Source organism: Trachinotus anak, unplaced genomic scaffold (genome assembly GCF_046630095.1).
Source record: "Trachinotus anak isolate AG129_WGS33_773 ecotype Australia unplaced genomic scaffold, CSIRO_AGI_Tana_v1 ptg000011l, whole genome shotgun sequence".
Classification (NCBI taxonomy): Eukaryota; Metazoa; Chordata; class Actinopteri; order Carangiformes; family Carangidae; genus Trachinotus; species Trachinotus anak.
The window spans coordinates 19,861,633-19,932,378 of NW_027273862.1; the positions used below are offsets into that span (position 1 = coordinate 19,861,633).

The 70,746-nt window shown below is 40.8% G+C and overlaps 4 protein-coding genes across 6 annotated transcripts in view; 3 read left to right on the forward strand and 1 right to left on the reverse strand.

Moving 5' to 3' along the window:
- The first annotated feature begins 11,354 nt into the window (after positions 1–11,354).
- mnx2b (motor neuron and pancreas homeobox 2b) lies at positions 11,355–16,439 on the forward strand. The gene is made up of 3 exons (XM_071490124.1): positions 11,355–12,134; positions 13,528–13,688; positions 15,244–16,439. The coding sequence occupies exons 1-3, from the start codon at positions 11,702–11,704 to the stop codon at positions 15,658–15,660; spliced, it is 1,011 nt and encodes a 336-aa protein (XP_071346225.1). The 5' UTR covers positions 11,355–11,701; the 3' UTR covers positions 15,661–16,439.
- A 5,870-nt stretch (positions 16,440–22,309) lies between these two features.
- atic (5-aminoimidazole-4-carboxamide ribonucleotide formyltransferase/IMP cyclohydrolase) lies at positions 22,310–30,788 on the forward strand. Its single transcript, XM_071489448.1, has 15 exons — positions 22,310–22,479; positions 22,681–22,807; positions 22,926–23,069; positions 24,971–25,059; positions 25,223–25,374; positions 26,529–26,685; positions 27,471–27,596; positions 27,688–27,795; positions 27,889–27,974; positions 28,069–28,158; positions 28,265–28,390; positions 28,499–28,591; positions 28,681–28,863; positions 29,578–29,733; positions 30,464–30,788. Exons 1-15 carry the CDS (start codon positions 22,461–22,463, stop codon positions 30,581–30,583), a joined length of 1,776 nt encoding a protein of 591 aa, XP_071345549.1. The 5' UTR covers positions 22,310–22,460; the 3' UTR covers positions 30,584–30,788.
- A 13,202-nt stretch (positions 30,789–43,990) lies between these two features.
- LOC139627732 (uncharacterized) lies at positions 43,991–45,483 on the forward strand. The gene is made up of 2 exons (XM_071488775.1): positions 43,991–44,088; positions 44,605–45,483. Exon 2 carries the CDS (start codon positions 44,716–44,718, stop codon positions 45,346–45,348), a length of 633 nt encoding a protein of 210 aa, XP_071344876.1. The 5' UTR covers positions 43,991–44,088; positions 44,605–44,715; the 3' UTR covers positions 45,349–45,483.
- Positions 45,484–52,364: 6,881 nt separating this feature from the next.
- The window catches only part of fn1b (fibronectin 1b), a 20,865-nt gene continuing 2,483 nt past the window's right edge, over positions 52,365–70,746 (reverse strand). For 2 of the 3 annotated variants that reach the window (XM_071488772.1, XM_071488773.1), the window contains 40 exons: positions 70,549–70,731; positions 70,222–70,404; positions 69,844–70,020; positions 69,137–69,292; positions 68,910–69,038; positions 68,635–68,778; positions 67,082–67,203; positions 65,908–66,076; positions 65,644–65,820; positions 65,270–65,398; positions 65,062–65,151; positions 64,765–64,959; positions 63,474–63,752; positions 63,116–63,379; positions 62,926–63,020; positions 62,213–62,381; positions 61,922–62,008; positions 61,517–61,708; positions 60,189–60,467; positions 59,754–59,945; positions 59,531–59,620; positions 59,134–59,400; positions 58,914–59,030; positions 58,661–58,822; positions 58,402–58,557; positions 58,162–58,278; positions 57,576–57,845; positions 57,283–57,470; positions 57,111–57,198; positions 56,834–57,013; positions 56,645–56,734; positions 56,164–56,352; positions 55,839–55,928; positions 54,947–55,386; positions 54,718–54,856; positions 54,149–54,310; positions 53,939–54,064; positions 53,734–53,840; positions 53,508–53,600; positions 52,365–53,168 (listed from right to left, as the gene is read on the reverse strand). In XM_071488772.1, coding sequence (XP_071344873.1) covers positions 53,091–53,168; positions 53,508–53,600; positions 53,734–53,840; positions 53,939–54,064; positions 54,149–54,310; positions 54,718–54,856; positions 54,947–55,386; positions 55,839–55,928; positions 56,164–56,352; positions 56,645–56,734; positions 56,834–57,013; positions 57,111–57,198; positions 57,283–57,470; positions 57,576–57,845; positions 58,162–58,278; positions 58,402–58,557; positions 58,661–58,822; positions 58,914–59,030; positions 59,134–59,400; positions 59,531–59,620; positions 59,754–59,945; positions 60,189–60,467; positions 61,517–61,708; positions 61,922–62,008; positions 62,213–62,381; positions 62,926–63,020; positions 63,116–63,379; positions 63,474–63,752; positions 64,765–64,959; positions 65,062–65,151; positions 65,270–65,398; positions 65,644–65,820; positions 65,908–66,076; positions 67,082–67,203; positions 68,635–68,778; positions 68,910–69,038; positions 69,137–69,292; positions 69,844–70,020; positions 70,222–70,404; positions 70,549–70,731 — 6,560 coding nt within the window. In that variant the 3' untranslated portion in view covers positions 52,365–53,090. The remainder of the gene's footprint in view (positions 53,169–53,507; positions 53,601–53,733; positions 53,841–53,938; positions 54,065–54,148; positions 54,311–54,717; positions 54,857–54,946; positions 55,387–55,838; positions 55,929–56,163; positions 56,353–56,644; positions 56,735–56,833; positions 57,014–57,110; positions 57,199–57,282; positions 57,471–57,575; positions 57,846–58,161; positions 58,279–58,401; positions 58,558–58,660; positions 58,823–58,913; positions 59,031–59,133; positions 59,401–59,530; positions 59,621–59,753; positions 59,946–60,188; positions 60,468–61,516; positions 61,709–61,921; positions 62,009–62,212; positions 62,382–62,925; positions 63,021–63,115; positions 63,380–63,473; positions 63,753–64,764; positions 64,960–65,061; positions 65,152–65,269; positions 65,399–65,643; positions 65,821–65,907; positions 66,077–67,081; positions 67,204–68,634; positions 68,779–68,909; positions 69,039–69,136; positions 69,293–69,843; positions 70,021–70,221; positions 70,405–70,548; positions 70,732–70,746) is intronic. The other variant, XM_071488774.1, reaches the window with a different exon arrangement.

Genomic DNA, 70,746 nt, shown 5'->3' on the forward strand with positions numbered 1-70,746 from the left:
ATAATAACGGACAGTTAACAAAATTAAGGTGAATTAGTTTGGAACAAGTCCTGCCCAGAGTGTCGCAACATTGAAGTAGCATAATACAATTTTAGAAACCTAAAGGCCCAATCCATAGATACACACAGCATATTAAATCTGAAAAGTCAGGATTAGACCCTGCTGTCACTCTCAAACTGACTGACTGATTTTAATACAGGTCTCATTTTAAATAATAACTCAGTCTGAAATATTAAACTTTTGCTGCTAAAGGTCTATTTTCATCAAACTGATCAAAACACTATTGTAAATAAAACATATTTAAAAAGTTATTACTACAAAAACATTGTCTTTTACAAGCATCTTGAAATTGTAATAATCTAAATGATATTGTACAATATTCATAATAAATACAATTAAGCATCAGCTTTCAATGTAAACTGCTGCAAATGAATGCTTGAAATGACTTTTATTCCAACATCCAACGTGAGAAGATGTGACTGTGACTGTTTCACAATGCTGCTTCATTTATCAGCAAACCATGAGAAACTAGTTTAACTAGTTATTTTCACCCAACTGTGACAGGTCAAAATGTATTGGTGGACAGTGCAGGCAGAGGAGAGAGCGTGCACCAGTGTAAGCACTGGCGTACCGGTACAGCTGGGTTTTTGTGTTTTAATTAATGACACTCAGGTCCCTTCAGGAGAACAAAGATTTTATGTAGAGCGTAGAAAGACTATGGTGTAACCTGCTGAACAGGAGACAGTGGATTTTCTAATTAGGTGCTAAAGTTTTTTTCTGTCGGGCACATTGTGAGACAGGAGACAAATCACTCAGTGTCCACTTCATCATCTCAGGTTGTCAGACACTCTGACAGAACAGCCAATTATGGAATTGCTAATTCCTCAGTTAGCTCACGCTGAGCCAGTCCCAGCTTGGCACATCTGGAGCATTTCATGAAACTCATCACATCAGTGTACCAAGAGCAAACAGAATATCACAAACAATACTAATCTAACAAGAGTATTTGAACAAAACCGATGTCAATGCTGTGTAAATATGGTCGGTGTAAAATTTTGAATCATTTTGGGAGATGTGGAAAGAGGATGTCAGCATCTAAAAACAATTTAACATCAATAGCTTCTCTAAACATAAGTAATCAAATGCTTTACAACACAAGGCAGCCAAAGACAGTCAACACCACAAAACCACAAACACACTATCAATCACAGAATCACAAAATTAATATTAAAACAGCGGTGAAAGAAGAAAAAGAAAAACATTAAAGAAGGATAAAATTATAAAAAGACCGCTCATATGGGATGGAAACATTTCTTTGTGAGCCTGTAAGCCCTAAATATTAATAGTACAGTACAGAAGTAATGATAATAGTACAGAGGAAAACTTCTGCCAGGGACGTAAAAGTGAAATCAGGAGCAGAAGCTGCAATGCCTGTCCGTTTTAAAAGGGAAGGGATTGTAATAGTTTGGTCTGTTGTGTAGAAAGTGGAGGATTAAAACTTAACTGTTCATTCAGATGTGCGTTAGGTCAAGTAACAGGAAGTTTGAACTGTGCCACAAAAAGATTACTAACTGGAATATAATTGCGCAGTAATTTCAAAGATACACATTCTTTTACATAATTTGCATGGTATATCAAAAATCATGAGTTCAGATTTTCACTGATATCTGATTGTGAAATAAGAAAGGGTTGTTTATTCCTGGCAACTGTTTTTATGTCCTGAAATTGAGCTGCCAATTTTTCACTCATAGATGGAGAATTTGATCATCTGTAGTTATTTTTTGACAGGCCAACTAAAAATGATTTAGGGTACCTTAAAGATTGAGTACATGTTGTTTATCAGGAGGAGGGGCAGCTTATTCAAACCAATTAGCACACTGTCAGAGAGGGATGCATTCCCTGACCTCTCTACCCTTGTTGTCATAAACAGAACAAATATAATGAACAAAGAGTGAAGAAAAGATCAGTAAATGAGGCAGAGACAAGTGTATTTAAACCACTTCAAGTGTAAAACTTTCATTCTTCCTTCATAGTCAGAGGCACAGTATATTGTGCTGTGCTGTGAATTGAGACTAAAGCATTGACGGATGTGTTAGGTTTGAATGAGAACTTGCAGGACTGGACACCATTGCTTTGATATTGTAGTATTGTAATGTAATGTAACGTTATTGAAAGCCGAAAATGACTAGCTCTAATTTTTTTCTAACCTTTTTCTAATTTTATTTGTATTTCTCATCTTGCCACCTGTCAAATGTGCTGACATATAGTTAAATGAATAGAGATCTGAACAATGGTACCTCTGTGAGGGTATTTTGACTGTTCTGGCACTTCATCAGAGCTCTGTTGCCAATGGAGCTGCATTGACCACACTTTGTTACACTTGATGACATTTAGATCAATTGAGAGCCATTAAAATACACCACAACGCTGTGATTTACCTCTGCCACTGTTTCATACATTGACAAATCTTAACAGCGCTCCATTAGTCTATTGACAAAGTCAAGTGACTGATCAATTCATTTCAATTTTTGGAATATTGACTGCACCCCAACAGAAATTACCTGATGGGAGGTGGCACTATTAGCATTACCAGAAAGAGATTCATTTGCTTAAAAGATTGGTCTCAGTGTGTGTGTTGTGCGTGATTAACTTTCAAAATAAAGATGTGGGTCATGGTAACAACTACACCTGCATTGTGAGTTTTCATAGTGACTTCATGTCCAGCAGCTAAAATGTGCTACTGTATGTACTTTTACCAGCATCAACAACTGGGGTATGTGTATGCATACTCTGCTGTTTGTTTATACTCGGGCGGAGACGGTGAAAGACTAAAGCAGCCAGTATCCTGCAAAAGAACCATTTGTCAGACAGCTGAATAGCTTTGGAAACCCACGCCTCTTCCACCTTTCCATTGTTGGATTCAAGAGGACTATGTCTGACCATTTCTGTAATGTTATGAATACGCTAATCTTATATTCGCTAATATATACCTACTTCAACCCTGTTGATTGGCAGCTGTGCAGAGAATGGAGCCTTCCAGGAAAAGACAGTCTGAAACAATATCGCAGCTCCCCTCTCTCTGTGGCAGCCAGATTTTCACTCAACTCTCCAATGTGGCTCTTTAGAGCAACTTTAAACACTTGATGTCTGACAAGTTGTCTTGTAGCTGAATTCATACAGTCTACAGTCATGCTAGGGGCTTTGCGAGACTGTAACATTAGCATGCTCTCGGTAACTATATGCCAACATATTGATGCTAAAGGCCAATTCATAGTTTCTGCATCTGCATGGTCAGTGAGGGTCTGCATGATGTTAATCTCATCATCTGTCCAAGTCTGCGGGGGTCTTCACAGAGCCCTGTGTGGACGTCTGGCTCCAAATATGACGGACAAAGAAGCTCTTGTCTTGCTGTAAAAGGTCGCCATGATCAGTATTAAGCAGCTGTAACACTCACCATCCTCAGCTTTTAATATTTCATAATTAGCACTGAAAACAAAGTACAACTGAAGCTTTTGAGAATGCCATTGGTTTTGCAGCTATTGAGCCAAACATGTTGAGCAAAATGAAATGTGAACATGATGATTGCAGAAGGGGAAAAGCTAAGGGATCATCAAAGTTTACACAATTCATTCTGAAGGGAATATCGATGATAATAAATTCCATGGCAGCCTGTCTAATAGTAATAGATAATTTCAGTCTTGACCAAAGTGATCAACTTGAGTTTTGTGCACTAATGAATTTAATTTTCTCAGTCGTATCACAATTTTTTTGCAAGTTAAAGGTGTTTTTTGATTTAAAAAAACAAACCTGCTTGTGTCGTGCCCTCACTGTCCTTCACTGCTTGCCTGTCCTTATCCCCTCAAGTAACCTTTGGTTAGTGTTAACAGGTAAATTGGGCAATAAGAGGACATTACCTGAGTGCTAATGGCAGTGGGTGATTTCCTTACACAGGGTAAACATGGCAAAAAACATGCTATCATGAGCTATAATCCTCGTGCCCAAAGTAGAAATCAAATGAAGATTTAAATAGCCCACACTGGGCTGAAAGATATTGTATTTCTAACTCTCTATACAGCTGAAAAGGAGTTGATCTGAAAGGAGGAACAGAAAGAGCCAACTCAACAGTCAACTGGCGGAGATCTTCAAAGCACTTGATGGCTTTGAATATCCTCGTAAGTGGGAAGATAATGCATGGTGGAGAGGGACAAAGAGATAGCTGGGTGAAAGTAATGGTGTCTTGTTGTGGCTGATAAGGTGTATTTATCTCCTATCTCTCGTGGCTATGTACAATGGGGCCCTTGTATGACTGATAGTAAAACACAGGGCTATTAGACGGACGGACCCATTAAATGATCATAAAAACTCACACTGGGCTGGATTATGTTGAAAGGAAGCTTTTGTTTCCTGCATGGAAAAAAGAAACAGGTTAACTGGGAAAGAGGTTGGTGAGTTTCACAGTTGGAATTCCCCAATTTAGATGTGCAACAGACTCTGAACCTGTGCTTTTTTTATTTCCTCTACCTCTGTTGTGGTTTATTAAGCTGCAATTTATTAGCTAAGATCATATCTGAAAGATACAAAGGAGCTATTCAAATCAGATAAGCTGTCATTAAAGTAACACATCAAAATGACACCTTTAATTTTGGCACTATGCATTTATGGAGTTATCTGTATAAGCATAAATATATCTTTATATATTTATCTATTTGTCATCTAATACAGTTTTGTTTACAGATATGTTAAACCCCTTGTGTTTACATTGTGTTTACCCTAACATAAAAGCCAGGTGTGAATCATAGCTATCACACAGATAAAAGTATGGTATACCTGTGTCACCCTTACAAACTACACTCACTACACTGTGGTTGTTTATTTGAAGCTTCTTGGAGACAGATCCTTCTCTAGTTTTTAAAATATCTGAATGCATCCTATAGTCAGAAGATTTACCCATACATCTTTGACCAATACACAATGCCAGTTTTGTTTTATCATATCCTTTTTAGCAGTTATTAATTTTGCTTTCCTAATATCCCTCCCTCTTATTCTGCAACTTAAATCTGCCCATCGCTTGCATTTTTAATGTTTCAAACAGCTAAACTGAGAAAGTATTCTAAGCAAAAGTAAAATGTGCTGTTTCGTCCCTGTTTCTTCAGGATGCTTTGTTGTCTTCTGGCACCAGAGGACCAAATGTGAGCTGGCTGTAGCCACTTTTGGCTGTGTAAGGTCTTGGAATTTGTTCAACAAGTAGTTTGTAACTGATCTTTAAATGAGGTATAGAAGCATTTTTATGATCTGATGCCCCAAGCAATTGTCTGTGTCTCCCAAACCATTACAAATCACTGTAAATCTGTTTTATGACCTGTCATCATTACTGTTTGGTTAGGTGTAGGCTCAAAAGTGTCAGTTAGATTATGGTTTTGGTTAAAATAACTAACTCACCTTTGTTAAGGTTATGCAACAATAGTGGCCATGGTTAAAGAAACCAAAGTTTACTCTCAGTTGGAAACCAACAGCACTTCCATGTGTTAACATTCAATGTTTTGTCGACCCATTCATCCACAAGGACCCCCCTCACTGTGCAGAATTTTTTTGCTCTACACCAATGTCACTGTACTTCCTCCATCGCCCCCATCATAATTGTTACAGCTGTGGGCTTTGTCACTTGAATGTAAACATATGTTGGGCCAGTGTCAACCTTTCCTGTGTCAAACCTCCCATTATTCTGACTGGGCAGCATCCACACATTATTCCAACATTGTTAACCTCACTTCTAGCTTTTTAGTCCCACCAGATACAGGTTGATTACCTACTTTAGTTGTGTTATATATTTGTGATTAACACAAATGAGCAATTGTTCCCTCTGTGGTTGTGTTCATCAGGGGCAGTAACTCTAACAAGACACTCGTTCATTGTACATGCTGGAATATATGTTTAGCCTATGTGCACAGACATTGTTTTAAAATGAACATGTTTTCATTGCTTTCCTTGTAGCACGACTGGGAAATAAACGTGCAGTTCTAGAAGAAGAAAATTCAACTACAGCAAATTAGGTGACTTTCAGGCTCATCTAGCGAAAGTGCTAGTAAACACCTGATGAGAGAGAGAGAGGAGTGGGAAGGGGCCAAAGAAGCTAAGACACACAAAAGGAGATTCACATCCAGTGGGCTAGATGTCATATGGCAAAGCTCAATATTAGTTAATAAATGATGGGTACAGGGTACAGAGACTCCAAAGAGAAGTAAAACTCTCATAAATTACCTTTATCTCTTTAATGAGACAACATTAATTTTGCTCTCAAGGTCTGGCAGAAAGCGAGCCAATTTATCATCTGCCTTTAACGTTGTGGGAATTAGTCTAATTACCGCTGGTATGGAGAGCTGATTTTCACCTCACAGAAAGCCCATTGTGCACTCCAATCATTTATCACAGTCGAGGTACGGACGTTATACTCCAGGCCTGTTGGGAAAACTATTGTTGGTCGACAGCATCCCTGAAAGCTTCATGTGTCACGGCAAGCCTGATGGAAGAGCAGAGACAGGAATGTGCACAGGTAGTGAGTCTGACTCTGCTTTGTGGTATGTCGAAGGTAAGGACCACACCTCCCATGCAAGACAGTCTTTGAACAGTTTATTGTCAAACACCACCCACGGTAGCTGTGGTTGTGTAGAAACAAAACATCAACAGTGTTTCTGTGACTGCACCTGGAAATGGTAAAGTCCATAACAAACAGATATGATTCACACCGACGTTACAAAAGTAATGTTTAAAGCAAATAAAATGTTGTACTTTCCCAAGTAGGAGTAAAGCTCAAAGAAGGGCCTCAAGTACAGTTCGTGAAATGAGATTATCCCAATACTTCCTGTTGTTACACAGAACATTTCCCTTTATAGAAAGGTGTCCAATCTTAACATGCAGCCATATTTACTTTCATAAAAACATGTTAGCAACATTATCAGGAACATGGAAACAAATAGGAAATATAACACCAAAAATGAAACCCCTAAAAAAAAGTCTTAACTTAATCCACATAAGATTTTACAGGGATGTGCAATGTTCTGTTCATAACATAGTGCAAGTGTACAAAGCAGCACATCAATGACAGTTAATAAAATCATCTGTTTCATTAATAGTAGGTTTCATATGATCCCTTTAATCAGACAATCTGTAGAAGCTCCAGATTTATTTATTCATTTCAGCTCCTGAACTTCCTTTAGTCTCATCTATCAACAGCGTGAAGGGTCTTATCAGTAGGTTAAATAAACCGGCAAGGATTAGTGACCCAGTGGGAGTCAGTACCGTGCTGAGTAGGCCGGCACCTAGAACACACCTGGATTAGTTTTAGGACAGGGCAAGCTGTCTCAGAGCTGTGGTAATGATTGAAAAATATGCCTGTAATTGCTGATAAGCTCTTTAATGTTTCAGTAAACTCTTTTGGCCGCCGAGTTTACAGACCCATAAGTCGTCGATAAACTTTTCCTTTGTAGTGCAACGTCAAGGGCTGTCGGCTTCTTTGAACCAATTGTCCTCTCACGCTGTGAAGGGTGTGCGCTGTATTTAGAGAGTTCTGCAAAGAGTTCAAGAGGGCATGTACATGTAACAACATGCGTGACAGAGGAAACGAAAAGGAGATGAAGATGGTTTAGCTCGGTCAGATCAGATTCAGCATTAAGAGACCTTACAAATTCCACTTGAGATCAGATATTCCATCTGATGAACTACGTCTTGTTATTGATGTTGTTTTTGACTCAGTTGTGAGCATTATCCACACAGCTGACATCTCCATCAGCAAAACAGTAAATTGTACCAGTCCCTTTGTGTTGCACTGTGGCTGACCCTGACCTCTGAAAGATTTTACCCCAATGGATCAATATAGTATCATATTACTATCTTTGCCATTTATAGTTGTGAAATGAAAGGGAAACAAGAGAGATCAAAGAGTTCACAGCCATGCCAACAGCTGTGTGGGGCTGCACTGAGGCACAGCGTGGCATTGAGCTAAATGCTAATGTCAACATGCTAACATAATCATAATGATAGTGCTAATGCAAATGTTTAGTAAGTAGGCCACATTGTTTATCACCATCTTATTTTAAAGTGTTAACCTGCTAACATTTGCTACTTAGCACTTTTAGGCTGGACCAAAGTGCATCGATTGGCAGTGCCGTACCATTAGCAACGCAAAAAAGGATTGACTTGGATAACTTTGTAACGTAAAAAATGTGTCTCAGTTTGTCAAGTTGCAACAACTGCTCAAGTTAAATGTTTCCCATACATGAGGAAGGGTTATATACCAGTAAACTCGCTAGGAAACGTGCTGCACGTGCCACACTGGAATGATAACTAAATTCTCATCTTTGGCTGGAAGTTGGCAACATTGCTTCAGGGGGACTGCTGAAGCAAGATCCAGATCCACTGGATCCCTACAATCCCTGGGTTACCTGCATGCCATTTAGTTGAGTAAAGGAACATTTGTTTGCAATTTGCAACACAAAAATTCACTATCTATTGGGAGAAGTTTTGCATTAATCTTTTGGCCCTGTCTTTATTTTTAAATAAAATTTCAATAGACCTACATTACTTATTTCAGTTCTTCTTACATACATACAACACTATGCATAATGAAATTGACTCATACAGACCCACCATCAAATATTTGACCCTGGGCCCCCAAACAGGCCCCTACAGCTCACAAAGACAAAGACACAGCTCACAAGTTCTTTACTGAGTAACTTGTGTTATTGCTTTCTGTATCAGTTTTAATTATTTAGGCAGGTTTTTGGCGCTGTTCAATTCATTTCTCAACCTTTTGGTGGTTGATTGATGTTTACCTAAATAAGCCTTTCAAATAGTCAGTTTGAATGATTACAAATGACAGATTTTGGACTAACATGACCTAAGCTTACAGCACCGTCTGATCCCTTCAAGGAGAAAGACAGCCCTGCTCAGACGAGGCCAGGGGCGCAGTTTCAGACACTGATCCAATTTAATTTGTGCGCCTCTGTCAACAGGCCCGGGTGACGGATTTAGCCGTGGTCTGGCTATTTAAATTACTTTCAAATCATAAAAGCAAGGAAACGCACACCGGAGGAAAAGAGGTTGAGAGAAAGGGGCAGAAAGCAGCGCTGATGTCCCTGGAGCAAATTACCTCTGTATCAGCGCCGGAGACAGGCGGTGATCTGCCTGATACAGAGCTGAGGCCGAGAGACATAGGGTCACACTGGCGAGGGAGAAAGAGAGGGGGAGAGGTGGGCGGATTTGCGGGGGACCGCTCCAATTTTCTGGAGGTCAACGACGCGCCAGCACACGCACCGACCAATTACATATCACGAGTGAGGGTCTCCAAAAGATTCCCCACATGAAGGCCGGTGTTTTCTTCACATCAGCAGAATGGATTTCAGTTCCCTCAGAGACGCGGTTTTGGGCGGAGGCCGGAGCTGCGGGTTGTCTCAGATGTGACGGTGTCACAGTCTGATCCAGAGACACCTGCATGGCTGTTATGGAAAACAGTGTTTGGCCGCTGATGGAGCGATGAAGAACGTCTTGCTTGAACACCAGCTCCGTGGGTTAGACGTTCATTTCTAGAAATATGAAATCATCATATAGTGAATATTAATGGGGCTGCGACTAACCATGTTTTTCATTAACATTTTCTTAGAAAAAAAAATCTGGTAATAAAATTGAGAAAAAAACGCCCGCGGTGTTCCCAGAGCTCAACGTGGTTTTTGTTTTGTCTGATCAACAGAGCAAAACCTTACTATCAGACGATATTCACATTCAAGATGCCGGAATGTGTTTGTATTTTTTTTTAGAAAAAACTGCTTTAACTATAGCTGTATTATCAATATAGTTGCCAATTTATTTTATGGAGGTTGGATCAATTAATCGATCGATTCAACTTGTTTCATGCACACTTGCTACAGGCTGAAGTAGGCCTACTTTCCTACATTGAGGCTGCTTCCAGGATCCCAGTAGGCTATTTTTGTTCTCATCATATTCAAATTTGATAACTTCAGCCCAACATATGAATATGTGAATAGAATTCCGTATTTCCCCACCAGCATTTTAGGCCATCCCTGTGACCCCTTTTCAAAAAAAAGAAAGAACGCAAGCAAGAAAGAAAAAGTAAAAAAAGAAAATGTATAAGATATAATTGAAATTACAGAGGCTTTTATCTTGGAGGGTTGTAAGTAACCCGGCAATGGCACTGACTGCCAGTAGTAAGTTTATTTAAAAGAAAACACGTTTGGTTCAGGTTTAGAGATCATTGACTGAAACGTTGCATTTTGAAAATAAATGAATAAATTGTTCCCTGTTCTTTTTTTTTTTGTTTTTTTTTTTTAGGTTTTTAAGTTTTAAGTCGGTGTTAGCTATACACCTATTAGAGTTACATCAAGGTGCAGATTATCATTATGGTTCATTAACAGCCTCAGATAAGAGGTGTTGTCTTAATCCACATTTCAACAAGCTGATTTTGTCTGACGCACAATTAGACATGGCTACTTTTTTATCATAGGCCTACTGTACCCTATTATTATTATTATTGTTACTATCAGGCTATTATTATTATTATTATTATTCTTGTTATTAAGTTTTTCCGTTTTTCAGTGAAATAATTGTTCAGCTGACAGACATGAAGCAGCCATGTTGAAAAGCATGAGTCTCCACTGCAGCTAATACACCTCCGCTTTCTCAGGTCTTAAAATGGCATTAGTTCACATTAAGCAGAAGGCCAATTAACTTATAGCCTCCTCTGCCAAGTCATTACACTTTTATACGGTTTGTGTGCAATTCGTGATCGTAAACTTTAATGGCGTTGGTATGGCCTTAGTATGAGAGTGAAGTCTTTAATATATTAATAATTTGAAATCTGGAGTGGACACAACGTTTTCTCTTATCTTCACCCCCCAGTCAAAGGGACCCAATAACATTAAGGCTGCTGAAAAACAGCCAATATTTGATGCTAAGGTGTGCAGGGTGTTTGCAGCACTAATAATGAGTTTGGACAAGCAAGGCGGTGTATATAATTCTTATGTTTATGGCCAGGTAGCTGTAGTCTGTGGCGAGTATGAGGAGCTGGCAGTAAGATAGATACTGAAAATACAATTGGCTAATCTTCTAATGTACCTCCGCGCTTTGATGCAGTTGAAGGTGTTTGCAGGCGGGACAGGGGTTGGACATTACCTCACTCTGAGCGCTTTCTGGGGGGAGAAACGAGCGAGTAATTAGCTGATTAGAGGCCCGTCAGAGCAGCTCGACCTCCAGCCAATCCCAGCTCACAGCGGCCTGCAGGGGTGGAGGAGGACGGCTGATGGTGCAAAACGCAGACCTCTGTAGTTGGCGAAGTTCGCGTTAGGCAGCAGAGGGGACGCAAATGCCGCGGACTGATATGTGAAGCTGAAATTCAAGGAAACAGATGCAGTGATGCACATGAAAACGCCAACGACTTAGAGTTTGTCTGTCGGGAAGCTTTTTTTCTGAAGGCGTTAGTCCCTGTAAGTTGATCAAGTTGATTTCTGAGCAGCGCAGAGCTCGAGCTGATCCGTCCAGCCTGAACTTTTGAGAAGGGATAAGGAGAACACATGAGCTTGTGAGAGGAAGGGGCTCTGCTGTCTGCGCGCAGACGCACGGCACAGGTGCGCGCCGGCCAAACCTGACACGTTTGTTTCTTTAGGACCCGACCGTCCTCCAGAGAGACGGCGTCATGGAGAAATCGAAGAACTTCAGGATTGACGCTCTGCTCGCCGATGAGACTAACCGGGGGAGCCGAGACCTCTCCCCCGGTCTGAGCAGCGACAGCCCTGCGGGCAGCCCGGTCTCCTGCCGCCGTGCGGACACCCCGTCACCGCGGGCCTCACAACTTCAGACCGGAATAATCCACAAGCCGGGTATCCTCAATCTCTCGCATCCAGGACTTGCCTCGCTGCACCAGGGGGCGATTCCCGGCATGTACCCCGCACCCATGTACCCGTTATCGGCGTTGGGTGGACAGCACCCTGCGTTCGCCTACACCGGTTTCACACAACTGACGCAGACCTACCCGGAGCACCTGAAGGCAGCTGCCATGGCGGGATCTCTCCCCCTGGAGCACTGGATCCGCGCTGGGATCATGATGCCACGGCTGCCAGATTACAGCTGTAAGTAGCCTGTGATCATATATCACTATTTCCTAAATCCAAAACCCAAAGAGCAAATGAACTGAAAGAAGTGACTGGTGCAAAAATATAAGACTAAAAATCCGTGTCGCATGTGCACCTGAACCGTTTTCCATCATCAGTTTCTCCGGGAAAGTGCAGGATTTAATCAGAGAACTCAGGTGTTGTAAACTCATTGAACAAAAGTTCATTTCTGACTGTACTTAGCTTATGTTCTTTTTCTGCCATTGTTATTATTGTTGTTGTTGTTGTTGTTGTTGTTGTTGTTGTTGTTTAGTGATCGTGTTACATTACCAAATATAATAATGAAATAGGCCTAACAGATAATTGTGCAAATTAGTTTTTGAGCCTATTTATTGTTTGTTTTTTGGGGGAAATTATCAGAGTGGTCAAAGCTATACCACTGATTTAGTATTTAAACTATAGTTTATCACCGATTAACAATTCTTTGCGATAAATTATTTGTCCTTCTGCTTCATTTAATTTAATATCATTCCTAAAATCGGACACCCCCAGCCTGAGCCTTTGGATTTCTCGATTCAAGCTGAAAGAGCTCTACGTCGTAAATACATTTCACAGTCAGCGCTATAATTGATATTTACAACCTATTTTTGAAAGCAAGCTTTCCCTGCCATGCTCCGCATAATGTTTTATTCAAGGTAATGCTGGAGGTCTTCATGTATTCAGTGTTAATAACAACAACCCTACATCGCCCCGCACAGTGGCCTCCAGTGACCTCGGTTTGCTTCTTATCTGTGTGTCATATTTTAATTTTGGGCCCATTTATTTCTCTATAAACGCCAACCCGATGGAAATTGTCTTTGTGCGACGAAGAAACTATAAACAAACACCTAAAACGTTCTGTAGTTCATCAATAAAATCCCAAAAGCCTTCATTGAATTTTCATTAAGTTAATGGCATGCCTGTGTTTTTATGGCCTCAGCGCCGCTTCTGCTGTTTCACCCCCCCGTCAACAATAAACTGGAGTAAAGCTGTTATAGTTAATGATAGCCAGAGAGTGCGGGCATATGTGCATGTTCCCACCCACAAATTTATATTGAACTTCCTATGTCCTTGGTATTATATAAAGAAGACTATATTGCCAATGTCTGGTCAAATATTTCAGATTTATTTAAGACTTGAATCTTCAATAAAGACCAAATATTTTTCAAATATGTTGAATTATCAAAATAAAAATATTCAGGCACAAAAATATTCAAACAAAACAACATAAAAACCAAATGAATTTATAAAGTTCCTGTGGCTAATATCAAATAAGATTTGAGGTTGTCATAAAATAAGTGTAAATGTAACCTATCCACTTACATGAAGCCACAGCCAATACAGACTGATAACCCCGCTCTTCTTCCTCCAGCGGGCCCTCAGTCTGGTCTGTTGGGGAAGTGCCGGAGGCCCCGCACTGCCTTCACCAGTCAGCAGCTCCTGGAGCTGGAGAACCAGTTCAAACTCAACAAGTACCTGTCCAGACCCAAGCGCTTTGAAGTGGCCACCTCACTCATGCTGACTGAAACACAGGTAAGACAGACTTGTTCACCCCACGAGCCAACAGGTTCATTTCAAGATAAGAAAAAAGTCATTCACAGAAAAAAAGGTGCGCACCCATTAAGTAATGTAATGTATACTCCAAAGTAAAGTACCTCAAAGCTTCAAGCCACTCACAGCACACATCCAACCAGGTAACTGGAGTTTAACAGACGTTTACTTCAGTAACTTAGAGCAGTTACATCCATTGATAGCTCATACAGGTAAAAGATGTTTTAATTCATTTTTGTTTCATCATTAGTTTTTAAATTATTATTATTTAATCAGGAAAGCCTAAATGAAATCAAATCTCTCCTTTTCCGCAATGTCTTGGTCAAGAGATGCAGCAATAACAACAAGTTACAGACAAACAACACAAGAGCAATAACACAATATATCCCACAAAATCAGAATTAAACAGAAGTACGATTATACAGTCATGAAGAACGTTTCTAATGCAGCAAATATTTAATCCAAAAAGCAACTGAAATTCCACCTTAAAACAATGCTAGAGCTGTGTAAAACCAAAAAAATAATTAGGACCAATCCATTAGTAGTTTGTAATGACTGCACTGTTAAATGTGAAGTAAAAATATTCCCTTATTCTGGGAAACCACTCACTGAATACAGTGATCAACTGCTCAACTAATTGTGGCTATATGCTTGCAAAAATGTCACCTTATAAATGGACTTAATGAAGAATAGTCAGTATGTTATTCAAAATAAAGGCCAAACAAGTCATTTAGAGATATATGTGGTTTGATTATTGTGGCAATATCGACCATTTGTGACTGGTTCAAGAGTCTAAACTGGTGAGTTTATTCACCAAAAAACTGAATGATGACTTAAAGCGCATTTTTATTTCTCTGCATATTATGAGTATGATTTTAATCTTTTTTTGTTTCTACGTTCTCTGTATAGTCCCTCATGATGGTGGCAGCAATGATGAATTTGATTATAAAGAGTGGCACATTCCTCCCTATCCACAGCACAAACCAAACAATTCATGTATTGTATTGTTTTAAAATAGGTTGATATTTTTACTACCACATGTCCCAAGTAGATATGGTGTATGAGCATTCACCCGAAAAGATAAAGGTGAGAAAGACCTTTAAATGAACTATAGGTACATTTTGAGTTGTGTTGAGTAGGAGCTTCTGCATTTGTACTTCAAGAAAACACATTATTTGCTCCTTAGTTTAAATGGGAAATTAAACGTTTGGGTCTAAGGATTTTTTGATCCAGATGAATATATATGTAAATCAAGTAAATTGTATTATATTATATTTATATTATCTATATTCCAGAATCACTTGAACAGCATCGGGAAAACTGGAAAAAATAAATAGGTAGAAACTTCACTGAGAACAACCGAGATGGGATCTCTCAAGACATACATAAAAAATAAATATAGAGGCAGTTTTTAAAATGAATTTATGTAATAACAAAAATATGTGTTTAAATCTGTTAGGTGTGTTTTCTAAATGTCACCATCCTCCAAACCCCTTTTTTTTTTTTTTTTTTTTTTTGCTCTTTCATCTCTTGGCAGGTCAAGATCTGGTTCCAAAATCGGAGGATGAAGTGGAAGCGCAGCCGGAAGGCGAAGGAACAGGCCACTGCTTCGGCCCAGTCTGAGGCAGAGCGGCTACGCAGCGGAGGAAAAACAGCCTCCGACAAAACTGATGAGAGCAGACGAGCTGTGAATCAGGATGACGGGGGGATTGATCTTGACATGGAGGATGGAGAAGAGGAGGAAGAGGAGGAGGATGAGGAGGAGGAAGAAGAGGAGGAAGCCCGGCATGGTTTTCCTGTTGCAATGGGCAACGGTGTTGGGATGCAACGATCCACGGACTTCTTGCAGCGTGGCACCAACGTTGGCTACAATCCCCACAGTCCTTTCTCTGATGAGGAGCTGGAGGGGGTGCAAGTAGGTGGAGGCGACAGGAAGATTGGAGCAGGACTGTGAGAAGACACCCAGAATATGCTGGTCTGGTTTCCTGAGTGTTACAGAGACATTGCACTGGGAGATGTGTTTGTGGATGCTAGAGGAGACAAATTTCCACATGTTTGTCTGGTCTGCTCTTCGAATGTTTATGTGTTCCATTCAGGACATTTGTTGGAATCACTAATTATTCACACAGCTACCAAACACACACGGGACTATGACACGAATATACTGTATAAACTGTATGTGAATAGAACCATCTCTAAGTACTGCACATTTCATAGCATGCTGAAAAAAGGTGTTCATTTCCTCCTTAAATTTTTGCTGTTTTCATGAGTCTCTGCCAGTCACCTTGTCTTTGCTCCATCCACTGAGAGCTCCACTCAGTGAACACACACATGCTACACAAATAAAGGATTTTGTGAAAGGATCTCCTGTGTCATGAAGACAAAAAAAGTCAAAGTTAAACAAGCCGTTTTGGTTTTGTGAGTGAAGAAACAACACAATCTTAGAAACATCTGCTGCTCTGGAGGTTTTTAAATGCTTTGCAGAACATCCCATGTATTATATTTGCTTTTGTGCATTTTATGTGAATAATGTTTTTTTTTTTTCTTTTGTTCTTGATGATGTTTATGAACTTGCTCTTGTCATTTTTGTCATTTATATGTAAATTAATTTAATTTATTTGAATGATTGCAAAGATGGATCATACATGTATTTATCTGAGACTTGTTTGTGGTGTAGCTGTGAAATAAAAAAATGACAGCAAAAAAGAAATAAAAAAAGAGCTGAAAAATAAATGAATTTTTGATCAATGTTCCTGTCCCGTCAAATTAAAAAAAAAAAGTGATGGCAAAAAATACATATATATTTATATATGTCATGGCAGACACATGAAAAGACACTACAGATGAGACATAAAATCAGTGTTCCCAAGGTCAGAATGTGCCAAATTTGTGCCAAACTTGAAGGTATTCCCTTGAGGAGGTCTCAAGATATTGCGTTCTCAAAGCCAAAACCTAGTTTTGTGGGGTCACCATGACCTTGACAATTGACCTTTGGCCATCAAAGTTCATCCTTGAGTCAGAATGAAGGTTTGTTCAAAATTTGAAGAAATTCCATTGAGGCGTTACTGAGATATCACGTTTACAAGAATGGGATGGACATAAAAGACGGACAGCCAGAAAACATAATGCCTGCAGCCCTGGCTGTCGCCGTCACGGAGGCATAACAACACTCAGTGCCTACAGCCACACCAACAGCTCTGTGTGGCTGAACATAGAGGCACAGAAGCACTTTGAGCTAAATGCTAATGTCCCAATGACAATGCTAACATGCTGATGTTCAGAGGGTACAATCTTTAATGTGTTCACCAAAGTATGTTAGCATGCTAATATTTGCTAATTAGCTCTGAACACAAAGCACAGCTCAGGCTGATGAGAATGGCATTAGTTCTGCAAGAATTTGTTCATGAACCAAAACAGAAGAAACTGTGGACTGATGATGGCGCTAGAAGAAAAGACGGGATCACCAAAGAGATCAAAATTCATCATGAACATCTGTACCTGAATTCATGACAATCCATCCTACAGTTGTGGAAAATTTCATTCAGAACCACACAAATGGTGCTAGAGGAAAAGTCAGGATTCATCCTCTGGAGGCAGTGAATGAATGAACAAAATTTCATGGTCATCCATCCAATAGTTGTTGAGATATTTCAGTGTGGACCAAAATGTTGGCCACCACCTTTGCAAATTAAATTAGGACAGCCTTGTGGCGCTGTCATCAAAAGAAAAACACCACACAGGTTCACGTTAATCCCATTTACAGGAAACTGTAAAACATGTTTTCTTTAACAATCCCACTAAACAGAGAAAAGACCTTTTTGTTAACATCTCCTTCAACTCCTTCTCATTCGTTCACAGCCACCACACTGCCCGTGAGCAAAGCAAGTAAGTCTCAATTCACAGTTTTAATTTATTACTAAGGCTTTCAGATATTAATTACTCAGTGGGGTTTACTGATAGCCAAATAATTAAGTTAATGAAGAGGAAAATAAAGCGATCAAAAGCCTGATGGTGATGTCACACAGGCCCATTTTAATTTCCAAGAGCAACAGCATGATGAGTGAATGTAACTGCGGTGGGCATTTTATTGGGTCCCCATTTAAGGGCTGTGATTAAAGAGCAGATTGGAGGACATGCCGCATGGTGTCATTTAGCCCCCTCTCAGACCACAGTCACATATTTATATAGTGATTAAATGTATTCTTAACTGGCTGGACACACACAGGCTGCTCCTGTGAACAAAAAAAAAAAAAAAAAGCGGGGCTGTGCAATGATTAGAAGTGCCTTTAAACACCGGTGGGACTTTTAGCAGAGACTTTGTTGTGGCTGTAAGCGGAAGCTGCATCATGTACTATTCAACTATGCATCTCAAAAACAGTATGGAATGGAAGACAGTATAAAAACATAAAAGATAACATTGTTATCGTCATTGAAAGTATTCACTGTATTTGATTAAATTTTCATGGAGGAGAACGCCACATATACACACATATATGTGTGTGTGTATATATATATATATATATACACACACATATAGTTTATCCCCAAACAATCAATATAATACAGCACCTGAGCTGATTAATGCAAAAAAATTTGCCGCCATGCTTAGTTTTGGTCAAGAGTTTAGTGTAGGCTATCAAAATCTGATTCTGTGACAGTGGAGAATCAACGGTAGTGGTTCTGCTGAAATTTGTATTCAGGTCACACAATCTGATGGGTCTCAGTGTAACATAAGACCCCCTCTATCGCAGGTAAAAACAAGGAAGAAACTTCAGATAGAGCCATGGCTGGATTAATCACTTAGGGCGCCCCGGGGCAAAAATTAATTTGGTTCCAGAAACCCACCGGTATTCTAAAGCTGAAATTAGTAATTGATCAATCAAATGACAATAAATTAATTTAAACAATTTTGATAATTCATTTAAGTAAAGTTAAAGCAAAAAATGCCAATGATTCACCGGTGCCAGCTTCTGAAATGTGAATATTTGCAAGTTTCCCTAATTTTATATCATAGTAAATGCACCATATTGTATCTTTACTTAAATTATGTAGATTAATATGACATGGAAGCCTGGGCGTCTGGGGGCCCTAGGCAGTTGTCTGCTTTGCCCAGTTGCTAATCCACCTTTGGGTCGAGCAAGAGAGGGATGAGAAAATGAAGATCCACATAATAAGAAATGTTTAAGAGCAACATGTTTGCAGTTTAAAAGCTAAACATGCATCTGCGTATGTGAAAGCAGGGCTTTAACCAACCTGGTTCAGGCCTATTACTAATTGTTAGTTAATGTGAGCCTGCACACACATGCAGTAGCATCAAATAACCTGTTCAATTCAACCAAATTAATCCTTCCAGTTACACGTTTAATTCGAAGGACTTCAGGGGAGCTTTCACCGACATTTTAGTCTTGATTTAATAGGAGAGAATAGAATACATAACAAGCTTGCAGACTGAGCCTCTATCAAACTGCAGCTTTTAATTTGGCTGATGAAAAATCATACGAATCAATAGGACCTCATTTAGTTGTGTGACTTGTCAGCTGCTTGACAAATGCCATTTGGCCTGTTTTATGACACAGGCCTCCCTGACACAGTACAAAAATCACAGCTAATTGATAAGGCAGCAGAGCAATATATGGAGGTCATTGATTCCGTTTCTCTTCTAATTTAATCTGAATACACCAGTCATGTTGATTAAAAATTCCCTGCGTAAATTACAGTTACTGCTGATAATGCCGTCAGTTTTCTCAGCAGCTGCCCCGACAAAAGTGCTGACTGGCTTCTGCCTCTTTCCTTTTTTAACCAATAATGCACAGAGAGCCTGTGTCTTTCTATAAAAATGTTTCACTGTCTATTGAATCACTCAAGTCACCCCTGAGATGTCAGTTCAGCCCTCAGACACAGAGCAGTTACCAGAATCCCCCATTTTCATAGTTAGACAAATAAATCGGCCTCTTTTAGCTTTGTTGGATGATAAATCAGGGGCCCCTTAAAATATTTACACCCTGTAGTTTAATCAATCAGCAAAATGTCAGGCTCATTACGTAAATATGAACAGATTGTGCGATCTTTTAACGTAATCACGTGTATTGGTGCAGGTTTCCCCAGGCCCTGTCCTGTCACTTAACTAATGGGCAAGTGAGGGAGTGAGTGACGGGCCCCAATAAATTCACATCTGTCCGACTTAAAATGCTGTTCGAAAGCATGAAAAAAGCACCATTTTTGCCAATAAAGTTTATTGAAAAGGCGTGGCCATGGGGAATGTATTCATGAGAGTCTTTTATTGTTGCAGGAAGTGTACGTTACAGGTGTTTTACCAATTATAGTGGACATACTGATGTTCATGGGCCTACATGGCGTCAGTGTAACCTTCAGTTCATGCTGATCAGCAAAAAGATTTAACCTGACTCAAACAAAAGAAAACACTATTATTGTAGCCTAAATCAAACCAAAAGCTCAGACACAGCTTTGCAGACAAATTTCATTTGACCTATTTTGTCACTGAAGTTTACTGTGCTAGATGTGTTACAATTAAAGACAAAATATGGAACTAAAATATAAAACTATTATTTTGTACAAATGTCACCAGAGACATTTTAGAGGGAAGAAATGTTCAGACATTTGTTAAGCAGACTTGTGTAGAAACCACAAGGCCCATGTCCGCCCTCTTGTGTTGAAATTAAAGAAGACACTTGCTTCGCCTGACAAATCTGTGCAAAGATTAAATTTAGATACACGAGCAAACAGACAGTCATGGATTTGTGTGCATCCAGTAGTGGATGTAACAAGCAGATCATCTGTCCACATGAATATTTCTGGAACTTAAATATAAAGAAGCTACATGACCTAAAACATAATTTGTTTGTTGATTGTTGAAAGCTGACAAAAACTAAGTACGTAGCTATTAAAGCTGCTAAGTTTGGTGAATTTTATTTATGGCATTTTTATGCCAAAGAATGGAGACAAAATAAAAACTGAAGATTACTCAAAAAAATTATAATTCCAGTTTTCGATATCTACAAATGGATTTATACCAGCAATATCTGTAATAATATTAGATAGTATTAACAAGTAAAAACTTGTAATATAACATTTTAGTTTTATTAGAAAGATAACTGAGATAACTTGAAGGATATTTTAACTGGTCAGAACTAAAATCAGCTAGAATTTTTGACTCCTCATTATTTAAATGGAGATATCTTGAATTCAGCTTCAGGATAATATATTGTAGATATATTTAATAAGATTCTCCAAGGAACTCAGCGGTTCAAAATTTAAAGTTTTAAAGACACTGATCTACATATTAAGATGCTTCTTTTCTGCTTATTATCTTACTATTATTATCATTATTGATGTTTTTTGTAGACGGCCTTAATAAGAGGTCTTAGAATTAGTAGGTTGTCGATAAACAACCTACACTCATGGACTCATCAGACAACAGGGCCCCTGCGGACACAGACACATACAAGGTCCTTCATCCCTACATAGGAGCAAGACCCCAGACTGAAAGACACAACATGACTACAAACAATGCAACTTGTATATGGTTTTGTGTCTCTGTGGTGTCATGTCTTTGGGGTGCATTTCTACTCATTAAGTGTTGTCTTTGTAGTCATTTAGTTTCTCTTAGATGTAGTTCTGTGGAGTATTATCAGACTGTCTAACAATTAGGAAAAAGGTTAAAGATTGTGTCGCCTTTGCTTATTTATTAGCACGCAGAAGACTTTTGTTGGAATGGAAGTCACCAGCTGCTCCCAAAGCTTCCCTGTGGCTTAAGGACCTCATGCTGTACTTAGACCTGGAGAAAATTAGATACAATCTGAGGGGGACACTAGGTAAATTTGATTCAGTATGGGGCTGCATGATTAGTTACATAGCTAAATTAAAGACACTACAGGACAAATGAGAAAATATTACTTCTCAGTTGTTGTTGTTGTTGTTGTTTTTTGTTATATCTTTGTTATTTTTTATTTATTCATCTTTATTCTCTCTGTGTACTAATGTAGTCGCTTGTCTGTTTACAGTAAGAAGGAAGGATGTGTGTTAATAATCTGTAACTAAACTTTGTAGGACTGGGAGGGGTTGGAGGTGGGAGGGAATACGTGGTTGTTGTTTTTGAAAAAGGAAAAAAATCCTTATTTCTCATTGTTTGTACTTTTGCCTGTCAAATGAATAAAAACATTAATAAAAAATATGTAGTTCTGCATTGTTTTCTGTCTATTTGTAGGAGTTTTTTTTTTTTTTTTGTCTCCAGTAATTTCATGTCTGTTGCAAAAATAGTGCTCTTTTGGTGTCTCCTACTTGTTTGGAGCCTCTTTGTGCCTCTTTGTTCTGTGGTTTTTTTTTTTGTTTGTTTTTTTTTTGTCTCTTTTCAGCCATTTTGTGACTTGTTAAAGTTCTGTATCTCTTAGTCGTTTAATTGACTTTCCAATAGGAAACATGAACAGTCACTTATAAGGTAGGGGCCACTCAGTAACCCGACCTCTGCCCGCACTGCCGGACGGATTCGCGGACGCAGACGCGCGTCTTCTGCGCCGCACGGCTCTTCCGGTGCTCCCGCGTCTCGGGGGCGGGCCTACCTCAACAGGGCGGGCACTTCCAGTTTTGAAGCACATGATGAACTATTGAAAAGCCTGTGGGTTTGTCTCATCCTCCGCGGTCTTCACCTGCAGCTTCAGCCAGTCAGACCGAAAGAAGCCAGCGCAGAAAGCCGCCTGACATCCACGCAGACGGCGGAGCGACACTGTGACCCACGACATGGCCTCCTCGGAGCTTGGTGAGAGTTTTCTCCGCAGATTTAATTAACTCCCTGTCGCCATGATAAAGTTTTGCTCTGCGACATGCAGGGATGCTAGCTGGCTGGCTAACATTAGCCAACGTGGTGAGCTGTACCCCTGTAAAACACGCCTTTACTGCTCTGTTGTGTCTGAAACGAGTGCAGAGGTTTGTTGAGTCTCCCCTTCACCTGTGCCCGCAGCACTTTTGAGCGTTTCAGACAAAACCGGACTCCTGGACTTCGCCAAGCGGCTGGTGGGTGTGGGACTGTCTCTGGTCGCCTCAGGTGGCACCGCCAAAGCCCTGCGTGATGCTGGACTGGCTGTCAGGTGGGTGCTCAAGTAGTGTTTTTTTTTTTTTCTTTACAATAAAAGTGAAATCCAGTGCAGCTGTGTTTGCTGACACAGCTACCAACGTGTGTCCGTGTGTGTGTGTGCTGTGTGTCAGGGATGTGTCTGAGCTGACTGGACACCCAGAAATGCTGGGAGGCAGAGTGAAGACCCTCCACCCCGCTGTCCACGGAGGCATCCTGGCCAGGAAAACCCCCACTGACACAGCAGACATGGAGAAGCTGGGCTACAGCCTGGTTAGGTGAGAGACACATTGGACGTTACTGGAAAAATCTACAACACACAACACGTTATATTATAAATCTCATCTATGCAGCCTCAGCTGTGCTGGATATTTATCTTTATTAACAATAGAGGGGGGATAGGCTGAATTAAGAATAATAACTACAAAGCCTACTAGAATCAAAGAGCATGTCTGACCTGTGACTGTCAGGCAGATCACAAGCTTCAAGATATAGACTTGTATTGTGCCATTGGGAAGCACGTGTAGTTGATTTGGCAGCTGGTTAATTGGAAAACTTCTGCTCCTGCTATGAGCTGGTCTTGTGACTCTCGTTTGTTTAGGGCTACAAGAATGTGATTAGATCACAGATTGCACAGTGTTGTCAGTGACATATTAAACAACATGTTCGATTGAAGCCTACTGGAGGTACCAGTTGATTGATTAGGAATTGAGTGCTTAACACATGTTTGATAGAAAAATCAAGAGTTTCTGTGTTTTTTGTTTTTTTTTTTTTTTTATTAATTGCGAGTGCATTACATTTTTGGATTGTTCGTCAGGCCGTCCCTTTCTCGTGAGCAGGATATCTCAGTACCGCTTGTAGAGAATTTCTTTAAATTTGGCACGATCCCTCACTTGGACTCAAGGATGAACTGATTAGAATTTGGTGGTTGAAGTTAAAGGTCATGGTGACCTTACTAAACACATTTTGTCCATAACTCACAAATTCATGCGCTAATTATGACACAATTTAACACAGATGTCTTAATAGGATAAAATGATGAAGTGATGAAATGACTTCATCAACGTGAAATGATGACATTTTATATCCAAATAGTCAAAGGTCAACTTTGCTGTGACATTATAATGTTCTGCAAAAATGCTGTAACTCGGGAAGGAGAAATTGTGACCATATTTCCTGCACCTTGGCTGGTTGGTGAAGGCATACAACCACAAGGCGGTCATTCTAGTTTTGGAAGCATGTGATGAAGAGGTAGAGGTTTAGTTGATCATTTGATAAGGGTGGAAAATGCACAAAATTAAACTCACACTGTGATGGGGCTGCAACTAACAATTATTTCATCAGATTGGTCTGACAATTATTTTTTCAATTAATTGATTTGTCCAAAATCCAAAGATATTCATGTGATAAAGAAAAGCATTTAATCCTCATATTGCAGAAGCTAGAAGCATCAAATATCTAACATATTTCTGAAAAATGACAAACAACTATTTATCAAAATAGTTGCAGATTAATTTTCTGATGATTACCTAATAGATTAATCGACTAATCTTTGTAGATCTACGCTGTCGGCCGGTCATTCATTTGCAGACTTAATTTAAAGATTTTATTTACACAGGGGATCACAGAAAGAGCAAGACATTTAGTTCAAGAGATTGCTCACTGCATGGTTAGTTTAACACCAGCAGTATATGAAAGATAACTGAGAAAACACTTGCATTAAAGCCACAGACAGATGGTCTTTGGTAACGCTGCTTGATGTAGACTGTGGATATGTATACCATTATGGAACAGAGATTATCCTTCAGTTTATTCCATTTAAGAGGTTCAACTTAGCTGAGTGTATACTGAAGTGAATATGGTGGAATTTTAGGTCTTTCTAAGCTTTTCCTCACTATCATATGTAATGTAGACAGAGGAAATGAGTTCCTGTAACAAAATTAACATTGAACATCTGGTCACTTGTGTAAATTCGAGCACATGGAACCCCATGACACCCATTTTCTTTGTAATTGCCCAAAGGCATTCACTTGAAATTAAGCCTAAATTCTGATGGTCTGTAGTACTTTTTGCACACTAGTGCTGCTTCTTTGACTTTAACAAAAAAGCACAAATTATCGCTTTACATTATGGCTTTACATCGAGTATGAATCTTATTCCTTTGCTTGCTCTTTTCAAGAGTGGTGGTGTGCAACCTCTACCCATTTGTGAAGACCGTCTCTAACCCAGATGTTACTGTGGGGGATGCAGTGGAGCAGATTGATATCGGTAAGCAGAACAGTAGCTAAATAATGCTCATAATGCAGAGAGTACCAGAAGGTTCATGCCTCCAATTGCAAAAATGGGGGGGGGAAAATCAAATTTATTCTCCACCTCATTTATTACTGAAATTTTGGTTATTATTAGCATGTATGTGTTTCTTTTTTTCTAGGTGGAGTAACTCTGCTGAGAGCAGCAGCCAAGAATCATGCTCGAGTGACTATTGTGTGTGATCCTGCTGACTATTTGCATATTGCCAAGGAGATGGAGAGTTCAGGAGACAAAGACACAACCCTGGAAACCCGCAGGACTCTGGCCCTCAAAGTAAGTTTGATTCACCCACCGTTTGGACTTGCAAGTAATGTGCATGAAATGTACTCCTTCCCAAAGCCTACTTTGGACATTTGGGATCTTTTTAAAAGTTAATAATGTAATTTTTTTTACAATGCTTTTGTATAGTTTCAGCCATTGAATGTTTTCTGATTGGTAAACTGAACGTCTTTGGGTTTTTGGTTTAGTCTGACAAAACAAACTGTTTGAATAGTTTCACTTTCACCCAGGATTTTTCTTTTGGCATTTTCTGACACCATATAGACCAAAGTATTAATACATTAATCAATTGCCAGATTAACTAATCATCAAAATAATTGTTAGTTGCAGCCACACATTACAACTTTCCTGAACCTTTTCATGTCCAAAGGCACATTAACAACAAATTTGATGAAAAAAGGAACGGGACAGATTGTTTCCTCATTTGCTCTGTCATAACACTAATCAGAAAATTTAAAGTGCCATTTAAAGTTAGAAGGCCTAAAGTTGTGTGTTACTATCAGTCTCTCTTGATCCTTCTAATCACAACTACCTCAAAATGTCCGTTAATCCCGCCCTGTCATTGTTCAGACTTGTTTCAGTGACAAAATGATGTCTCAATAGTGGGTTAAGACTTGTAGTTTGGAATAAGATGTGAATCTTGCCTATGGCTGTTTTAAGGTATGAGCAGCCATCAGTCTTAAAATGATGGTTACATAATAGTAACCACATGCTGTTAAATTCTTACGAAACATTAGTAAGGCCCAAAAAGGAAAAGTTGGTTAATATGATAAATATGTTGCCCATAACATCTCAGTTTAGGTAAGTCTCCCTGATAGTCAACAAAGCTGTATCTTTCTAAGTACTGATTGGAGCCTAGTCACTTTGACGGTGTCAGACAAAAAGGCATGAGGATGGCGACCAAGGAAATGTTGCTGCTGTGCTCACTTGTTCTGTTTTTGTTGTTTGCTTAGAGGTGAGGGTCAGTGCAAGACAAAGTCCAGCACAGGCTTTTTATCAACCAATGTTGAAATATATGTTCAGGTTAGAGAGTTTGAAGACCTGTGAACTTTCACCTTGTAGTCAGAATGAAGTGCATGCTGAGTTAAATAGATGCATTTTAGCTGATAAATTGATGTATTTATGTATTTTCTCTCTGTGCTCTTCAGGCCTTCACACACACAGCACAGTATGATGAGGCCATATCAGACTACTTTCGTGGACAGTACAGCCGTGGTGTTTCCCAGCTGCCTCTGCGTTATGGCATGAACCCCCACCAAGCACCTGCTCAACTCTACACCCTTCGCCCAGCCCTACCCCTCAAAGGTACACCCATATCACAGCTGACCTAAATACATCAGTGTTGGCGTTATGCAGTGATTTGCCTTTAAAGTTCAATTTCAACACTGTGGGAAATACACTTTTTTCCTTACTGGCAAAGAGAAGATTGATACGATTATCATATCTGTCTCTGAGAAATATGAAGCTAAATAATAACCGTTGTACAAATGAAACAAAATATAACATGTTATTTAGTGAGTTATAGAGATGGTTGTAGGTAGATTTTGTTACATCTGGAAATTGTCAGGCCATTTATTTCATGTATTTTTGTTAAAGTGAGCTAACCAGCTGCCGTCTGTAGCCTCATATTTTACAGACAGACACAAGACTTATGTCAGTGTTCCCACCTGAGTCTCGTCCATAAAATAAGAGTATTTCATAGAATGTCAAACTTTTGCTTGAACATTAATTTAGATGAGATACACTCGTACATTTTATTTTCATGCATTTAACTGATGCTCTCATCTTATCCAGACCAACCAGAGATAAAGAACTAGGTCACCAAAGTTTAGATAAGAGTAGAGCTCTGTCTGCTTAAAATTGCCATGTTAGAGAACTGCTACTAAAAAAAATAATCTATGTGAGCTAGAAGAATATATTTTGATAGACAGCAAAGTGTGGAGCAAGAAGATGGAGATAATTCAGTTGTGTGTGTGGTAGTTTTTGAAAGATGTTGCTAATTTCCACAGAAATGCAGAAAACTACAAATAATTTACCCTTAAATAGCATTCATTTTGATTTTTTTTTTCTTTTTTTCCTCTGTTTCCCAGTGGTCAGCGGTTCTCCCGGCTTTATCAACCTGTGTGACGCTCTGAACGCCTGGCAGCTGGTCAGAGAGTTAAAGGGCGCCCTCGGCATGGCTGCTGCCACCTCCTTCAAACATGTCAGCCCTGCTGGTAAGGCAGACACACTCTTAATGCTATAAATTTGGACTTGAATATAAATACCTTTTAATCTGAAAATGACTTTTTTTTTCACTTTCTGAAGGAGCTGCAGTCGGAGTTCCTCTGACTGAGGAGGAAGCCAGAGTGTGCATGGTGCACGACATGCTGAAGGATCTCACCCCTCTGGCCACAGCCTATGCCAGGGCAAGAGGTCAGAGGTCATACAGCAGCTGACCTGAGATATTTTCTGTCCTGAACTTTTTTTTTTTGCATGTAGTTGTACTAACTCTTTCTATGTCCCCAGGCTCAGACAGAATGTCTTCATTTGGAGACTTCATTGCTGTGTCAGATGTGTGTGACGTTCCCACTGCCAAGATTATATCAAGAGAGGTAAAGTCATGTGTCAAAGAAGAAATGCAGAAAATGTTTTTTAGTTTTTTTTGCTCCAACATTGTTTTGCATGATTCAATTTAATTGCTCCCAGGTGTCTGATGGCATCATTGCTCCTGGTTATGAAGAGGAGGCGCTCAAGATCCTCTCTAAAAAGAAGAATGGAAACTACTGTGTCCTTCAGGTGAGGGATTATTATCAATAATAATTTTTGTATTAAAGTATGATTACAATTGAAGTTGAATTTGCTGTTTGATTTACAATTTCTGACTTTGTGTTTTTTGTCCCAGATGGACCCAGAGTATGAGCCTGATGAGGCTGAGGTGAGAGTGTTGTTTGGTCTGTACCTCAAACAAAAGAGGAATGGGGCGCTTATTGATAAAGCATTCTTCAGCAACGTTGTCTCCAAGGGCTCGGTGAGTCACTATAGTTATCGCCTTTTCATTTTAAGTAATTCTTTCATTATTGACACAATCACATCTAAATCACAAGTGCTCACCCTCAATTGTTTCTGTGTCCACAAGCTCTCAGAGGAAGCTGTGCGTGACCTCACTGTGGCCACCATCGCTGTCAAGTACACTCAGTCCAACTCTGTCTGCTATGCTAGAGATGGACAGGTAAGAACCAGCTGGTCAAAAGGAAGAGAGAGGAATCTGGATGAGTCACGAGTTTTTCACAAATATTTTCTCTCGTCTGTGTTTTGCAGGTTATTGGTATCGGAGCGGGCCAGCAGTCTCGTATCCACTGCACACGGCTGGCAGGCGACAAAGCTGATAACTGGTGGCTGAGACACCACCCCCGTGTCCTGAACATGAAGTTTCGCAGTGGTGTGAAACGAGCCGAGATGGCCAATGCAATCGATCAGTATGTGAGCGACACTATTGGAGAGGTAAGGGGGTAACAATGGGGAAACAAGCACTTTTTAGATTAAACTTGAGTTAAGTTGTTGCGTTTTTATTATAAAGTACCTGTGGTTATACTTTTTCTTACTGGCATTCAGTGTATTTGCATTCTTCTGTATTTGCTGTCCACTAGTGGCTGGTGGCAAATTAATAATAATATGTACAGACACATACAGGAAATGTTTGCCCACATTGCTTTGTGTATCTGAAATGCAAAGTTGGTGCAGACTTGGTGCTAATATGGCTAGCAGTAGATCATCTTTGATTCATATAAACTGGTTTAGATGGCATTTATATTTTTCATTTTATTTTAAGTGGATAATGCAGCGCTCCTGTCATTGACATGCCATGTCATGTCATCTCATCATTTAACCAAATTACAAGCAGCTGAATGGGACAACCATTCACCTCAGCCTGATTTCAAGATATCAGAAATTTCTGACACTTAAACAAACTGTTAGCAGAATGGCTGCAAATGCAGAGCTGCAATAAGTTGGGTATGGCCACATTAGATTTTATTTCTTTACTTACAGTTACAAATCCGGACACAGTAGGACACACTGTCCATCTCTGTCTGCACTGTGGTGTCTGATGTTCAGTGTGTTCTGATGTGTCAAGTCTATATCATGAAATGCACCAAGTTAGGGACATTAAAAATAAATTTTAAAAAGTCCTGCATTGTGTGTATTTTGTGTTGACAGGGTCCAGATTTGGCAGTTTGGAAGTCGATGTATGAAGAGGTGCCTGAGCCTCTGTCAGAGACTGAGAAGAAGAACTGGATCAGCTCCCTGCAGGCCGTGGCTGTCAGCTCTGATGCCTTCTTCCCCTTCAGAGATAACATAGATCGTGCCAAACGGGTAATTGTCACACACCTTTCACAAAAGCATGTTGTATACACATTAAGAAATTGCATAGGAATGCACCTGCTATAATTCTCTTACATACAGAAAGATCAACAGTTTGAAAATTAGTGACTCTAAGGCTACGTCCACACTACTATGTTTTACTATGTCATTAAAAAACGCATTTCTTTTGCTACGTTTTCACCTCACAGCCATACTACTCCAGAGTTCCACTGTAGTCTGGACGGGCAAAAACTGAGACCTTTGGAAACAATGATGTAGACACACCCGGTTGCTCCCTGATTGGGTCTTATCAGCCTTGACTATTAGTAGTGAAAACATGAATTACAAGTGTTACTGACCTTGCTGTTTTTGCTAGCAGCTGTTGTCCAATGAAATTCTGCACATTAACGCTACAATTACCTTTCCTTTCCTCATTTGTAATATTTTCTGCAACTAATCAGCTGAGTACACCTGAGAGTAGGCAGTCGGCTTCCCATTCACACTGCCTCGTGTCCAGTGTAAACCGTGTCCGTGAATAGTCATATGTATGCGTTTTCAGGTTTGTTAGTATGGACACAGATCATTTCTGATGCGGAGCTAAAACACCCGTCTGGACGGAGATCGTTTTCTTTTAAAACTAAAACGTAGTAGTGTGGATGTAGCCTAAGAGCACTAGCTTATCACTGACAAGTTTTCCAACCACCTTTACTAATGTTTTTACCCACTGTGTGTCTGTTTGCAGAGTGGTGTTGAGTACATCGCAGCTCCGGCTGGCTCTGCTGCTGACCAGGTTGTGATTAATGCCTGTAATGAGCAGGGCATCACTCTGGTGCACACCAACATGCGGCTCTTCCACCACTGAGAACCTCAACATTTTTCCTGGTGTTCTTCAAAATCAACTCAGTTTCGCTTCATTGGAGCCAAAATCTTTTTCTAACATTGCTGACACTCAAAACATTCCAAGTGTAGAGGTCACAAATGCACCGTTTTGTAACACATTAACCACATTCCTTACTTGTGATCCAAACATTAGTCACATTTAAGTGTGAAATAAACTGTAAATGACAGTATGAGTATTTTGTTTGTTTTTGGAAGAGGGAAGCAACATAAGCAGTTGGAATTGGTAAAGCAAAACTTATTGTGTAGTTAGTAGGGTAACAAAGGTACTCAAAGTGTGAGGACAACTAAAAGAACAGAGCAAGCGGATGCTGCTTAAATCAAAAACAATTGGCAATCTTAAAGTCTAAGCTAAAAATACAATGCGAAACAAACCTTTCTGCACTCTCTAGGCACAAACAAACATACGAAGCAGTGAACATCCAGAAACGTTCATGAAACTTGAACTGTAACTGTGTAAAAACTATTTTTAACGATTTAAAAGTTGAATACAACCAAAAATGAAATTTTGAATGAGTAGAAAGGGTTGAATAATGCATGAAAAATTATGGAAAAAAAAAAAAAGTTTGAATGGAGTTTCTAGCATCTAGAAGGAGATACAAATAAAGAAACGGTGGAATAATAAAGTGCTTTTTAACATGAGAAGAACTTATAGTGGGATTGTGTTTGCAGCAATCCCACCTAATAAAGCAGATTCGGAGCATTTCTGTAAAATACTGTTACAGAACTTAAATACCACCAAGCTCAACAGGAAGGAATAATGACAATGTTCACCCATGAAGAGCCATCTTTATTACAGTTTTATACTCCAAGCATTTTTACATACATTCTTCCAACGTAAGTGTGTTAACATTTGGGGTAAAGTAAGTAAACCTTTTTCTTAGTGCTATATTATTGTTTAAAGTCCTGTTAACGTGATCTAACTAAACACTAATTAATTCAGGAATAGAAACCAATTCCTGAAAGATGCACAAACAGGTTGTGGACACCCTGACTGGACCACTGTGAAATCAGAAGAAAAGAATAAATGCAACAACATTGTCATTCTATGTGTCTGGAAAGTGTGATGAGTGGTGTAACAAAAAATAGCAAAACAATACTTGAATGTGCAACACTCTACCAGACCAAACTTAACTGATAAGGCCTTTTTAACATCAATATTCATACATCATATGGCTATTTAGAGCCATGTACAATACAGGATCTCACCTCAAATCTAAAAACTGGGGTTTAGCTTAGCTAGTTTGGCATAGTGGGGAGGTGGCCAGCCTGACCCTCAGTGGGCCCTGCGCTCAGCCATCGGGATGGCAAATATACAGGAAACCCACCCACACAGACCAGTACCTGCTCTTTGACTCTCACCGCCCAAGGGAACATAAGCTAGGAGTTATAGAAACCCTGTAACACAGACTTGATCATGTGCCAACTAGTGATGGCCAAATGAAGCTTTGGTTTGCCCAAATGTTCATGATTTAAAGCCTCATTCAACAGCTGTCACTAGTGACACCTACTGTTCAAGTTAATGCGCAGCAGCTAAATCATTCATGAACCTTTTATAAAGAACAATATAGCCTTGCTATGACCACTGTGCCATTCATTATGCCATTGACTCATTATCCATTAAAATATTTATAATCTAATAAAAGATCATTTTCTTTAAGTTAGGTAGGTACAGTGAATGTGTACGTGCATGTGAAACGGAACGTTTAGGAGAGCCCAGGTTGGATTCAAACCCAGGGCGCTGTGGTTTGAAGTATGCCTAAACAGCATGTGTTTTAAGAAGTGTGCCACTGGGGTGCATATAAGGCTGAAATAACTGATTGACATCAATGATTGAATATGATGAGGTTCAGGGTATTTTAGGAAAAAAAAACAGAACTTTTTCCAGTGTATCTGGCTTAAGGCCATTTCTCCTACTCCTCCAACTACTCCTAATCCAACTTCTCCTTTACCTCCTCCCTCTTCTCCTCCTCCCACTCCTTCTATTACTATTGCAACTAATAATAATTAATACATAAATAAATACTCCTCTAAACCAAACTCAATCACTACAAACTCTGCAACACTGACAACATGTGAATCAAACTACCACCAACAACTCACAAAGTTCTAGGTGTTTAGATACTTTTATTGAGAAACTGACAACCAAGACAAACATGTCTCCTGCATTGCAAGGCCTCGTTTGTCATAGGTCACATGGTTTTCTGCAAAACAATACAAGTCTCCATGCAGGCCTTCATCTGGCCTGCCCCTTCATACTTGGCACACACCTGGGAGCCTCGGCTTCATACGTCCCATCACAAGTGCCAACATGTGTCCAGGCCCAAGAGAGGGAACACAAAGACCTGAAGGATGCACTTTTAACTTGTGGTTACCCTGACTTCAAGCTACAAGATCCAGGAAGGACACACTGCAGCTGCTGAAGAAGAATAAACGCAACAACATCATCATTCCATATGTGTCTGGAAAGTTTGATAGAGTGGATTAGTGATGTAACAGAAAATAGCAAAACATTAGTTTAATGTGAAACACGCATCCATTCTACCAGATTTTATTTTAAGATTTTTATCAATAAAGCCATTTTAATGTCATACATTTTACAGCCATACACAACACAGGATCTCACCTCAAAAATATCAATTTGGTCACCTCTGGAGACGGCAAGCCCGACCCCAAGTGAGCCCTGCGCCCAATCATCTGGATGGTCGCCTCCAGACCAAACTACTGTGTTTGAATGCAGGTTCATAAAGCTGTGCTTTTACTGCATTTGTTGTGACCTTAGCCACAAATGTTTTGGACTTTTGACCAGGAAAAACTGCAATTCAGAGAACAAATGCGCACACAGCCAGGTGCAGCCGAATAAAGCATGTTTTATTATAGAAGGGTGTGGCTTATTTCATTTTGACAGAAAACAATAGAGAAGAAATTCTGACAATTGTTTATCTAAGATGGGAAACTACTCTACACATCTGTGTAAGCCATCTTGCTTTGCTTGTTGATGTCATATCTCAGTTAGTCTGTGTAAAAAAAAAAAAAAAAAAAACCCAGATTAACCACAACAGAAAGACACCATGACAGAAAAAGCCAAAGCTAGCCGTAAAGACAGAACTATTAACTGATATCATAACACAATTTTAATAGAACAGCCAAAGAGTGTTAAAAATATACCTATAAATTAACTTTGAACAGATTTTTCCCTCATACACTAAGTGATGTGTGAAATAAATTCATCAAACTGGATGTAGAAATTGAATATCTGCTGCTACTGTTGTATATTCTTGTAAATATGTAATTTTGTACACAATATATAATTTGTATATTATTATATTCTTATTATTTATCTCTGTTATTGCAGTTTCTTTGCAGCTTTCTTTTCTCTGCACTGCCACTTTGCCGCTGTAACACTGTGAATCTCATCCTATCTTATCTTAAATGCCCTGTGTTGTTAGTCCTTCAACTGTAGGTGGTTTCACATCTGTCCTGTTCTGCTAAAGGGATTCTGAGACGTGTGGTCGGTCAGACGGTCGTTCTTTAGCATACTTCTCTCTGCCTGTAGTTGAGTAAATACACAAGTGTTAGAACTAGATTGCATCTGTAAAAAATATATTTGAAGTGTTTGCTACACAAAGCCCTACAAGCTTACTGAAAGCCTACTGTATGTGGTATTTTTTCCCCCTAGTATTTGCTTGGTAATCACTTTTAATCTACTAACTCATTTCTGTCAGCCATCGAGCTAGCTGCTGTGTGTGCTTTAGCTGTACAGTCCTGCTAGCTTGTTAGCTGCTAGCATTAGCATTAGGGGGCCCTGCGCCCCGCCATCGAGCTGGACGCGTCGGGAGGCGACTTACCCACTTTACAAAGGTTGATTTACAACTACAAACATTAAAATTATTTGTCAAACTCACTTTATACAAGTTCAAAATCATTTTGACCCCAATGTGAGCCCATAAAGTGCGGGATGTTAGTTGCAGGGCAAACAAGGACCTTTTAAGCAGCTCTTCTTTTGACTTCTTTTGAATATGAAAGTATTGTAACAACTTACCTTAAAAGATTTATTAGTCATTCATTTAAACCTGAAATAGCATAAACTGTAAGTACAAAAGTATGAGAATCTGACTTTACCACTTTTAGCACAACCAACAAAGGTGCAATTTAAGTTCTAAAGCTAGAAATCAGACAGAATCATAAAGTCAGGGTACTCCATCAACACACAAGAGGCACTGACTTTTAGTATCAGAGGATGTATTTATTTCCTCGATCACCTTTAGTTTTACCTTTATGCAATAAACCAATGTTTATTTGTTGTTGTCTTCCAGACAGGATGAGTCTGGAGGAGTTGAGTCAGCCACTGCTGGGGCTACGGCTTTATTCTGGCTTTCCAGTGAGATGAGCAAGAACCAGTGAAAAACACACTGAATTTCCAGTTTTGCCTCCTGCAAGGTGGAACCAGGATCAAAGGACTGCTGTGGTGACCAGCGGGCCATTCCCCCAAGCTGAAGCAGTACCTCAAAAAACAGCATTAATGTTGGCCCAGGAATTAGCATTGATGTTTACATTCTAACATTTAAAATGTTTTTGCACTACAGATATCCTGTGATGCCTGCGGAAGGTGGTTCCACCATGTGTGTGTTGGAAGATAAAGAAGAAATGTGTATGTGTAGCATGTTGAATCTATGAGACAAAAAGAGGAACCAAATAAGGGACCAAAATAACTCAAACTCAAAATTAAAGAAACAAATAACTCAAAATCGTCATAACTAAATTAAAGATTAAAGTATAACTATATTTTAGGTCATTTAAATAGTTAAACAACCAACTTAACTTAACTTACAACAGGATTAACAATCCAAAACTTCTCGCCACAAAAATAGCTTCTTCCCATCTGCTATTAGCTGATCCCCCTGATCCTCAATTGCACCAATCACTAGGAAAAAATTCCTTGTATGTGAAAACATACTTGGCAATAAAACTGATTCTGATTCTGATTCTAATGTCATATGTGAGTGAGTACTTCTATTTTAGTACATTAAGTGTATTTTATTTTGTAATTTTACTCGATTTTTTAATTCATTTTATTTTGAAAGTGTGTGTGTGTATGTGTGTGTGTGTGTGTGTGTGTGCGCGTGTGTGTGAGAGAGACATCAAAGGAATTCTAGTGTGTGTGTCTGTGTGACATCACAGGGATTCTAGAATCTATGACTCTGCAGAGCAGTCTCCCAGATTCAGGATTACATCTCACACAGACTCTTCTGAACTACTGAAGGCCAGTGAGTAACCACGACATCCAAGAAAATGGAAGAACCACAGACAAATGATCTATCAGAGGGAGACGCATCTGTTATGATCCTTAGGAATGAAAACAACTCGATGAACACACCAGTTACAATCCTCCAGGGTGAAAGCAGCTCTGAGGTCACGATGGACCGACCTCAGACCACCAAGCCAAACGATCCCTCTGACTCTGGTTGTGAATCTACAACCAAGGCAGAAGGCGAGGACCCGCTCAGGCTATTTGTCACCCTGTTGACAGTCAAAGTTCTGACCAAGTGTCAGGCTGTCCAGAACTGCAGCCAGGAGAAGTGGATCAACCACACCAAACGTCTGGTGAACCAGACGATGGAAGGCATCGCCATCACTGAAGGCTTCTGTCCAGATGTGAAACACCTCAAGAAAGTCTGCAAAGCTGTGATGAAAGATCTGGAGAAGAAGTTTTGTGGCAGGCGCCTGCTGGAGTCTGTCATATTATTGGAGGATCCAGCTATTGACACCGTCATTGTTCACTCTCTGCAAGCCCACATCAAAAACCTCTCTGCTGAGCTTGCCAAGAAGGCTTCCCCAGAGAGCATATGGAAAACCATCTTCCAAGTTACAGCTTGCATTGCAGGTTTGATCGGTTCCCTCTTTCTACTTCTGCTCATCCCCTGAAGAAGCACACAGCCAGCTGCACGGGGAGGAGGCTTTAAAGGGTCGCACAGTGGTAACACTTGCAGCCTCCAGCAACCTGAAACGTGCTGCCGTGTGGAGTTTCTCCCTTTGCCCATGTGGGTTTTCCCCGGGTACTCCGGTTTCCTCCCACACTCCAAATTTGGACAATTAAAATATTTGACAGTATTTGAAATGTATTGTGTATGTATATATATTAAATAAGGAAGACAATGTGGATTAGCAGACCTTGACACAAATTTTCCCATTCAGTCTACAATTTCTTCAAACGGGTTATAAACAAACATTTGCATATGGTCATTATCATGAAAGCTGCAGTCCAGAATGACTGAAACACAATTTTGTACCTGGGATTTAAAGATTCTGTAAAGCAGAAAAACATATGAGTTCTGAGTTTGCCACACCACAGCAAAATGGCATATCAAACCCCCTGCCAAATTTGAATGAATAAAAATATTGCCAAATATATAAAATTAGGTTTCAAACTTGTGAAAAAAATAAGCAGTATTATCAACTCTGGAACGCTGGGGGCGTGTCCGCTGGAGGCACTGAAACCACGCCCAACGGAGGGAGAGCTTCCGCATCTCTTGACGGTCCAACAAATTTATACTGAAAGGAAACATGACTGCGTCCAACAGCTACACTGATTGTACACACACACACACACACACACACGCGTTGTACATATTTTCACATTACAAATTGCTCTAAATTGTCTGATGACCTGGCTTTATCTATTTCGATGCCGGCATCAGTGACAGAAATGATGAAGGGTTTAATTGGCATTCACAGCCGGGTTAAATGAATTTGCAGTAGACACAGGTATTTATTGGCTCCTGCTCCGATTGGCTCCAATCGGCATTGATGTAAACACAAAACCTGGGTGAACCCACTAATTTTCAATTTCAATTTCAATTTAAGTTCTAAATAGATTTTAAATAGGATATAAAGCTTTGATTTGAAACAAACAGCTCATCTGAAGGCCAAATAGAAAACGAGCTCAGGACACAGAGCAAAGAAGACTCAAGGCACCTGTGTGAGCTGCCCAGTCAGCACACCTGTGCTCTTCATGCCAGCAGTCATGTGGCCCCACTTCCAACAAGATGTGTTATTTAAGTAAAAATTTAAAAGAAAATGCAGTTATTATTTCATTTAGTTAGTAGTCATTTTTTGTTCCGGTATCATTGGATAATCTGTAATTTATTTGTAGCCTATTTTAAAAACTAAAAATCCATCAATTGTTTTTCATCTCCATCCTCTGTAAGGACCCAGTGCCCTGCTGTGAACACCAGCCTGAGAGTATCCTCAGTCATCTCTAGTTTTATCTTTATGCAATAAACCAATGTTTATTTGTTGTTGTCTTCCAGACAGGATGAGTCTGGAGGAGTTGAGTCAGCCACTGCTGGGGCTACGGCTGGGGCTGCCTCCTGCAAGGTGGAACCAGGATCAAAGGACTGCTGTGGTGACCAGCGGGCCATTCCCCCAAGCTGAAGCAGTACCTCAAAAAACAGCATTAATGTTGGCCCAGGAATTAGCATTGATGTTTACATTCTAACATTTAAAATGTTTTTGCACTACAGATATCCTGTGATGCCTGCGGAAGGTGGTTCCACCATGTGTGTGTTGGAAGATAAAGAAGAAATGTGTATGTGTAGCATGTTGAATCTATGAGACAAAAAGAGGAACCAAATAAGGGACCAAAATAACTCAAACTCAAAATTAAAGAAACAAATAACTCAAAATCGTCATAACTAAATTAAAGATTAAAGTATAACTATATTTTAGGTCATTTAAATAGTTAAACAACCAACTTAACTTAACTTACAACAGGATTAACAATCCAAAACTTCTCGCCACAAAAATAGCTTCTTCCCATCTGCTATTAGCTGATCCCCCTGATCCTCAATTGCACCAATCACTAGGAAAAAATTCCTTGTATGTGAAAACATACTTGGCAATAAAACTGATTCTGATTCTGATTCTAATGTCATATGTGAGTGAGTACTTCTATTTTAGTACATTAAGTGTATTTTATTTTGTAATTTTACTCGATTTTTTAATTCATTTTATTTTGAAAGTGTGTGTGTGTATGTGTGTGTGTGTGTGTGTGTGTGCGCGTGTGTGTGAGAGACATCAAAGGAATTCTAGTGTGTGTGTCTGTGTGACATCACAGGGATTCTAGAATCTATGACTCTGCAGAGCAGTCTCCCAGATTCAGGATTACATCTCACACAGACTCTTCTGAACTACTGAAGGCCAGTGAGTAACCACGACATCCAAGAAAATGGAAGAACCACAGACAAATGATCTATCAGAGGGAGACGCATCTGTTATGATCCTTAGGAATGAAAACAACTCGATGAACACACCAGTTACAATCCTCCAGGGTGAAAGCAGCTCTGAGGTCACGATGGACCGACCTCAGACCACCAAGCCAAACGATCCCTCTGACTCTGGTTGTGAATCTACAACCAAGGCAGAAGGCGAGGACCCGCTCAGGCTATTTGTCACCCTGTTGACAGTCAAAGTTCTGACCAAATGTCAGGCTGTCCAGAACTGCAGCCAGGAGAAGTGGATCAACCACACCAAACGTCTGGTGAACCAGACGATGGAAGGCATCGCCATCACTGAAGGCTTCTGTCCAGATGTGAAACACCTCAAGAAAGTCTGCAAAGCTGTGATGAAAGATCTGGAGAAGAAGTTTTGTGGCAGGCGCCTGCTGGAGTCTGTCATATTATTGGAGGATCCAGCTATTGACACCGTCATTGTTCACTCTCTGCAAGCCCACATCAAAAACCTCTCTGCTGAGCTTGCCAAGAAGGCTTCCCCAGAGAGCATATGGAAAACCATCTTCCAAGTTACAGCTTGCATTGCAGGTTTGATCGGTTCCCTCTTTCTACTTCTGCTCATCCCCTGAAGAAGCACACAGCCAGCTGCACGGGGAGGAGGCTTTAAAGGGTCGCACAGTGGTAACACTTGCAGCCTCCAGCAACCTGAAACGTGCTGCCGTGTGGAGTTTCTCCCTTTGCCCATGTGGGTTTTCCCCGGGTACTCCGGTTTCCTCCCACACTCCAAATTTGGACAATTAAAATATTTGACAGTATTTGAAATGTATTGTGTATGTATATATATTAAATAAGGAAGACAATGTGGATTAGCAGACCTTGACACAAATTTTCCCATTCAGTCTACAATTTCTTCAAACGGGTTATAAACAAACATTTGCATATGGTCATTATCATGAAAGCTGCAGTCCAGAATGACTGAAACACAATTTTGTACCTGGGATTTAAAGATTCTGTAAAGCAGAAAAACATATGAGTTCTGAGTTTGCCACACCACAGCAAAATGGCATATCAAACCCCCTGCCAAATTTGAATGAATAAAAATATTGCCAAATATATAAAATTAGGTTTCAAACTTGTGAAAAAAATAAGCAGTATTATCAACTCTGGAACGCTGGGGGCGTGTCCGCTGGAGGCACTGAAACCACGCCCAACGGAGGGAGAGCTTCCGCATCTCTTGACGGTCCAACAAATTTATACTGAAAGGAAACATGACTGCGTCCAACAGCTACACTGATTGTACACACACACACACACACACACACGCGTTGTACATATTTTCACATTACAAATTGCTCTAAATTGTCTGATGACCTGGCTTTATCTATTTCGATGCCGGCATCAGTGACAGAAATGATGAAGGGTTTAATTGGCATTCACAGCCGGGTTAAATGAATTTGCAGTAGACACAGGTATTTATTGGCTCCTGCTCCGATTGGCTCCAATCGGCATTGATGTAAACACAAAACCTGGGTGAACCCACTAATTTTCAATTTCAATTTCAATTTAAGTTCTAAATAGATTTTAAATAGGATATAAAGCTTTGATTTGAAACAAACAGCTCATCTGAAGGCCAAATAGAAAACGAGCTCAGGACACAGAGCAAAGAAGACTCAAGGCACCTGTGTGAGCTGCCCAGTCAGCACACCTGTGCTCTTCATGCCAGCAGTCATGTGGCCCCACTTCCAACAAGATGTGTTATTTAAGTAAAAATTTAAAAGAAAATGCAGTTATTATTTCATTTAGTTAGTAGTCATTTTTTGTTCCGGTATCATTGGATAATCTGTAATTTATTTGTAGCCTATTTTAAAAACTAAAAATCCATCAATTGTTTTTCATCTCCATCCTCTGTAAGGACCCAGTGCCCTGCTGTGAACACCAGCCTGAGAGTATCCTCAGTCATCTCTAGTTTTATCTTTATGCAATAAACCAATGTTTATTTGTTGTTGTCTTCCAGACAGGATGAGTCTGGAGGAGTTGAGTCAGCCACTGCTGGGGCTACGGCTGGGGCTGCCTCCTGCAAGGTGGAACCAGGATCAAAGGACTGCTGTGGTGACCAGCGGGCCATTCCCCCAAGCTGAAGCAGTACCTCAAAAAACAGCATTAATGTTGGCCCAGGAATTAGCATTGATGTTTACATTCTAACATTTAAAATGTTTTTGCACTACAGATATCCTGTGATGCCTGCGGAAGGTGGTTCCACCATGTGTGTGTTGGAAGATAAAGAAGAAATGTGTATGTGTAGCATGTTGAATCTATGAGACAAAAAGAGGAACCAAATAAGGGACCAAAATAACTCAAACTCAAAATTAAAGAAACAAATAACTCAAAATCGTCATAACTAAATTAAAGATTAAAGTATAACTATATTTTAGGTCATTTAAATAGTTAAACAACCAACTTAACTTAACTTACAACAGGATTAACAATCCAAAACTTCTCGCCACAAAAATAGCTTCTTCCCATCTGCTATTAGCTGATCCCCCTGATCCTCAATTGCACCAATCACTAGGAAAAAATTCCTTGTATGTGAAAACATACTTGGCAATAAAACTGATTCTGATTCTGATTCTAATGTCATATGTGAGTGAGTACTTCTATTTTAGTACATTAAGTGTATTTTATTTTGTAATTTTACTCGATTTTTTAATTCATTTTATTTTGAAAGTGTGTGTGTGTATGTGTGTGTGTGTGTGTGTGTGTGCGCGTGTGTGTGAGAGACATCAAAGGAATTCTAGTGTGTGTGTCTGTGTGACATCACAGGGATTCTAGAATCTATGACTCTGCAGAGCAGTCTCCCAGATTCAGGATTACATCTCACACAGACTCTTCTGAACTACTGAAGGCCAGTGAGTAACCACGACATCCAAGAAAATGGAAGAACCACAGACAAATGATCTATCAGAGGGAGACGCATCTGTTATGATCCTTAGGAATGAAAACAACTCGATGAACACACCAGTTACAATCCTCCAGGGTGAAAGCAGCTCTGAGGTCACGATGGACCGACCTCAGACCACCAAGCCAAACGATCCCTCTGACTCTGGTTGTGAATCTACAACCAAGGCAGAAGGCGAGGACCCGCTCAGGCTATTTGTCACCCTGTTGACAGTCAAAGTTCTGACCAAATGTCAGGCTGTCCAGAACTGCAGCCAGGAGAAGTGGATCAACCACACCAAACGTCTGGTGAACCAGACGATGGAAGGCATCGCCATCACTGAAGGCTTCTGTCCAGATGTGAAACACCTCAAGAAAGTCTGCAAAGCTGTGATGAAAGATCTGGAGAAGAAGTTTTGTGGCAGGCGCCTGCTGGAGTCTGTCATATTATTGGAGGATCCAGCTATTGACACCGTCATTGTTCACTCTCTGCAAGCCCACATCAAAAACCTCTCTGCTGAGCTTGCCAAGAAGGCTTCCCCAGAGAGCATATGGAAAACCATCTTCCAAGTTACAGCTTGCATTGCAGGTTTGATCGGTTCCCTCTTTCTACTTCTGCTCATCCCCTGAAGAAGCACACAGCCAGCTGCACGGGGAGGAGGCTTTAAAGGGTCGCACAGTGGTAACACTTGCAGCCTCCAGCAACCTGAAACGTGCTGCCGTGTGGAGTTTCTCCCTTTGCCCATGTGGGTTTTCCCCGGGTACTCCGGTTTCCTCCCACACTCCAAATTTGGACAATTAAAATATTTGACAGTATTTGAAATGTATTGTGTATGTATATATATTAAATAAGGAAGACAATGTGGATTAGCAGACCTTGACACAAATTTTCCCATTCAGTCTACAATTTCTTCAAACGGGTTATAAACAAACATTTGCATATGGTCATTATCATGAAAGCTGCAGTCCAGAATGACTGAAACACAATTTTGTACCTGGGATTTAAAGATTCTGTAAAGCAGAAAAACATATGAGTTCTGAGTTTGCCACACCACAGCAAAATGGCATATCAAACCCCCTGCCAAATTTGAATGAATAAAAATATTGCCAAATATATAAAATTAGGTTTCAAACTTGTGAAAAAAATAAGCAGTATTATCAACTCTGGAACGCTGGGGGCGTGTCCGCTGGAGGCACTGAAACCACGCCCAACGGAGGGAGAGCTTCCGCATCTCTTGACGGTCCAACAAATTTATACTGAAAGGAAACATGACTGCGTCCAACAGCTACACTGATTGTACACACACACACACACACACACACGCGTTGTACATATTTTCACATTACAAATTGCTCTAAATTGTCTGATGACCTGGCTTTATCTATTTCGATGCCGGCATCAGTGACAGAAATGATGAAGGGTTTAATTGGCATTCACAGCCGGGTTAAATGAATTTGCAGTAGACACAGGTATTTATTGGCTCCTGCTCCGATTGGCTCCAATCGGCATTGATGTAAACACAAAACCTGGGTGAACCCACTAATTTTCAATTTCAATTTCAATTTAAGTTCTAAATAGATTTTAAATAGGATATAAAGCTTTGATTTGAAACAAACAGCTCATCTGAAGGCCAAATAGAAAACGAGCTCAGGACACAGAGCAAAGAAGACTCAAGGCACCTGTGTGAGCTGCCCAGTCAGCACACCTGTGCTCTTCATGCCAGCAGTCATGTGGCCCCACTTCCAACAAGATGTGTTATTTAAGTAAAAATTTAAAAGAAAATGCAGTTATTATTTCATTTAGTTAGTAGTCATTTTTTGTTCCGGTATCATTGGATAATCTGTAATTTATTTGTAGCCTATTTTAAAAACTAAAAATCCATCAATTGTTTTTCATCTCCATCCTCTGTAAGGACCCAGTGCCCTGCTGTGAACACCAGCCTGAGAGTATCCTCAGTCATCTCTAGTTTTATCTTTATGCAATAAACCAATGTTTATTTGTTGTTGTCTTCCAGACAGGATGAGTCTGGAGGAGTTGAGTCAGCCACTGCTGGGGCTACGGCTGGGGCTGCCTCCTGCAAGGTGGAACCAGGATCAAAGGACTGCTGTGGTGACCAGCGGGCCATTCCCCCAAGCTGAAGCAGTACCTCAAAAAACAGCATTATCCCCGAAACTAATGTTGGCCCAGGAATTAGCATTGATGTTTACATTCTAACATTTAAAATGTTTTTGCGCTACAGATATCCTGTGATGCCTGCGGAAGGTGGTTCCACCATGTGTGTGTTGGAAGATAAAGAAGAAATGTGTATGTGTAGCATGTTGAATCTATGAGATAAAAAGAGGAACCAAATAAGGGACCAAAATAACTCAAACTTAAAATCGTCATAACTAAATTAAAGATTAAAGTATAACTATATATTAGGTCATTTTAATAGTTAAACAACCAACTTAACTTAACTTACAACAGGATTAACAATCCAAAACTTCTCGCCACAAAAATAGTTTCTTCCCATCTGCTATTAGCTGATCCCCCTGATCCTCAATTGCACCAATCACCAGAAAAAATTCCTTGTATGTGAAAACATACTTGGCAATAAAACTGATTCTGATTCTGATTCTAATGTCATATGTGAGTGAGTACTTCTATTTTAGTACATTAAGTGTATTTTATTTTGTAATTTTACTCGAGTTCGATTTTTTAATTCATTTTATTTTGAAAGTGTGTGTGTGTGTGTGTGTGTGTGTGTGTGCGCGTGTGTGTGCGTGTGTGAGAGAGAGACATCAAAGGAATTCTAGTGTGTGTGTCTGTGTGACATCACAGGGACTCTAGAATCTATGACTCTGCAGAGCAGTCTCCCAGATTCAGGATTACATCTCACACAGACTCTTCTGAACTACTGAAGGCCAGTGAGTAACCACGACATCCAAGAAAATGGAAGAACCACAGACAAATGATCTATCAGAGGGAGACGCATCTGTTATGATCCTTAGGAATGAAGACAACTCGATGAACACACCAGTTACAATCCTCCAGGGTGAAAGCAGCTCTGAGGTCACGATGGACCGACCTCAGACCACCAAGCCAAACGATCCCTCTGACTCTGGTTGTGAATCTACAACCAAGGCAGAAGGCGAGGACCCGCTCAGGCTATTTGTCACCCTGTTGACAGTCAAAGTTCTGACCAAGTGTCAGGCTGTCCAGAACTGCAGCCAGGAGAAGTGGATCAACCACACCAAACGTCTGGTGAACCAGACGATGGAAGGCATCGCCATCACTGAAGGCTTCTGTCCAGATGTGAAACACCTCAAGAAGGTCTGCAAAGCTGTGATGAAAGATCTGGAGAAGAAGTTTTGTGGCAGGCGCCTGCTGGAGTCTGTCATATTATTGGAGGATCCAGCTATTGACACCGTCATTGTTCACTCTCTGCAAGCCCACATCAAAAACCTCTCTGCTGAGCTTGCCAAGAAGGCTTCCCCAGAGAGCATATGGAAAACCATCTTCCAAGTTACAGCTTGCATTGCAGGTTTGATCGGTTCCCTCTTTCTACTTCTGCTCATCCCCTGAAGAAGCACACAGCCAGCTGCACGGGGAGGAGGCTTTAAAGGGTCGCACAGTGGTAACACTTGCAGCCTCCAGCAACCTGAAACGTGCTGCCGTGTGGAGTTTCTCCCTTTGCCCATGTGGGTTTTCCCCGGGTACTCCGGTTTCCACCCACACTCCAAATTTGGACAATTAAAATATTTGACAGTATTTGAAATGTATTGTGTATGTATATATATTAAATAAGGAAGACAATGTGGATTAGCAGACCTTGACACAAACTCAAGGAGGTTGTAAATGCGTGCATTTTTTATTATTATTGGAGTTCAAAAGTGATACCAGATAAATATATGAAGAAATAAATACTTTGGAACAAGTAAATATGTGAGTTAAAAAAATAGACATAAATAAACAGAAGAAATATAGTATTCTTTGTGTAAACAACTCACCTGGAGACCCAGACACATCTGCCCCATTTTTTTGGCTTGAACTGACACCTGGGGAAAGGTATTGTGCTTTAAATCAAGCTACCATGTATAGTTTGCTTTGTTTAATGAATGGGAGCTTGGAGGTGGAAAGATGCATACACAATGCACAAGGGCAATAGTTGAGTGCTGAAAGGGTCAGTAGGGGCCCATAGAGCAAATGCTGGTCCCATGACCCCTTAACAGTTTAATCTGTCCATGCAACATTATGCAATAATTAATTAATCTTACTACTTTAAAAAAAAAAAAAGGCTTCAGTAATTTGAGAGTAAGCTTATGAGACTTCAGGGAAAGAGGTGAGTATACTGTAGGTGTCCCAAAGTTCGACAGGAAATGAGGTATTATAGTTTGTCCTGCTGATTTGACCTGTTCACCAACACAGTCAGCAGTAGGAGCAGCAGTGGTGGCTGCAAAAAAACAGCTCACTGATGTCATTAAGGTTCTTAAAAAAACATAATTTGCTTAAAACTTGTACTCTTTGGAGTCTTAAAGCAGATGTGTTAATATCTGTGTCCTTTCCCAACACAGTGTGTCTCCACTGTGCTGAAAGTTTTAACACAAGATTTGTGTTGGTATTTTCAAATATAGTGATTGTTTCAAATATAACACAATGTGGCGTTTTTAAAACAGAAAAAAACACAATTATGTGTCTATGTGTTAATTCTATTCCTCAAGATGTGAATTTAAATGTGCAGACTGTAGAACAACAGTTCACATTTATTGTACAACTTAACAATTAAGGTAATTAACATAAAATATTTCATCACTCTGTATAACATTTCTGAACACATTCAAAAGGTCAAGTATTTTTTGGTATAATATTATCAAATTCTTAGTGCATGTCGTCGACACATTTTCCCATTCAGTCTACAATTTCTTCAAACGGGTTATAAACAAACATTTGCATATGGTCATTATCATGAAAGCTGCAGTCCAGAATGACTGAAACACAATTTTGTACCTGGGATTTAAAGATTCTGTAAAGCAGAAAAACATATGAGTTCTGAGTTTGCCACACCACAGCAAAATGGCATATCAAACCCCCTGCCAAATTTGAATGAATAAAAATATTGCCAAATATATAAAATTAGGTTTCAAACTTGTGAAAAAAATAAGCAGTATTATCAACTCTGGAACGCTGGGGGCGTGTCCGCTGGAGGCACTGAAACCACGCCCAACGTAGGAAGGGCTTCCGCATCTCTTGACGGTCCAACAAATTTATACTGAAAGGAAACATGACTGCGTCCAGCAGCTACCCTGATTGTACACACACACACACACACACACACACACACACACGTTGTACATATTTTCACATTACAAATTGCTCTAAATTGTCCCATGACCTGGCTTTATATTTCGATGCCGGCATCAGTGACAGAAATAGCTTATAAGCTACACACAGAGCTAACTTTTCCCGTTTTCCACCGGTCAAAGAACCTGCTACGAGCCACTCACATCAGGCTTTTGTTGGCAATGATGAAGGGTTTAATTGGCATTCACAGCCGGGGTAAATGAATTTGTAGTAGACAGGTATTTATTGGCTCCTGCTCCGATCGGCATTGATGTAAACACAAAACCCGGGTGAACCCGCTAATTTTCGCCTCTTTTCCTGCCGTAACGTCTCTCAGAGGACACAGACACACACCTGTCCAACATGGCGCCGTTACACCAGCAACTCCGCGGCTACACTGATCGTGGGGATGAAAGAGTGAGCCGCAGCTCTGAAAGTTTTAAAAACACAAAATCACAGATCGAAACATCTCATACGGAGGCTCCGACACTTTGACAGACTTTCACCAGCTTGCAGGGCGGCTAGCAGCTCACCCCTCCTCCACCGGGTTTACCCGCTATTTCATGAGAGGATGAAGTGGAACCATCCTTCTGGTCATGAAAAGAAGGGAAACGTCATGAGTGAATAACTGATTATCTATTCATACATTATTCTCTAATTACTAATAACACCACACTGTTGGTATTGCAGCCTGTAGGAAAGACACATTTTGGGAGGGAAGTCTTGGCTAACCAGCAATAACACTGAGCGGGAGAACCACTGATGCTGGTACACTCCATACTTTTATACCGTTACGGCTTTAGGGGCGGGGTATGCTAAGTGGGGGACCAAGTGCGTCACCAGTACCCCGTTTAGGCCCCGCCCGAAAAAAGGGTCAACGCAAAAATGATGAAACACAGTTTAACGTATAACTGCACAATTCAGTACCACACAAGTTTCACATGATTCACACGTTTTCAGGAATAGTTCTGCGACATATATATTGATTTTAAAAACAAATCTGTGAATTTGTTTTTCAGGATCTTTAAGTAAACTCTGTCTCCATGGAAACATGACAACAATTTTAATGGTCTGACATCTGCAAGGTCATTTATGCTAACCATTTCCACCATGTTACCGTAGTAATGATCATCAAAACGTTCAACGATCTTTTTTTTTTGTTTTGTTTTGTTTTTTGCTGCCTATAACGATACCAAATCGTCTATGAGTGAGATGGGCCGATCCACAGCTGATACTGATCATTTGTGTTTTGTTATAGCAGCTGGGTTAGCGTAACCCGATAAAAGGACCATAAAAAGTCATCCCTCTTGAGTCAACAACATGCTTTCACTTCAACAGGGCACCACAGAAAACTCCCAAGGAGCAATGCAAAATACATACACACAAATAAAATAGAGAGTCAAATGACTAAATTGCACAAATCCTTCATCCAACAAGAGAACCTGATTATTACACTATTGCACACTTCAAACGTGACACACACATTTTTAATTGCACAACTGCCATCTAAAGCGTACCTTTCATACTTTCCTTCATGCAAATTCATCAGTTACATCATCGCCACATGAAATCTGCCCAGCAGCTGCATGGATAATAATGCTGCTGTAACACTGTGAATCTCATCCTATCTTATCTTAAATGCCCTGTGTTGTTAGTCCTTCAACTGTAGGTGGTTTCACGTCTGTCTTGTTCTGCTAAAGGGATTCTGAGATGTGTGGTCGGTCAGACGGTCGTTCTTTAGCATACTTCTCTCTGCCTGGAGTTGAGTAAATACACAAGTGTTAGAACTAGATTGCATCTGTAAAAAATATATTTGAAGTGTTTGCTACACGAAGCCCTATAAGCTTACTGAAAGCCTACTGTTTGTCGTATTTTTCCCTCTACTAACTCATTTCTGTCAGCCATCGAGCTAGCTGCTGTGTGTGCTTTAGCTGTACAGTCCTGCTAGCTTGTTAGCTGCTAGCATTAGCATTAGGAGGCCCTGCGCCCCGCCATCGAGCTGGACGCGTCGGGAGGCGACTTACCCACTTTACAAAGGTTGATTTACAACTACAAACATTAGAATTATTTGTGAACCTCACTTTATACAAGTTCAAAATCATTTTGACCCCAATGTGAGCCCATAAAGTGCGGGATGTTAGTTGCAGGGCAAACAAGGACCTTTTAAGCAGCTCTTCTTTTGACTATGAAATGTTTTTGAAGTATTGTAACAACTTACCTTAAAAGATTTATCAGTCATTCATTTAAATTTAGCATAAACTGTAAGTACAAAAGTATGAGAATCTGACTTTACCACTTTTAGCACAACCAGCAAAGGTGCAATTTAAGTTCTAAAGCTAGAAATCAGACAGAATCATAAAGTCAGGGTACTCCATCGACACACAAGAGGCACTGACTTTTAGTATCAGAGGATGTATTTTCCATAAAAATGTCGATTTAAAGTTATAAGTGACAAGTGAAAACATGGAATGCAGAAACCGCATCACTCTTTTTAATTGAAATTCCTACATTAAGCGCTCTTGAGTGCAAATGATGAACTAAGACAACATAAAAACAGACTCTGGAAGTATAGCCCTACTTCCAAAAGTCTAAAAAGACTTGCTCTCATCAGTCAGGTTGGTTAAGTTATATAGCAGAAATTTTGATCCACTGGTGGACATAAATTACTTTGCTAACCCCATAATCTACAGTAGCTGTGTATTGCCCCCCCCAACAGGTCTCATCCAGATTTTAAATAGGATATAAAGCTTTGATTTGAAACAAACAGCTCATCTGAAGGCCAAATAAAACGAGCTCAGGACACAGAGCAAAGAAGACTCAAGACACCTGTGTGAGCTGCCCAGTCAGCGTACCTGTGCTCTTCATGCCAGCAGTCATGTGGCCCCACTTCCAACAAGATGTGTTATTTAAGTAAAAATTTAAAAGAAAATGCAGTTATTATTTCATTTAGTTAGTAGTCATTTTTTGTTCCGGTATCATCGGATAATCTGTAATTTATTTGTAGCCTAATTTAAAAACTAAAAATCCATCAATTGTTTTTTACCTCCATCCTCTGTAAGGACCCAGTGCCCTGCTGTGAACACCAGCCTGAGAGTATCCTCAGTCATCTTTAGTTTTACCTTTATGCAATAAACCAATGTTTATTTGTTGTTGTCTTCCAGACAGGATGAGTCTGGAGGAGTTGAGTCAGCCACTGCTGGGGCTACGGCTTTATTCTGGTTTTCCAGTGAGATGAGCAAGAACCAGTGAAAAACACACTGAATTTCCAGTTTTGCCTCCTGCAAGGTGGAACCAAGATCAAAGGACTGCTGTGGTGACCAGTGGGCCATTCCCCCAAGCTGAAGCAGTACCTCAAAAAACAGCATTATCCCCGAAACTAATGTTGGCCCAGGAATTAGCATTGATGTTTACATTCTAACATTTAAAATGTTTTTGCACTACAGATATCCTGTGATGCCTGCGGAAGGTGGTTCCACCATGTGTGTGTTGGAAGATAAAGAAGAAATGTGTATGTGTAGCATGTTGAATCTATGAGACAAAAAGAGGAACCAAATAAGGGACCAAAATAACTCAAACTCAAAATTGTCATAACTAAATTAAAGATTAAAGTATAACTATATATTAGGTCATTTAAATAGTTAACCAACCAACTTAACTAACTCTACCTCAACCAGCTACAACAGTAAAATGCTGCTTACAACAGGATTAGCAATCTAATGTCATATGTGAGTGAGTACTTCTATTTTAGTACATTAAGTGTATTTTATTTTGTAATTTTACTCGAGTTCGATTTTTTAATTCATTTTATTTTGAAAGTGTGTGTGTGTATGTGTGTGTGTGTGTGTGTGTGTGTGTGTGTGTGTGCGCGTGTGTGTGAGAGAGACATCAAAGGAATTCTAGTGTGTGTGTCTGTGTGACATCACAGGGATTCTAGAATCTATGACTCTGCAGAGCAGTCTCCCAGATTCAGGATTACATCTCACACAGACTCTTCTGAACTACTGAAGGCCAGTGAGTAACCACGACATCCAAGAAAATGGAAGAACCACAGACAAATGATCTATCAGAGGGAGACGCATCTGTTATGATCCTTAGGAATGAAAACAACTCGATGAACACACCAGTTACAATCCTCCAGGGTGAAAGCAGCTCTGAGGTCACGATGGACCGACCTCAGACCACCAAGCCAAACGATCCCTCTGACTCTGGTTGTGAATCTACAACCAAGGCAGAAGGCGAGGACCCGCTCAGGCTATTTGTCACCCTGTTGACAGTCAAAGTTCTGACCAAATGTCAGGCTGTCCAGAACTGCAGCCAGGAGAAGTGGATCAACCACACCAAACGTCTGGTGAACCAGACGATGGAAGGCATCGCCATCACTGAAGGCTTCTGTCCAGATGTGAAACACCTCAAGAAAGTCTGCAAAGCTGTGATGAAAGATCTGGAGAAGAAGTTTTGTGGCAGGCGCCTGCTGGAGTCTGTCATATTATTGGAGGATCCAGCTATTGACACCGTCATTGTTCACTCTCTGCAAGCCCACATCAAAAACCTCTCTGCTGAGCTTGCCAAGAAGGCTTCCCCAGTGAGCATATGGAAAACCATCTTCCAAGTTACAGCTTGCATTGCAGGTTTGATCGGTTCCCTCTTTCTACTTCTGCTCATCCCCTGAAGAAGCACACAGCCAGCTGCACGGGGAGGAGGCTTTAAAGGGTCGCACAGTGGTAACACTTGCAGCCTCCAGCAACCTGAAACGTGCTGCCGTGTGGAGTTTCTCCCTTTGCCCATGTGGGTTTTCCCCGGGTACTCCGGTTTCCTCCCACACTCCAAATTTGGACAATTAAAATATTTGACAGTATTTGAAATGTATTGTGTATGTATATATATTAAATAAGGAAGACAATGTGGATTAGCAGACCTTGACACAAACTCAAGGAGGTTGTAAATTGGTGCATTCTTATTGGAGCTGCTTATTGGTGGCTGCAAAAAAACAGCTCACTGATGTCATTAAGGTTCTTAAAAAAACATAATTTGCTTAAAACTTGTACTCTTTGGAGTCTTAAAGCAGATGTGTTAATATCTGTGTCCTTTCCCAACACAGTGTGTCTCCACTGTGCTGAAAGTTTTAACACAAGATTTGTGTTGGTACAGTGACTGTTTCAAATATAACACCATGTGGTGTTTTATTTTCATAAACACTGCAAAACTAGAGCATGTCCATAAACCTCTAACCTCACAAAAAACAAATGAACACAACATTGTGGTTAGGTTTCAGGATTTCTCCAGCTTTATTAAAATAAGGGACCTTTTGTCAAAGGTAGAAACAACTTTGGCACCGACAACAAAGTACAAAAATAGAACGGTTCAAATTCTCACATCCCAGTTCACACACTCACACATTGAGATTAAAGGGATAAATTAGTAAAAAGACATTAGAATTCAGATTGTGTCAATCACACACAGTGCGACCCCTCAGGAACAGAAGAAGGGCTACAGAAAAGAGAAGCACATTTTCATGGACAATTTATACATTGTTAATAATTACATTGACATTCTTTGACACAGTGCTTAATTTCTGACAGTTTCTGCTCTTTCAATTAGGAAATGTTTCAGAATTTTTAAATGGAAAACAAATGCCAGTTTGACAACTATATAAATCTGACTGGTGATGAGCCCTTGAATCCTTCCATTAAGGCTCATACACAAGAATGTGGAAGGAAATGCTACACATAATAAAATTTTATTGTCAAGAGTCTTCATTTTCCAATCGAGCATGAATTTAGAGACTTTAACAGTCAACAGTGAAAAGACTTAAGAGAGGGATCAAGATTGATCAGGCAGCAAGGCAGTGTAACATCTTAAGCTAGACGTGTCAGAAAGTGATCAGGCAGTTGATTCGGTCCAGTCACAGACAGCGTGGCATCTACAGGGTAAGACAGTGCAGCAATTGGACGGTGAGGGAGCAAAGCAGATGTCAGATGACTGATCCTTTATTCCCGAGGATTTTGAGGAGCAATTGCGTCTGCCAGCAGGTCGGGTCGGAGGCACTCAATGGGGCAATGAATATTCTGGAGGAAGAGTTGTGGGAAGATTTGAAGAGGTAAGATCACATGCTCAGGAACAAACAATCCTGTTCTCTTCATCATTGTTATCATTTGATAGGCATGCAGTGTTGCAATAGATTACTAAGGTTCATATATTTATATTGCCAAAAATAAATAGGTTGCAAAAATGTCTATTTTGTTTGATCTATTTGATGCTCTTGCAAATACCATTTACTCAAATTTATGTCACAATTGGACAATCTTGGGACCTGAAATTGCTAAAAATCCAGCACCACTACATCTAAAACAGGACAAATTGTAATGTTTAAATTAATATAATTCAATATTAATTCCAAAACCCACTTTGCGTAGTGTGTTGTCTCCATATCTAACAGGCTGCAGCAGACTGGCATCAACATCAGAACCTGGTCTGCGGCAGTTCTCACACCTCCAGCCCTGATGATACAAAACATACAGAAACATGCTGTATATTTAAACATGCTTCATTTAAATTGCAGAATGAACACAAGTCATTACAAGCATCACACTGAATATCAGACCCAAACTTAGGGAGACCGATGTGTCATACCTGTTGTCCTCCAAAGCATGTGCAGGTACAGATAGCGCCCAGGTACTCCTTCTGCCACTGGTTGCCCACCTGGTAAGCTTTTCCATTATCATAGCACACGGATTCATCTGTGTGGGTGGACATGCACATTAAAATTCACATGCATCTCCTTCACCTTGTTTTGAGATGGTCATAGAACATTTCTTTGGGTTGTAAAAAGCCTTACGTGGTTCACACTTGAACTCTCCTTTGCCATTTCCCAAGCAAGAGCAGCTCATTAAGTGACCATTTTCTGCACGGCGGTCCCACTTCTCTCCAATGCGATAGTTCTTGCCTTGGTCATGGCACCACTCTAATGACAGACAAAATAAAAGGAAGTGAATTATACTCAAATTACAAATATGCTTATGAAAAAAAAAATGTCCCAAAAACTTACTAGATGAATCACATCTGAAGTGGCCACTGCCCAGGCCCAGGCACCTGCACCACAACATGAAGCCTGTCTCAGACATGCGCTCCCATTCGGCACCGACATCATGGTGGGTGGCAGTAAAGGCATCATAACATGAATCTGTGGTGGAGGGAACTCCCTCTGGGACTGAAATATGAGGGAAAAAAAGTTTGTATAAGCCACTAGTTACTTGAAAATAAGTGATCAGCCAGAGTAATTGCCCATTTTTGAATGAACTCCTTTTGTTACTTATAGTGATAGTTTTTATCAATACCATACAGTATCTCTGAAAGGATGAACTAAAAACTAAAAAGTGCAGAGGAGTAGATTTGTATTGTGTGGTCACTTCGAGTCAATGAGAATAGTCAACATTGATGCTCTCTGGTGTTTACAGTAGATTTTGATATGAATAGTTGCAGTAGTGGGCAGCACGTATGGAATTATTTAGCAAATCAATCATACAGTAAAAACACTGGTGTCCCGAGTTAATTAGCAGGAACTGCTTTACACTTAGTTCATCTTAGTTTACACAGGATTTACTGTAGGTTACTTACTTGTGTTTGCAGCGGTGACGACCTGCTCCAGAACCTTGTGTTTGAGTGCCCCCATCAGAGCCTCCACGATCACATTATAGTTTGCTCCGGGGCTGAGTCCTATCAGGGTAGCAGTGGTGGCTGTGCCTGGCAGGCGGATCTGGACAGGTAGAGAGAGAGAGAAGGTTTATCCATTTGAAATCAGAGACTTAATTCGACTGATAAATAACGCACAGATCTCATCTCTTACCTGGAACATCTTCTCATTTAAGTTTGTGAGAGGATGGCAGGACACCAGGTAGGCGTTGCTCTGCTTGTAAGGTTTCCAGGAGATGGTGGTCTGAGTTTGGGCCTCCTGTGGCACTCCTGTCTCGTTACCAAATGTAGAGCCAATGGGCACATTCAGTTTCACTATGGGCAATCTGCGGCCCTCCCCATCAGGAAGGGGCACAAAGACCAGGGGCTCACGAACTCGCCCATAGGGAGACTGTGGGTTGCCACCGTTCCCATTATATCTGTTGTTGCCTCCATTGTTGTTGTACTCTATGTACTCTGTGTGACCACCAAACCCGTCCTGGCCACTACCCACTACCTGGACTGTGTTGTCCAAGTCGGTTTCAGGCACATCCAACTTGTCATCAACAACTCTAGGGCCGTGGGGCAAAGTCGGGGAAAACGAGGAGTCTGGTTCTGGGCGGGAGAGATGGGGTTAGGGAAGCAAGCAGGTTAGACCAACAGGGAGGTAAAGCAGAGCTGTTGTAACATATCTCAGCCAGCAGGAGGTGACTGATATGCAACATTGCTGGGGTACCACTCCATGGCAAAGTGTGTCATAATGCCAATATTACAAACACACAAGAGATATTTTGAATGTCATTCCTGGAGGCATTCAAAATAAAAATGGGTATTATTGTTTTAGGAGCCTAATGCTAATCAACTGCACAGTTTATCTTAAGGCCTCCAAGCTGTTGTAGCCAAACAGCTGATTCAGCTGAGCAGATTAAAGCTGCCATACAAAACAGCCACATTTTATGAGATGTTTGCCCACAACAAATTTCAATCTTCTTCTTTATCACATCATTTGAATTAATCATTTTTACCACATTTGTCACGGTACAGATCAGAGGTCTCATAATACTTACGAGTCCTGATTCTGCCGATAAGAGGTGTGCTCCTCTGTGTGTTCTGGATGGCAATGATCTTGATGGTGTACTCTGTCTCTGGTCTCAGGCCTGAGGAGAGGAATAATTATCACATAGCGGAAAAGGTAGGTTGCACTTGACTCATCATTACATGTAAGAGAATGATATAACCAGTGGATTTGAATCTAAAACATTTTTTCCATTCAAAATGGAAATGAAAAATAAAAAGGGCAGCTGTGGCTCAGGTGGGTAAGTCCCTTTGGGTAAAAGCATCTGCCAAATGGGTAAATGTAAATGTAAAATGGACCCAATGACAGGCACATACCAAATATGGTGGCATAGTTTTGGCCGGCATGAGGCTGTGGGATGAGGTCCCGTGGTGCTCTACCCGACTCCTCGTAGGTGACGTAGTATCCTGTGATCTGTGAGGCAGGTGGTTGCCAGGTGAAGGAGATGGAGGTGGGGGTCAAAGATGTGAACTGGAGGTTGGTGGGACTCTGGACCACTGGTCGAGCTATGACGGAAAATATCATGTTAGATCATCTGATTGCTTGTTGCATCTGTGTGCGCAACTGTTATAGTTGTAATTTGTGTCCACACAGTTTAGTTTACATATCTGAAAAATTGGTGCATCTATTGTGGCTGTATCGATGTATTGTTTGTAATAATGGAGAAAAAAATGCCAGCAACTACATTGAAATCAACATTTCTGTATTTGAAAAACTAAATTTAACCTCAAATTCACATTATGAAGCCTGAAGTGTTTTCACTATGAGACAGAGCTCTGATGCACTTTTGTGTCTTACCCGTTTGAATGATGAGGTTAAATGGCGCACTTCTTGTGTTGCCATTCAGAGTATACAGGTTGATAGAGTACTTGGTGCCGGGCTGCAGACCTTAGAGAACAAAAATTGTGAAGCAAAACACCAAAATCACACTTGCCAAACTTACATCTTTAAACCGTTTCCACTGTTTAACACGAAGCTGTGGTGTACCTGTGAGAGTGTAGGTGCGTGTTTCTCCGGGGATGGTCCTGCTGACACTGGGGGACGAGCCACTCGTGGGCGTGGCATCGATAAAGAAACCAGTAATGGTTTCTACCTTGGTGCGCCAGTTCAATGTGAGAGAGTTATCCGTCACATCAGTGATACGCACACGACGGGGAGGACTGACATCTGCAGTGAGGAGGAGGGAAAACCAACATCAAACAGAGCAGTGGATAATAATTGGTGACGACTGGAAACGGGTCCCATTTATGTTGCAGCCTGTTACCTTCCAGTGTGGTCGCCTCTCCCTCCAGAGGTCTGCTGGTGACAGAGTTCTTCAGAGCATAGACTTGTATCTGGTATGTGGTTGCCACCTATGATACGCAGACATACAGTTCATATTTATTCACTGGCTGACAAGGAATCCATGTAAATTCTGAGACAAGAACTTTGTTTACCATGAGGCCTGGCACAACAACACGTGTGGTGTCTGGAGCAACATTCATCTCTTTGGGGGGGCTGTTGATGTTCTTGGGGGTGACGACCACACGGTAGCCTGTCAGACGTGCATTGGGGGCGTTCCATGACAAAGTGAAGGCAGAGGGACCAACCTCTGAGACCACCAGGTTGGTTGGAGCAGGGATAACTGAGGCAGAGAGACACAATTGCAAGCAAAAACACTTTTAGACTTGGAGTCAGGGAACATATAAATGAAGTTATGAATATATTGATGTTTTCTGTGCATTTCTACCTGTGGCCTGGGTTCCCATCAAGGGTTTGCTGGCTGTGCGGCCATGGAAGGCGATGACTTTAACAGTGTACTCTGTCCCGGGGCGAAGGCCTCTCAGCACCACACTGTCCTGGTCACCTCTGGGTGCTGGGCGCAGCTCCCTCTCGCCCTCCTCTGAGCTGGAGTACAGGATGCGGTATGATGTCACTGTACCATCTGGACTGTCCCATGTGATGCGCATAGAGGTGGATTCAATGTCAGAGAAGGTCAGGTCCTTGGGACGATCCATAGCTGCAGGAAAGGAGGAAAATGGGTCGTCTTAACTTCAGATCAGTTACTCTGATAGTCAAAGAATTGAACTTAGTGAATATAATTTGAATAAACATGTAATATATAAATAAACTTGAACTTAAAATGTCATACAAACTGCCATACAAACAGCACGCAATAGGAACTTTGAACTGCACAGTAATACACTGGCATTTAAAAAAAAAAACAAAAAAAAAAACCCCCAAAAAAACGAGATAGACATTGGAGAGGAGAATCTCTCCGAGAATGTAAAATGCGCTTACTCCAGGAGAAATGGACTGAATTGAGTCAAACTAACCAGTGATAGCATTCTCCACCACAGGGGAAGAGGGTTGTCCGTTGTTGCCTAGGGCGTAGACACTCACAACATACTCAACAGTGGGCATCAGACCTGTGAACGTCATCTCTGTCTTATCTGTAACAAAAGAGCAGAAAAGAAGCCAATGAGAAGAAGACACTGTACTGGAGAGATGTTAAATTATGTAAAATAAAGATGACAGGCTGGTTCTGAACAGCTGTTTTTTTTTTCCTATCTTACCAGGGCCCACCACCTCAGAGTAGGAGGGTCCAAGGCCATTCTTGGGGACACTGGTGATTCTGTAGCCTCTGATTGGTCCCTGAGCAGGAGACCAGCGTACTGTGATGGCGTTGTCACTCACATCAGTCACTTTCATGTCAGTGGGGGACTCCATATCTAAAGGAGAGATGGACACGAACAGTAATGAGCTTGAGATTTAGTTTAAGCCATCAACAGACTTTTTTTTTTCCAGGAACAATTTTCTTTCACAGTGTTGTACCAGTCTTGTGTGTGATGTAGACTGGGGTGTTGGAGGCAGGGCTGTCCCCTCGTCCGGTGACAGCATAGACCGTGATGGTGTAGTCAGTGCCAGGATTCAGACCGGTAATGGTGGCGGTGGTCTGAGAACCTGGGATTGTGAACTCTTGAGGAGACTCTCCACCTAGAAAGAGAGCGATAACAAGGGCCAAGTGTTAAACTCCAAATATGACTGAGGTTTAGCGGAAACTGTGATTTAAAAGACATGTACAGACTTGTTCCTCCATAGGTGATCCTGTAGTTCTTCACTGCAACAGAGGGGGCGTCCCAACGAATGGTGATGCTGGTGGGGGTGGATGATGTTACCTCCAAATCAGTGGGAGCATCAGAGACTGAAAAAGATAAGAAGAGACAGGAAAAAAGAGCATTATAATTTTATAAAATTCTACAAGAGGAAAAACAGAGGTGATAGTAGAAACCAGTATGGAAACTTACTGGTGGCCTGTGTGCCAGTCAGAGGCTGACTCTCCTGGTTGTTGTTGACGGCATATACATATACCAGGTACTCTGTCTCTGGTGTGAGTCCAGTCAAAGTATAGTGGTTCCTGGTTGGGGGCAGCCTCTCATCCTTGGTCCTCCCGCCGCTCGTCTTCTGATAGCGGATGCGATAGCCAGTGATGACAGAAGTTGGAGCTAGCCAGTGAACAGTGAAGGAGTTGGTCCGAATGTCAGAGAAATCCAACCCAGTGGGGGAGTCAAGAGCTGGAGGAAAAGGTATTGGAGATTAAGAGAAATTTTAAATTACACGTAATGATAATGGAAATTAAAAATCATTTAATAGCCCTCAGCCTTCCTTAAGCCACCCACTTTTGTAAACCACTGTCATACTCACTTGTCCTCTGAGTGCCCGTGGCTGGTTCACTTTCTCGTTCCCCGTACACACACACGACACTGATACGGTACTCAGTGTTGGGCAGCAGGTCTAAAGAGAAATGAACAGATAATTATACACTTAGAGTGCCTTGACATGGATTGCAAAGAAAAAAAAAAATTTTGGGCCCTTAAAAACAGCAATCTGTCAGACAGTTTTAAACACAATCTTTATGTCATCTTACTCTGCAGCAGGAAGGTGTTGGTGGCTCCTCCAACATTAACCTCCTTAATGTCATCATCTGTTGCTACAGGGTGGTATCGGATGACAAACCGAGAGATGTCGCTTGGTGTGGCAACATGGGGGACTGTCCAGGTCACCCTAATGTGGTCAGGGCCCACCCCTCCAAACTGCAAGTTGGTGGGAGCGGGGATGGCTGGAAGAGCGAGGGGTTAAAAGTTATAGCTAACACAGGCTTAAAAAAAAGAGCTTAACAAAGTTAATTTATAATGGTTGTGACATGATATATATATATATATATATATATATATGAACTTTATATATATATCTGATTGTGGTATGTATTACACTAATAAAAGGGCTGTTAATGTGTCTTTATCACTTTTCTCAGATCAAAGCCCAAGCCCTTCCCACTGATGGAGTGAAAGAGTTAAATCACCAGCTTGTGTTTGCTTTGTGTATGTGATCGGCTCGCTTTCCCCATCCTCTGTAAGAGTGAAGATACTGATGTCATAGTCCACGCCCGGCTCCAAGCCACGAATCGTGTAATAACCAGCTGATGCGTCCACCATATCTTGAAAAATTGGCAAGCTCTCGCCTGTTGTTACAACTGTTATCCGGTAAGCAGTAATGGTAGTAGAGTTCAGAGGGATCCAGCGCAGGCCAATGGTGGTGTCAGTAATGTCGACAAAGTCAATTTGACTCGGTGGGGGGATGTCTGGAAGGGTTAGGCCAGTTGCATAGCGCAAGCAAAATTAGACAGACAAAGAGACCCAAAAGCCATAAAAATTACAAAATTACAAAAATTACACATTCCAAATAAAGCAGTCAGAGGTCCAGAGTGTAACAGTAGCCATGCTAGAGAGAGATAATTACAAATTACTTCAGTCTATAAACATTCATAATTACATAATTATAAATAATTATAACTAAAACAGTGATTAATACTACTGTTCTGGGCATGCAAAAAAAACCCCAAATTAATTCACCATCCCAATTAACAAAAATGATCTCCATGCATGGCAGGTTAGCCAATGATCATATTAGTAGTAGGTTATGATAATTAAAGCTGCATTAAACAGTGTGTGAGGTAACTGAACTTTTTGGCCTCTTTCAGTTGGTCGTTTTGGTTTTACAGCACTTACTTCTCATTAACCTTATTTCCAGCAACAGCAGGCTGTTTTCAGCAACCTAGCTGTGATAAACCTACTACACAGTACCTTCTCATCAGATATTGTTCCCAAGAGTTGGTGAAGACCAGAACAGAACTGGAAGGATTGTGAATATTGGATGTCACTCATCAGGTGGCAATCCAATGGGGTGATAATGATGCTCTGTGTCTCGTGAATGTGCAAAGAGGCAATTTTCTGATAACCCATTAGCCATAAAAACTTTATAAGGTGATAATGTCTGAGGTGTACAGATGTCTGCTTATTTTATCGTTAGTGGCCAAAAGTCCATTAATGCAGCTTTAAGAAACAGTTTTTGAGGCATTCCAACTTTTTTTTTCTTTTAAAGCTACGCCAATTTTAAAAAGAATATAATCGTACTTAAGTTCCAGCATGAAGATGAATACAGTGTAAGGGTGGGAATATTGAAAATATAACAGTAATGTGGTGAAATATTGGAGTTGGCTCTAGTTTAAATCGTACCAAGCCTCTAATGGCAAATTCATCCCTCTCTCTTTCACATCGGTCTTTTTATGTGGATGCACTTGTGTGTTTGATGCTCGTTTATGTGTGTGAATGCCTTCCTGGTGGCTCCTACCTGGTGTAATAATAGTGGACACAGGCACACTTTCCAAATGGCCCTTAGTAGTAAAGACACTGACGTTGTACTCAACCCCAAGATTCAAATTCTCTAGAATGACTGAGGTTTGATCAGGTCGGACCAGCTCCTCCAGGGAGTTTCCTCGCTGGCCACTGGTCGGCGTGCTTGTCACTCTGTAGCCTGTTAGGCCTGCAAAAGGAGGGGGGGGGGCATGACAAATATGGAGGAGATAGAACATAATGTCAAAAGGTTTTTGCAATTTATGAGTCACTGTGAGAAATGAAAAAGAAATACCAGGAAGAGACGTTTGTCCTGCTGAAAAAAAAACATTTGAAGGCCAAGGTCTAGACTTGGCATGATCCAATGGGCTGGCAGTGTGTGGGGAGCACAGTCAATATTTACCTGGTGTTTTGGAGGCTACCCAGTGGACAGTGAGATCTCCTGTGTTGGTGTTGGATTCCACTCCGAGGTCAGTGGGAGGAGACACGGCTGTAAAGACAGAAAAGCAGATCATGATACGTGCATGAGAAACTCGATTCAAAGCAGCAGTAACTTACACAAACTTATCCCATATGGTTTGAACAGCAAATCAATCTGGTGATAGGTTAAACTGTCTCTTTTTTTTAGTGGTTTTTGTGTAGCAGCCATCACCATGGCTGTCTTTTTCTCAGTTAAAGTGAATTAGATACGCACAAGTCACAACGGTGCGGGTGATTGGGTTTCCGCGGTTGCGTCCATTGTAGATGGGCTGAACGCTGTAGGTGTACTGATTTCCAGAGATCAGATCTGGAATATAAATGCGTCCAGAGTCAGAGGTCTCTTCTCTGGGAGACTCGCCTTCCTCGCTGGGGAGCACAGACAGCTGGGGAGAAGGAGGCAGGCATGCAAAGATCAAAAACTAAGAAAATACACTTAAATCTGCATTAATATTTTTTGGGGGCTAAATGGGGGCAGAGCAGCAAGCTGTAAACACAATATTTACATATTATCACCCTATAAAGTTGATATGGAGAACATGTTAGCAAGCAATTGCCTATTTCTATATTTAGCAGACACAGAGAAAGATTGGCATCGATTTAGAGCCATGTGTCAGGCCACTATTCACTCTCCTTTTAGCTCGGTTTTGATCTCCACCAACAGAATGAAATATCGGTGTGATGAGACTGAATCAAAACCGAAAAGTTGCAGGCCATAAAACCAAAAAAATGAGCTAAAAAGTGCTAACAAGGTCCAGAACTGACAGGAAGTGCAGAGTCAGGTGACAATTCTAGTGATTTACAGATTAGTGGTAATGTTAAAAAATATGTATTAGAACAAAGTTATTTTTTTATTTTGTTTGATTACGAACAGCTATTTCTCTAGATGATGAACTGATTTTTTTTTTTCCGGTTTCTGCAGGTTTCTACCTTGTAGCTGAACCTGCGGACAGGTATCCAGGTGATGATGATAGCGGTATCAGTGACCTCAGTGCTGAAAGTTGGAGCATTTCCCATCTGGGGAGCTGAGAGAAGAGCAGAATCGGGTACAAATAATATTAAATTAATTGCAACAATTCATTCTACTCTTTGCTTATGTTCTGTTTGTCTCAATACTGACCGGTAGTAAAACGTGTAGTGACGCCCTCACTGAGCTCATTGTCTCGCTCAGAGTGCAGGGTGGCGGTATACTGGGTGTCTGGCCTCAGATTCCTCAGAGGGTACTGGGTGACCCTGCCTGGGATCCTCTTCTCAACAGGGTTAGAGCCCTCGATGCTCAGGAAGAGACGGTAGCCACTGACGATGGCGCGGGGAGCCTCCCAGATGACCAAGGCACTGTCAGGACCAATGTCGGTGAACTGCACATTGGTGGGTGAATCGGGCTCTGAGGGGGTTAGAAAATATAAAATGTTTAAGGCAGAAGTTGATGTAATCTCCCTTTGTCTAATTTAGGCTCCTTTATCCAGAGTGATACTCACTGGTGAACTTTTCTCCCACAAGTGGCTTGCTCTCCGCTCCACCACTGATGGCGTAGATGTAGAAACGGTAGAGTGTGCCTGGCTGCAAGTGGGTGATATCAGCATATGCATTGGTTGAGAGGGGCAGCTGAAGGGGCCTCGTCTCAGTGCCATCAGGGCCAACAGGGGAGAAGATCACCCTGTAACCAGACACCTCGCTGGGTGGACCAGTCCAGGTGATGGTGACCTTCGCATCTGAAACCTCGTAGAACTGCAGGTCTGTGGGTGCTGGGACCTCCTCTGTAGACAGGAAGTGGTAGATTAATTGAGAGGGGATATTGTCAGAGTCACACTACAAAGTACCCTCTGGAGTTTCTGATTGCCAGCAACGCTATGGAGTAATGCTTTTATGAGAGGGTCCCTATTTTGTTTTGAGGAACAACATGTATTTAACATATTTGTTAGCTCTCAATGATACACACAGTATGTTCTGTGGAAAACTGAATGTAAACATGCTGACAAAAAAACCCACATCACACCTTTAAACTAGCTGTGTAAATGTTGTACAATGCTAATCTAAAAATGCTAAGTACAGGTTGTGGTTATTATGGCAACTTGGCAAACTTAAAAAACAGTCAAATAAAAGACTTAAGACCAAAAGATATTTATACATCTCAGCAATAACAGCTCAGAGAAGCAAAAACTATAATATGAGCGGAAAATATAAGAGAAATGTCAAACCAGACGAGTAAAAAAAAGTTATTTTCCACAGCATCCGTTTTTTTTTTTTTGTGTGTGATAAAACAGTACATATTGCCGTGCCAGGCACCAGAAGGAAAAACGCAGAAATGGAAATCCCACTTAAGATATACAGAGGAGTTATTAATGTGTGTGCCCCTGTATGGGTGTGGGCTGTACATGCATGCTTACTTTCAAAAGTGTTTCAACTATGTCTGAACAGGTGTCTTTTTATGAGCCCACCATGAATTTAAGAGAGGTCATTCAGGGGCCAGACTAGGAAAGAAAAATTATTACAACAGTATAGCTATAGCTGTAAAAGTATATTTTGACAAAGCAATGTTTTGACACATTCAGTCTTCACTGATGAACGCTTCCTAAAGCTCCCTGGCCCTATAAGGAATCAACAACTGTGTGTGTAAATGTAGTAATCTTGGCTTTCACTTTAATAAAACAAAAAACCTGCCATGGACTTCAGTTATAAGTACTAAATTACATCATTCATGAAGCATTTTTTATTCATTTCTGTTTTTTTATTAACTGAAAGATATGGAGTCTATTTAAACGTGTGTACCAGGTAGGGGGGATCCAGCGGTGTTGACCTGTACAAAAACAGGCTCACTCTCCTGATCCTCCTCTACAGCGTAGATGCTGATGTTGTAGAGCACACCAGGGCGAAGGTCAACCAGGTTCACCGAGGTCTCTGAGTCTGGCAGGTTCAGCTCAGTGCTGCTGCCTTCCACTGACGGTGTGTACACAACACGGTACCCTGGCAGGTGCAAACATACAGTTACACACACCCAGAACAAAGCAGATCACCAAAATCCTACTTTAAATCACATACGCACATACAGAGAGAGAAGTTACTTACCAGTAATAGGAGCCTGAGGTCTGGCCCAGCTGATTCGAATGGAGGTCTCTCCCACCTCATCGACGGCATGCTGAGTGGGTGTGTCAGGAGCTGGGAAAAATTAAAACCATGGAAACCCCTTATGGCAAAGTTTGTGAAAAAAATCTACAAATTTTGCATGATCCTTAGCTTATTGTCATGACAAAGTTGAGGAGAGAGCTTCTCCTACCTGTAGTCTGTGAGGTAGTCAGGATCAGGTTTGGCTGTCCCTGATCTGGGAGCTCGTAGACATTGACATTGTATCTGCGTCCTGGCAGGAGATCACTGATGGTGACAGAGGTGGCCGAGCGTGGAACATCTGGAGAAGCAGACAAAGGGTTAGTTAATATACATGCCAGTATATCCATTTTATGTAAAGTGTGATTTTTTACCACAGTAGCTGTGTTTTAATATTTCTATTCTGTTTATCACATTTAGCATTAGATACATGAGTAAGTCAGAACCTCAAGTGAGAAACTACCCAAATAATCAAACAATTCAATTATTTGTATATGACGTTAAGGAGGCATTATGGATGTTTCGGTGATGGTCAAAGGCTCTCACCCAGGACCTTCGGCTTGGCCCCGTCCTCGCTGAGCTCATACTCCACCCTGAACCCTGAGATGGTAGAAGAGGCTGATGTCCAGGACACAACGAAGCTGTTTGAGGTGATTTCTGTCACTGACTCAGAAGTGTCCACCACTGGTTGAGGCCGGGTCGTCTCTCCCTCTGATGTTTCCACTTTAAGAACAAAGGGACATAATGTTCATGAGAATATTTCGTTAGATCTGTAGCACTGGGAGAAAGTTACTGCTCATATCTACTCACAAGAACCATGGGTAGTCGTAAAATCGAAGCGCGTGACCTCACGGCGTCCATAGCGCAGGATGCTGATCAGCTGACCCTCGTACGTGACACCTGGACGCAGCCCACTGATGGTATAGGAGTTGAGGTGGCCAGGGATGGTGGCCTCCTTCCAGGGTGCTCTTGTATTTTTCTACCAGAAGGGGTAAGGTAGATAAAAAGTTATCAGGTTTTAAGTCACGTTTTGACGATGTAAAACACAAACTGAAGTGAGGATAATCTTCATCTGCTGATGAAGTTCATGTGGTATGGTTGAAAGCTCAAGTTTTTTCTCAACTGCTTTAACAATACTGGAAGGTGCTCTGGAAAAAAATAGAAATTTGAACATCTGCAATTACATTATAAGCAAGCAAATTCCATCCACTGATGATGACCATGTTATATGATTGAAAGCTTCAGAACAGTTACTAAATGGACCTTGTGGTGAGATTGTTATCTGTTATCAACTAGAGAATCTGATTTCTAAACTCTTTATGGCAAACATAAATCTTTAAAGTAATTAATTTTGACAGCACAGTTATGATAAAATTAAATAAAAAATATTATGTGAAACTTTGAGGATTTAATGAATTCATTAATTCATCAAATGAAGACTTGACATGGTAGCCTGTATATTTTGGACTGGACAAAGGCTCAGACTTATTTACTGCCAAGTCATGCTTTAGATGTATTTAGACTGGGGTTTGCAGGCTGTCGGAAAACTCCAGATTTTCTCAGCAGGAGGGCCAGATGAGGACTTTGTGTGACTTCACTGTCCAAAATACATAAACCCCCTTCAGAGGAAATCTGTTTGACTTCAGTTCAGTTTCGTTAACATTTCAACCAGCTTGTCAGACTTTGAAGTCTTCAGCGGAAAAAGATGTATGAGAAAAAAAAATCTCAGGGACGGGGATATTTTTGTTGGAATATCTAAAAACTGCAGACTGTTAAAGGGAGTTCGCATATCCTCTAATCATCTTGTTTGTCCATGTTCAAAATTCAGTCAACATTGCTCAAAAGACTTGACCTCATTCAGACTGTTTGCCCAACTCTACTAATGCGACCGGTCAGCAAACACCCTTTTCAGAAAAAAAGAGGACTCACTTTCATTTACTCAAGCAATTTCCAACCCAAATTAAGAACCAAAAAAGTGACTCACAATTCTCCATTTGAGGATGTACTGGGTAATGTGAACAGATGAAGGGGCATTCCACTGAATGGGGTGGGAGTCTGGCTGTTTTCCTGCCTCTGTGATGATCACCTGGACAGGTCTGTGGCCGTCTGAGGAGTCAGAGCAGCAGGCGGAAGAAAGGATTTCGGAGAAGACATCAGGAGAGAGAAGCAGAGACATGAACGAAGCTGCTATTAGCAATGAGAAAAAGACTCACGTTGTCAGAGAAGTATAATACAACAGTGTTACCTGGAGAGAGTGTGGGTGAAAGTTGGCTACTTATTTTGGGATTGAACCAAACCACCAGACGATGTCAAACCAGCTCATACACCCACTGACATCTTCCAGTCTCACATAACACCGGAGTACTATATTCATCACGGTTTATCTAGCCTTTGTACCCTCAAGAGCACACACACACACACACACATGCAGCTTCACACACCAACACACTTTCCTTTGCCCCTGATCATAGTGAGAGAAATGTTGCAACTGTAATTTTTTTTAAGGTCAATGTCTGATTCAGGACACACAGTGTGCCGCAGAACAAAGTATCACATTAAGCAACGTTTACCCAACCAGGGAGGTATTGGCGACAGGAAGTGTGTTTGAGGCTATGCCCAGCATCCCTTTCCCCTCAGCAGGTCAACACAACAACACTCTGGGCGGGGGAGGAAAAACCTCTCCAACTACAAAGACCTAAGTTAAGACAGGGGTGACGTGATTGGCCAGCACATTTTCATTTGCTAGACTTCAAAGTTGAGAAAAACCCCAGACCCCCGCTTCCCTCCACTAACCTGATGTGAACTTTTCATTTAAGTGATGCATGATGGGAGGTTAGGGGTGGGTGAGAGGAAGGAGATCAATAAGTCAGGGGGTTGAATAAGTACAGCAAACACAAATTAAGCACTAAGAGGCTGGGAAAAAGTTGAAAAAAAAAAAAAGTTGGAATACTGTCCCCATTTAAATAACATTTCTTGTTTGGCCACGATGGCTGCTATTCACAGTTGTCAGATTTAAGTGTTTCAGCCCCCTCACCCCCCAACTGAGCCTTAGACCAGCCAAATGTTTGATTTTCACCACTGGATCACCTACAACCTAGAAAATGGTGCTAAAATTTTCAAATTAAAATCTCACATTTGCTTATATCTGTTTATATTTTAGCAGATTTGCACCATGAAAAGTCATTTTCAAATAAGTTATTCACAGTTCCTGTTTGCACTGTAACATGCATGCAAAAACTGCTATCATAGGATCACTTTAATTACTTTAAACTGATCTGAAGTTAAGTCTTTTTTCTTTGATTTCTAAATGGATTTATGGAATGGTAATGGACATCAGAGATATAAAATTGCAAGCCATACTAGATCTGAAAATATATGTAACGTGTCTGTGTTCAGATTTGCCTTTTGTTATGCTGGTGGAGAATCTTTGTAATTTTTTAACAGAAATTGAATAAATAGGGCACAAATCTAAGTCTTCTGTTTAATTTCTGTATCACATTTGTTTTTCTGTGATGTATATAAAGGTTATTTTCCTACCTTGGTATGTCTGCTGAGGTTCACATCTCAGCTCTCCAATCCCGTTGCCATAGCAATAACAGCGGTAGTGGATCCCATGGATGACTTTGTCCCATGTCTCTCCAATCTGATAGAAGGCCTTGGTTTGTGGCTCCTGACACTGATCTGTCGTAGAAAACACAAGACATGTCAACGGATAATAGGATGGGACAGAAAAAGGTGGGGTTGTAATTCTCAGATGCAAAGCGCTGAGGATTTAATTCCCCAACTGCTGAGCTACTGAGCCATGAACGCACCAATAGCATCACACTTCCAGCGTCCACGCCCCTGTCCATAGCAGGTGCAGTTCATCATGTAGCCCTCGTCATGGCGCTTGGAGAATTCCTGGTTTACTTCATAGGTCAAGCCATCAACAATACACTGATCTGCACATGTGAAGGCATGAGAAACAAAAATTCACCTCTTATGCTCTAATGACTCAAGACAACTTCTACATGTTTTGATCAGTTTTTAGCTCTCTGACCTCGCAGCTGTGAGTGAGCAATACAGCTCCACTCCCCACGGCCGTTCCCCAGGCACGTGCACTCCATCATGTGACCCATGACATCATGGCGTTTATCCCACTTGTCGCCTACACGGTGCATTGCTCCATCGTTGGTGGTACATACCTCCTCATGGGCTACATAAAGAAAGACAGGAAAAAAAGAAATAAAAACAAAGAATAATTTGCTCTTTGTGGGAAATCTCCTTGGCCCAGTTCAGCGCGGTGCAATGGCTCTGTATTGTAATGGTGTTATGTAACAGCCTTGACAGAGTCATTACTCTCCCATGACCATAAATTGTCTCTTTGTAAAAGCAAGTTATTTAGTCCTCAAATGACCCTTGCAGCCAACAGTCATTATCATCTATGAGAGTATAAATGAGCTCAAAGCAACTCGTAGTGCATCAGCTTTCCCCAGGACTGTCCCAATTTAAACAAACACTTACACTATTTTAATAATTAGACAGCTGCTTTCAGTGCCCTTCGCATTGTTGTTCTATAATTATATTCACTGATGTGAAGATTTTATATTTTATGTTTTGTATGTAAACATTTGGAATAATTTCAAAAAAACATTGTTCGAAATAAAAAAAAAAATCCATTACCTCACATCATCAGACACTTCACTGACAACCTTCACAGTAACTGCATGGTGTGGCTAAAATAAAAAGCAGTGCACACACACTCACCAGCCATGGGACAGAATCCATAGCGCTGTTCTGCATCGTAGTTGTGGGTGGTGCCACACCACCTCATGCCGTCACGGCGTCCATCAGAGGTGCAGTCAGTGTAGTTGCGGCCACTGTAGAGGAAGGGGAAGTAGCACAGGGCGCCATTGGAGTTTCCGCCTCGTGTTGCCACAATGGCTGGAATTAAGAAGGAGACACAACAGTTATTGTTCATGTCTGGTTACTGTTATTTCTGAAATATTTACACCAATATTCTCTGTCTTTAAATATGACCATTTTCATACCAAAAATTACAAGTTTCCATGAATTCCAAATAGGGAACACTGAGATACATATAAAGACTTAGTGCAAAATGGTAAGCCCAAGTTTACATCTCACCATTCCTCTCAGTACAGAAAGAGTACTGCTGTTCTCTCTGATAGTCTGAGCTTGTAGAGCACCAGAGCTGCCCATCTGTGCGTCCATCTGAGGTGCAGGAGTAGTAGGTCTTGCCCATGAAGACGAAGGGGAACACACAGGGCTGGCCGTTAGAGTTACCACCATACACTTGGTTCCTGGTCTCTACACAGACAGAAGAGGGATGAGTGAGGAAAGTGGTTGGATTTTTTTTTTTTTGAAAGAATATAAAAAGTTACATGTTGAGCAAAAAAAAAATGTTTTTTTTAATTGAGACCCCTGTTTTTCTTCCATTTGTCCTGTGCTCACCCCGTTCCTCACAGCTGACACCATTGCCGAGACAGGTACAGAGCATCTGCTTGCTGCCCTGGGTTCTAATCCAGCGCTCTCCGTCATAGTAGGTGGCTCCAGAGTCTGTGCGGCAGGTTCCCTCGGTGGGCCCCTCAAGCTGCTTCACGGAATGGGTGGGGGTCACCAAGACGGCCCCGGTGGCTGTATATCACCAAG

Excerpts from the sequence above, each read along its gene's own strand:
- atic (XM_071489448.1), top strand. Across the intron at positions 25,375-26,528 it reads GCAGGACTCTGGCCCTCAAA|GCCTTCACACACACAGCACA; the intron begins GTAAGTTTGATT and ends TGTGCTCTTCAG. Across the intron at positions 27,597-27,687 it reads CAAACATGTCAGCCCTGCTG|GAGCTGCAGTCGGAGTTCCT; the intron begins GTAAGGCAGACA and ends CACTTTCTGAAG.
- mnx2b (XM_071490124.1), top strand. The coding sequence starts at position 11,702 with ATGGAGAAATCGAAGAACTTCAGGATTGACGCTCTGCTCGCCGATGAG. Across the intron at positions 12,135-13,527 it reads ACGGCTGCCAGATTACAGCT|CGGGCCCTCAGTCTGGTCTG; the intron begins GTAAGTAGCCTG and ends TTCTTCCTCCAG. Across the intron at positions 13,689-15,243 it reads TCATGCTGACTGAAACACAG|GTCAAGATCTGGTTCCAAAA; the intron begins GTAAGACAGACT and ends ATCTCTTGGCAG.
- LOC139627732 (XM_071488775.1), top strand. The coding sequence starts at position 44,716 with ATGGAAGAACCACAGACAAATGATCTATCAGAGGGAGACGCATCTGTT.